This window comes from Myiozetetes cayanensis, unplaced genomic scaffold (genome assembly GCF_022539395.1).
Source record: "Myiozetetes cayanensis isolate MyiCay16 unplaced genomic scaffold, myiCay2020 scf10, whole genome shotgun sequence".
NCBI lineage: Eukaryota > Metazoa > Chordata > Aves > Passeriformes > Tyrannidae > Myiozetetes > Myiozetetes cayanensis.
In genome coordinates this window covers 8289279-8360958 of record NW_026086605.1, presented here as the reverse complement: position 1 = coordinate 8360958, position 71680 = coordinate 8289279, and the positions used below count along the sequence as shown (strand labels likewise).

Genomic DNA, 71680 nt, shown 5'->3' with positions numbered 1-71680 from the left:
GAGATACTTCAAAGCTGAGCTGCAGACCTCCTCAGAGTGGGATGGAGAGGGACTGGGGGTGAGAACACTGAAAACTATCATCTCAATAGACAAAGAGCCAGCTCTTACACTACTATAAATTGGTGCAACTCCTTTTGTATGAGACTTCTCTACGGCAAACAAATATACCTGGAATGAGCCAGGAAGTTTTACTCCCATTCAAAGTTCTGCACACACAAGATGAAGCCCACTTTCTGAAAGGGACACATTGCTAGAGTCAGAATAGCACCTTTCTTCACTCCCCTAATGATACCTCAGCCCATGGCCCCATATTTCCTTAAAATTTTGGGTAGGATTATAAAAAGCATCACAATTCTCATGAAATACTGGAAAAATAGAGACCTGGCCTCAATCCTATGGTGAAAGTCAGAGGATTCTTAAAATCTGGGCTCTTCCAAAGAGCACTAGGGGAAAAAGAAAAAGGAGTCCTCAGTCCACTCTGGGAGGATGGAATAGTGTTGAACTCACTGGTCAAACTCAGCCTTTGTCTGAATTTTGACTTTCTAGCAACAACAAAACACAGATTTCAGGAGACAAGAAGGCTTTGAATTGGCTGTTCCTCAGCACCATTTTACTCAGTGGGTGAGCGAGACAGAAAAACATGTAGTCATTGCACCTCTTTTATTATCTGAAGGGAACTAATTACAGCATGTTTGTAAGGGGGTCTCCTGACAAAAAAAAAGGCTCTAAGTAAGGGCCAGGTTGCTGCAATGGGGTGGTCTGGAGCACCGGGATTTACTTATGTGTGTTCAGATTGGTTTAGAGCTTTTCAAAATGCTGGTAGGCTGAGTTCTGTACATGCTAACCAACATACCAGCCACAGCCCTTGAGTCAACAGGAATTAATAGGCATTCACTTCTTTGGACCCCCTAAGTCAAACTCAGGGTGTGCTTACTAAGGTAGCACTCACCAGTACATAGCGTTCCTCGTGTAATTGTGGTGTCACATGCTGGAAAGTACAGCAAACTACATTTGCTTTATATTTTCATGACATTGTTTAACTAAAATCAACTACATACAGTATTTGGAGCACTGTCACATGTATTCAAGAGATAATGTCAATGGAATTGCGTGTTGTCACAGGATAACAGCCTCCCGCTGTTGCTGAAATGCCAAATTGAAGCTGAGGCATTTATGGAAAATAAACGTCAAGTCAAAGCAAAGATGTTTATTTTAAAAACAAGAGACATGGATCTTGTGGCAATGTTCCATCATGTCTCTATTTCTCTCACAACAAATGCCCAATGTGAATAGAGCCAAGTGACAATTTCTTCCTGGGACAGCACAGAGAGGGTGAAGCCTGATCACTTCACATGAGGATTTGCAGAGTTGTTTCTCATCTGCTTTCCTTCAGTTGAGGTTTAGTCAGCTGTCCGGGTAATGAACACAAAATGGTTTCTCAGATGCATGCTAAGTTTACAGAGAGATTTAGGAAGACATCAGGAAGAAAAAGGGACAGCAAATGCATTTTTAATTTGCTTTTATGTAGTCCTTTTTCTCCATAGAACAAATGGCAACGACTTGACGCTCACTGAAATCAGTGAGAGGTTTTCCAGGTATTTTAGTGGGCTTTGACTAATGCCTTAAGAGAATGAACAGTTAATATTTTAAGAGGACATTATGTTGATAATGGTGGTCCCTGGATTTGATGCATGAAGGCATGACTGGACCAGGGCTGAACGAAGAAGACAAGATCTTTCTGGGTCATAAGGGGCACCACAGTCACCCCTTGTGCCTGGAAGGCAACTGCTCCTCCCGACTGCTTGCCCACAGGAGAATTCTGCTCAGTCCACACCAACATCACAGCCACAGAGAAACTGTTTCTTCATCACATTTCTCCAGTAAAGCTTCCTTAAATCCAGCTGGTTACCCAGCAGCAAAGATGACCGAATTTATTTTTCTTTTCGTGGAGAAAACTGAAAGTTACTTGTCAAGAGTCAAGCTGCTGAGATACAGTAAAAAAACCATGTCGAAGCTAAAAGTAAAACCTGGGAATGTCTGGATCTTAGACATGATGAAATCTGATCTGTAGCTGAAAATTAGAGTTTTGTCAAACCTAACTGTAAGGCCTGAGTGATGAGACATTCAGTGCTACTCCTGGCAACCCAACAGGTTTAATGTCTCAAAAGTTCTTTCAGATATTAACAACAAATTTTCCCTTTCATCACATTACCACTCCATGAATATCCTTGTATTCATATAAATTATTTCTCTCCCTCCATGACAATTTTTTCTTCTTCCAACTACATTAGGAGATTATGTCTTCAACAAGTTGAATTGCCTCACCACTCTCCTCATCTGCTAATCCCACTATCTTTCTTCAAACATTCTGCCAACATCTTCCCTCCCCAGCCAACCTCACAGGCTCTGTAAGACATAGCACACAGAGCTCAGAGCAGCCCTGGAGATCCAGGGGTGGCCTATAGCAGCACATCAGAACTGGCAACAGCAAATCCACTGGCCCCAGCACTGCCCCAGCTACAGCTGTGATGAAGGAAGAGATTGGCCCCAGTGTTCAGCACCATTCCCAGTCTCCTGCCCCACTGCTGGTGGTGCTAACATTGCCCAGGGCAGTGCTGGGAATGCAGGAACATACCCATTCAATAGGACAATCATCTTGCAATCTGTTTTGCATGGAGGGAGAGGCAAGAGGACAGGCAGGGAGCTGTGCAAACCATCTCAAAGGACTGGGTTTAAAAACACACCTAGACAGGACACTTCAGCTCCTGAAATGTTGAAGCTTCACCACTCATGACAACAGAGTTCCTCAAATGCAAAACATTTTGATTCTCATCAGATCTACTTGTCAACCCTATGCAATATAAGACTGATCTCTCCTAGTAACTACTGAGAGTTTGGGCTTCCTTTTTTTTTTTTTTTTTAATGACTTTCAAAGGAAAAAATAAATTAATTGCTCATTAAAAACTGTGATCTGGAGAGCAAGTAGAAACAAACCATTTCAGTGCCATAAGCTCTTCTCTTGACCTAACATTCTTACATAATATGCAAAGAAAGGGTGGTATTACAATCATGTTAAAGAACTGTCTGAAATGAAACAAAAAAAAAAAAAAAAAAAAAAAAAAAACCCACAAACAAAGGAAATTTTGAGTTTAAGAACATTTTCAAAAGGTAACGCTCTGAAAGGGGTTAAGCCCACAGTGAATATTTGGCTGCTCTGCTGTGCAAGGGCCAGAGGGATGTTCTGTACAGAAATTGTAAATTTGCTTATTTTTTCCTTTGCAGATGCATTGTTTCCCAAAGACATTCTGGCTCCAGCTCTGATCTGACATTCCAGATTGACGCGTGTTAAACCAACAAAGATACTGAGAAGCAACACACAGTTATGTGTCTTCTGGTTTATTGCATACTTGCCAGTAATTTCCTTTACTTCTTCAGCCTTTAAGCTTATCTTCTCTTACAGTGGGAAGAGACCTCCAGCTGGAGACCTCATAGGACAGCTCAATAGGCAAAGAGTTGGCATTTTATTAGTTTATGGTATTTATTAACTGTATAAAGATACCACAGCAATAATGGGTCTGGACAGATGACAGACGGATGATGCTCCAGGAATAGCAAGCAAAACAGCTACAGAGTATCCCCAACACTGCTTCAGTGTCATCTTGGGAAAAGCATTTAAGATTTTATCAGGTTTTTAATCTGGCTGATTTTGCAGTAAAATGAACTATACACATTCACAGAATACATCCAAGCATCTCAACTGTGAAGGTTTTGGTTCAACGATGCACTGCGGGGCTTGTACTTTAAGTGTTCCAGCTAAACATAGAAAAGAAAAAATTGTCCCTATCCCACAGCTCCACTAACCTGGTTTCAGATCATAATTTTTTTAAAATCAGAATTACAGATTTCAGACCTGGACAAATATTCCTTGACACGATCCTTCTGCTTTTCATTTGGCATAAGGTCTCCCTCTGCTCTTGAAGATGTCATACCTCTTGTCCTTCCCACCAAAGAGGGTCATGCTGTGGTCCAGCAGACGACAAGCAGCAAAGCAAAGTCCATGGGAACATGAGGGAATGGTTTGCCAAGCAGCAGGTCCATGCTGGTGTGTGGCCTTTAGTCAGGGTTAAATAAACAGGGTGTAAATAAATAAATAAATTTTTCCCAGGTTGTGACCTTGTAAATCAAGCCTAAGCCTGGAAGGGATTTTTATGGTCCAGCTGGAACAGCGGAGCAGTCTTAGTAGAATAAATATATAGAGGAAAGAAAATAACCATGCCTTCCAATTGCTCCCAGAGTGCTGTGGGGAATGTTTGGTGCTGCTGTAAGACATGATGATGATTAAAAAAGCAGGAGAGAGGGGACATCACTCTCATTTACTCAGTGGCTGTTCCACATTATTTTAAGATGTTTTAAAGAGGAGTAAAATGAAGTTAAGTGCACCCAAGAGCAATCTTACAGCTTTGGAACCAAATAGAGGGCCAAGCAAGCAAATGGAAAGCCAGTCCAACTAGTTGCTAGCAGCAGGTTTCACAGAAGTGGATGGGAGCTGGGCAGGGATTCGCTCAAAGGCTGTTATCTGGGCATTGCAGCCTTGGGATGTTTCACCAACTTTATTGCTCATTACCACCAGTAATGGTACTAACAGTACTAATACTTAGAGCAGTCCCTAGATTTAGTGTGATTTGACCAGACTGGGTAAAAGCTACTGCCTGCATTCTTAAAAGTCCAGAGAGAACTGTTCAGTGAGACAGAGGAGAGTCAGAAAGGGGAACTGGGACTCCCACCTCTCAGCCTTGCAGTGGCTTGGTCTGGCAGGGCTGGATGAGATGGGGGAAAGAGGATTCACGGTGGGGAGATGCAGGGGACAAGCCATAGCTGCAGTCCCTGCACAGAGCTGGTAGCATCATCCCTTCAATCCAGAAGGTTTTCCATGTGGGCTCTGGGGTTGCCCAGGCTGGGGAAGGAGGCACTGGTGACAGGGGGTTTGGGAGAGAGTGTGGGGCTTGTCCCTGATGGGGGACATCCCATGGGAGGGGATTTCAATTACTTTTCACTGGAGAATGATGATGATAGTGCCGGTATTTGGCATTTTGCTTTTTACAGGGGCAGAGAGGTGGAGCTTCTGCTCCAGCTTCTGCTCCTGCTCACATACCCTGCCTGCCCGCGGCTGCCGTGCGGCATCGTGGGTGTCCCAGGGCTGGGGTGGGGGGGGTCTGTGCCCAGCAGCCGCGGGGCAGGCACAGAATCACAGAATCAACCAGGTTGGAAAAGAGCCCTGAGACCATCGAGTCCAACCTTTGACCACCTTGTCTACTAGACCATGTGCCACATCCAGTCTCTTCTTAAACACCTCCAGGGCCGGTGACTCCACTACCTCCCTGGACAGCCCATTCCAATGCCCGATCACTCTTTCAGTAAAGAACTTCTTCCTGATGTCCAACTTAAACCTTCCCTGGCGCAGCTTAAGACTGTGTCCTCTTGTCCTACTGCTGCTTGCCTGGGAGAAGAGACCGATACCCACCTCGCTGCAACCTCCCTTCAGGAGCGTAGCCAGAGCAAAGACGGGGGTCCGGGAGGGATACCGACAAGGATGCAAGCAGGGATACGGGCAGGGATAGGGGCAGGCACACCGCCGGTGCGTGGGCGGGGCGGTCCGTCTCCACCCCCCGGGTGCCGATTGGTGCCGTGGCGGTGCGGGGCGGTGCGGGGCGGTCGGTCCGGCGGCGCGGAGCGGGGCCATGCGGCAGCCCCGGGGCGGCGGCGGCGGCGGCGCCGCCTTCCTGCCCGCGGCGCGGTGCGGAGCGGCGGCCGGAGCGCCCCGCACAGCCATGGGCGATGGGTGGCTGCCGCCGGACTGCGGCCCCCAGAACCGCTCCGTGGCCGGGGTGACGGCGGTGCCGCCGGGGAGCAGGCAGCTGCCCGCCGCCGAGCTGCTGTCGCAGCAGTGGGCTGTGGGCATGAGCCTGCTGATGGCCCTGGTGGTGCTGCTCATCGTGGCCGGGAACGTGCTGGTGATCGCGGCCATCGGGAGGACGCAGCGGCTGCAGACGCTCACCAACCTGTTCATCACCTCGCTGGCCTGCGCCGACCTGGTGATGGGGCTGCTGGTGGTGCCCTTCGGGGCCACGCTGGTGGTGCGGGGCACCTGGCTCTGGGGGTCCTTCCTGTGCGAGTGCTGGACGTCCGTGGACGTGCTGTGTGTGACGGCCAGCATCGAGACCTTGTGCGTCATCGCCATCGACCGCTACCTGGCCATCACCTCGCCTTTCCGCTACCAGAGCCTCATGACCAAGGGTCGGGCCAAGGGCATCATCTGCACCGTCTGGGCCATCTCCGCCCTGGTCTCCTTCTTGCCCATCATGATGCATTGGTGGCGGGACGATGACCCCCAGGCGCTGGAGTGCTACCAGGACCCGGGCTGCTGCGACTTCGTCACCAACAGGGCTTACGCCATCGCCTCGTCCATCATTTCTTTCTACATCCCCCTTCTCATCATGATCTTTGTGTACCTCCGGGTGTACAGAGAGGCCAAGGAGCAGATGAGGAAGATCGATAGGTGCGAGGGCCGGTTCTACGGCAGCCAGGAGCAGCCGCAGACGCCCCTGCCCGCTCACCCTCACCACCAGCCCATCCTCGGCAACGGCCGAGCCAGCAAGCGAAAGAGCTCCCGCATCATGGCCATGAAGGAGCAGAAAGCCCTCAAGACTTTGGGCATCATCATGGGGGTGTTCACCCTCTGCTGGCTCCCGTTTTTCCTGGTGAACATCGTCAACGTCTTCAACAGGGACCTGGTGCCGGACTGGCTCTTCGTTTTCTTCAACTGGCTGGGCTACGCCAACTCCGCGTTCAACCCCATCATCTACTGCCGCAGCCCCGACTTTCGTAAGGCCTTCAAGAGGCTGCTCTGCTGCCGCCGGAAAGCCGACCGGTGGCTGCACGGCGGCGGCGGGGAGCTGGCCCGGCTGCCCGGGGGCTTCATCAGCACCGTGGGCTCCCCCGAGCGCAGCCTGGCAGGGACCTGGTCCGACTACAACGGGGGCACACGGGGCGGCAGCGAGTCCAGCCTGGAGGAGAGACATAGCAAAACCTCCGATTCGGAGTCCAAGGTATAGGGGGGCCGTGGGGGGCCGCGTCAGACCCGGGACAGGGGGGGAATGGCAGGCAGGGAGACACGCAGGAGCAGAGAAATCCCCGGCAGATGCCTGATGGTAATGCTATTGCCAAGCAAAACGATCCCTTGCCTTCGCAGGGAGAGTGCGGGTGTTTACTTAGGAATAAAAGCAGGTGAAGTGGTGTACGACATACCTCATCCGAAAGTACAGCAAACAGGAAACCCACTGACCGGAGAACAAAGGAAATAAACAGCCTGTCCCAGGGACAGCAACCCTGTCTTTAGGAGACGCGCTGTCGACGGGGGCTGCGGCAGCAGCGCCTGCACTCGAGTGCCTGTCCCAGGACCGTGCTGGTGGCTGAACCCGAGCCTTTGACGGCTGAGTTCGGCTGCATTTGGGGTCCCGGCCACCCCCGCCTCGCCCCGGCGTTCGTCCCCTGACCCAGAGCACCGGGGTTTTGGGAGGCGCGGGGTCGGTGCTGCAGGTGCTCCGGGCACAGAGTACGGCTGGCGAGACGGAGATCTGCTGCCAGGATGAGTTTTAAGCTCACAGTAGCCGTGCTCTCTCCCCTTCCGCAGAGTAGCGACAGGGAAAAATAGCGAGTAATGAAGAGCACTGGTGTGTTTTAAAAGGGGGTAAAACAACCCAACCCACACTCTTGTGCTTGTTCCCTCTGCATTAGCAAGCAGTGAGTTACTGTGCTTATCTCCTTCGGCCAGGCTATAGCAGTCAGGCTGAGAAACTTCTACCTCAAACTGTGCATATTGTACAGGGGAATGAACGGACCATGTTTATATTAAACGGCATATTTACATACCGCTAATAGGATTTTATGAAAAAAAAGGGGCGGGGGGGGAGGTTGAGGAGCCTTCTGCAGCTTGTTCATTGTAATTACAGATGAACGGGGGAGGGGGGGGATCCTGGCAACAAAAATTTACTGCACATTTTTAAAAAATGTCGGCAAAGCCGTTTCTTGCACAGTGTTAAGAGTTGTAAAGTTATTTGAAGATGTTACTTGCACACACACACGCAAATTGAAAAGGAAACGGAGGTTTGAGTAACACTGACCCTGAACCTGATTTCTGGTTTTGTCTGATCTGTTTTAGTTTTATTGAGAGAGTGACTTTTTAATATTATTTTTGAAGGTACTGTAAATATGTCATATTATAAATTAAAATATCTTAAGAGACTTTATTATTTTTATTTTTATTTCCAAATGCCCACGTGAATCTGCTGTTGTTTTAGCACGTGTGTGTCATTTCCATTTTCCTCTCTGTTTGTGTTTTATATCATATTTATACTCTGGTGCAATTTACTACTGTGTAAGTAACTGGTCTATGTGCAATAAATACCATTGCAGCACAAGCGTGTCTCTATAGGTTTTGAAACAATACCTACTTATAATGGGAAGAACAGCATTTGTTTTTCTCCAAAGATGGCTCAGATTACCAATACAACTCTATCTAATGGCTTTTCCTGACACAGTGTTGAAAAAACCTGTTTGAAACCCATAAGGTTGTGTTCCTGTTGCACTGAGGTCCAGTGACTTCCCTTAAAATTAGTGGCAAATGACAAGGTGTTTCCACTCTGATAATGAATACACTCATTTTCTCGAACTATTCCTTTCTAGAATATGTTCTTTGTTGGTTTTTTTGTGGGGGTTCTTTTTTTTTTTTTTTTGTTAGGAGTACGTGGCTGGGAGTCAGGACACCAGAATATTTAAGATTACAGAGGATATTTAATTTGAAAGCTAGAAATGGCCTTGAGTAGAAAGAAATCTCCGTATGCATTCCATGCCACTGCACGAGCAGATCCACCTCATGCCTGATCCTGCCCGAGTGATGTGGGTGGTGTGTGTCCCATGGGATGGGTCCCTGGTCCTGAGCGTGGAAGCTGGGGGAGACTCCTGCCCGATGGGTACCAGGGGAGGCTCATGCCCTGTAAGGGGAGATGGCAGCCAGGGAGCCAGTCAGAGGAGTCCAGCCTTTGGTTCCTTCCATTGTAAAAAAGGTGCTACCCTTTGAGGGTATGGAAAAAGCATTACTGGAGCAGGATTGGGCTCTGGGACAAACTTAAACACTGAAGAGACCTCTTCTATGTCACTGGGTGAAATAAAAGTACCTGGTTTGTAGGTGATAAGCTAATGGTCATGTGCAGCGTGCTGCCGACAGTCACATACTCCTTGGGGGCCAGATCATGATAACTCAATGTTTTATTTTTGACTGATCCAAGTAAGGAGGTACAGTGAACAGAAGTGCTGCAGATTTGTGCCCCTAGTTCAAAAGAGTGTCTTCCTTTATTGCTTTATGAAAATATGCTGTATCCTTGTGGTTTCATGAAGTTTTTCATTACTGAAATGAATATATGACAGATAGAGCAACAAAAGCTAGTGCAGAATAAAAGTGAAGCCATTTTTAGCTTTATAAAACTCAGAAGTATAGTTTAATTAAAAATCAGCTCCCAGGAAGAGCACTTCCCAAAGGGAGTTCTTTAGGGTGGTGGCTCATGGTTTGTTTTGGAAACCATTTGTTCATTCTTTTTGTTTTCAAAGTTGAGGAATTTGTCCTTTGCAATTTCTAATGTTGTATTTCCAGGGGGGGAAAAAAGTTACGCTTTTTATGCAAAGACAAAATAAAGGGACCAGGAAAGTAAATAATACTTTTCCATTGATGTTACTGGGGTTTGATGTGAATTGCAGTTAATGGTGTCTCCCTTGTCAGTAGCGAAATGAGGTTCTTGAAATGCTGGAATGACATCAGATCAGGAGATAAGGGAAGTAAGTGGGCTCTGCTACCAAATGGTTTTTTTAAAAACAATCTGGTTTTATCTGTGATTACAGCAAATACAACAGGACCAAAAGGGTGCACCGGATGGTGATGTCTGACAGCTGGGGACTGCAGGGAGATGTTGGCTGTGCATGTTGGGGTTGGGACAGGATGGGGAGGCAGCACTGCTCTCCCTGTGTGCCTTGAGGATTGCAGCAAGCCAGGGCAGGACCAGGTCCCTGCCTGGTGGGTAGAGCAGGACAGGATCCGGCCCTAGTGCCCAGCTGGGAGCTGAAGTGACTGCCAAGCCCTCATCCTCAGCAGGGTGCCACATCCTGGGGAAGCACAGTGCCTACTGCATGGAGCAGGGCAATCTAATGGACTCAGCTCTTAATCTCATAAATCAGTTCACATACTTAATTTTAACCACCCAAATCTCATGTTCCTAGACTTTAAAAAGTGGTTAAAATTTTCCCTCAAAATGGTCTGACTTAGGTGAGAAATTTATGGCCAGAACTTGCTCGGCTTCTCCAGCCGAATAGCTGTGCTGGGTGATGCTTCCCCTGGACAAGTGTAATGGCACTGAGGTAGGATGAATGTTACTCCACTGGCCGCAGAAGGGCCAGCTGTGTCAGCAGAGCCGGTCAGGATTTGTCTGCTGTTGAGTTTCTGCCAGCTGAGGACCTGCTGGAAGAGCCTGGAGGCTGACACATTGAGTCCCTTCACGGACAGCTAAGGTAATCCACCTGGCAGCCTGGGATGGTGGATGCCAGTCCACCTTGCAGGGCGTGAGACAAACAGTGGCACAGCAACGGCGCGGACAGAGCAGGACATATGGCACACACGTGTGCGAGGAAGGGGAGGCTGCTGGCGAGCAGTCTGCCGTGGATCATGCTCAGAACAGGCTGTTCTCTGCAGAGAAGAAGGATACTCTGAAAAGTGTCGTGGGGCAGCTGAAATACTCCGGCAGCAATGAGTCAAACGCTCACGATGAATATTTTTTTTTTTCTGACGAAAACCAGACATGGATTAGCAGTTGGAGCTGCAAGTCAGAAAGTATAGGTGGTAGGCATGCGGCCGCACACGTACGTGGGCAGGAAAGTAACAGCAAAGAGCCACAGGCCTGCAGGGAAGGGAGACACAGGTAAACCAGAAATCCACTCAGAGAAAATGTCCTGCAGCTGCCAGGACCAAAATTATTTGGCGAGGATGCCTGAGACTTCCACATGGAAGACGACTGATTCTCAAAGGCGCCGGCTTCACTCTAAGCAGTGTTTGCTCAGCACTTCTGAAAAAGAGGCTGCTTCTCTCCACCTGTTTAAATGGGAATATATTGGATTGAAAGTCTGGATTCAGTTTTCTGTGTGCTTAGGGAAGTTGAGGCTGTTTCAGATGGGCAACAGGCTATCAAAGGCCCTGCAGAAGGACTCCCCACCGGTGAAAGCTGCACAGAAACCCTCCTGCAAATTTGCTGCACTTGGAGACTGCAACTCTCAGCATCCACTGGCTGTGGCTCCAATCAGCATGAAACCATGCAAAAACAGTGGCTTATGATCTGAACTGAGCCTGTAGCAGACACAGCATTTGACAGCATTGGCTGGGTGTTTATGGTGCAGCCCACACTGGTTCTTCTCCAAACACTCCTTTCCCCCTTGGCTAACCATGTGTTTTCAACTATAAGGACAACTTTTTATCAGGTTTGGTTTTTTTTTTCTCCAAACCCTATCTGAGGTTGCGGTTTTATTAATAACTTTTAAATGGCTATTTTGCCAACCTTTCTTGTGCTGCACACTTTCCTAATTTATTGTAATTTCCCTTCTGGTGGAGTGCACTTACTTCCTTTATGTAATATATCAGCTGCAGGGCTGGAAATTGGGCAGCTATGAACTCAAAGAGCAGACTTTTGTGAGGCCAAATGCGGTCAGGCATCATTGGCACCAGGAGCAGAATTTGACCTGATAATCTAATCTCATCCTAGGGACTATCGCCAAAAAAGTATTGTTACCAACAGTAAATGACCTCTGCTAATGAAGCTGGAGCAATTAGTCCTGTTTAAAGCTGTTGAGAAAATGTTAACTGCTAAACAACAGTTAATATTGGATAGCTCAAATAATGAGCGTTTTGTTTGCTGGTGTGTGTTAGGTGATGTGTTGGGAAATAATTATCCTTTGACTACCAGCCAGCTTTGTACTAATCAGAAAGGAGAAGTCATGTTCTGTTTGAAGGATTAGACCTAAAAATAGTTCTGTTACCGCCACATCAAGGAGCGAAATGAAGCGAATTCATGGAGATGTACACACCTTCTTAGCGTTTCACTTTTCATCCTAAAAACTCATTGTTCAACTGGAACTTTTCTGTTTGATCGTGTCAAAAGCACTAACGTGATCCCCTGCAATAGCACTAAGCACACTCCCCCCTGAAGGAGCATTACCCTATGCACCACTGACTCGCTTTCAAAGCCTGCCAAATTCCCAAACGTCCCAGGAGGAAGTAAGGATTCTTTCTCTTTATATAAACACTCACGTATAATGTAAGATCAACAATATTTTGTGATCATTGACTGGCAGAAGAAATTGATATGCTTTTTCTTTGAGATGTTTGTGTGCCTGACCATCCACCAGGAGCAGACCCATGGTAACAGCAGGTGATTTATCCCTGCAATTCAGTAACTTCAGGCTGTCAAACTCTGCCGGAAAAAATTGACCAAGGTGGGAAAAGGATAAAAAAGGTGATGCTGGTAAGCAAACCCAGGATTGTCCTTGCGAAAAGAAAAAGTGGGACATCTTTAGCCATGCTGTAGGTGTTGCCTTTTACTGGATGGGGATGCACCAGGCAGAGGCGTTGTGGAAACGCAGGTTAAGAAGTGTGAGAGGTAAGGCACTCTCCATACAGGACCATGCCACCAAGGGACTGGCAGCTGAAACATGCCCTAAACATTCCTAAAAGTTTGTCCTACTCTTTTTGGGAAATAGCAGCAGACTAAAGCACACCTGAGCAGCTTCTCAACCATGTAAAGCCACACAGCTCCCTGGCCAACCATGGCTCCCAGGACACATACAACCCCCTCAGCATCTCCCTCTTCGCTCCCAGTAGCATCCTCTCGGGTGGTGCCAAGCAGGAGGTGCCCCCTGGGCCTCCAGGGGTGGCAGTGCTGCGGGGGGACGTGTGGGTGCTGCAGGGTGTGCCCACTGTGCCGGGCATGCTGGTGCAAGCTGCTGCTGACTGTGCCACTGCCCTGAGTCATCGCTCCGTCCTGCAAACACCAGCGACAGAATCGTGCTGAAAATGGAAGAGTGTTCAGGTTTGTTATGAGAACTGGTGATGAGCTTCCTGGTTCACCGAAACTGGCAGCTTGGCAGGCACATTTGCTTCACAAACTGTGGGTTTTTTCCTTCCCTGCCCCACTCAGCTTCCAGGTTTTTTCATGGCAATGTTTGCATGCTCAGCCTTAGCACCCAACAGCACAAGTTTTCGGTAGTGCCCTGGCAGCAGTCTGCATCCAGACATGAATAGTACCATGCTGGTCAGTGTCTGGGTTTTGGCATACCCCATTCCTTTCAGGCTTGATGCTCAAATTTATTAATACCAGTTGCAACAGAGTGCAAAATTCCCAGACAAATAGAAAATCAGTCTTGACCTCCAGGTTCACAACCTAAAGGGGAAAACAGAAGCTTACCCAGACTTTTGCCATTGCCATGATTAACAACATCTCAGATGTAATGGTGTGCCTTTCCCTTCTAATCTTGTGTAATGCACTGAATCCTGTTGTCCTTAATGAGATTAAATGAGGATTTTCTACTAGGTCAGTGCTTTAGCCATTAGCTACCATTGTGCCTCCCTAGGCAGTGATGTACCTTTGCAAGCCTGGTCCCATGTCTCTCTCAAAGCCATGATATTTAGCTTCTTCCTACCAAAATTATTTTGATAATTGGTCTTAAGATCATTGGCACAATGCTTTGAAAGGCAGATGTAAGTGTATGCAACAAAGAGGCAAACAGAGACACTAAAGAGCTCAAAATCTCAGAAGCTGCTAGGTGCATAAATGTTGCAGCTACCAACAGGTCATTTTGCAGGGTCAAGCAAATGCTGCAGCCCCCTCAAAGGCTGTCTGTCAGCTGCCTTCCCTTGGAGGGGGACTGCAGAGTTCTCTGCCACTGTAAGAACGATTGCAGGGACAGCACAGCAGCTCATGACAAAAGATTTGCCAGGCGGTAAAATTTAAACAATGCCTTGTGTCCAAAATTTAAAGATCTCTTGTCAAGAAGAAGTAGCTGAGACAAGCCCCTGGCAGGATTTCCTAGTGGGGGAGGGAGAACTGTGTTCAGAGTTAAAAGTTTCCGTGTGCAGATGAAGAACCCTGCGCTGACTGGTCCAGACGCCGCTGCACGCCCTGTGCAAGCCGTGCTGATGGACAAGTGCCCCTCCAGGGACAGCTCACGGTGCCCCCAGTCCGCTCCCTCTGCTCCCATTCGGGTGTGTAATGTGTGCCCCTCTCACCCGCCCAAGCGTCAGAGGGGATCCAGAGGTGCCCTGAGGCACAAAGGTGAGTGCCCCCCCACCATTGTGCTGTGGAGGGAGGAGCGCTTCCTCTTGGACTGGAGCAGGTAAACTGGGAGACGTCCCGCAAAGCTCCCATTGTTTCACAGCTCGCCCGGCTCGCGGACTTCAGCAAGAAGTGTTTTGTTTGTCTGTTCTTCCCTTAAATACTCACTTGGGAGCCGTCAAATAAAATCTCAATTAGCTCACTTAGGACACCAGGGCAGTGTGGGATGCTCTCCTGGCAGGAGCTGTCCTCTCTCTGCTGCGGAGGCGGAGAAAAGGGGAAGGCGGGGGGGTTGATGGGACCTGTTGCTGACACACACCCCCCGACTTAAGCACTGCTGGTACCCCGGCAGGTTCCCATCACCAGACTTCGGCAACCACACTACCAGTGCATCCAGACTGGATCTGACACAGGAGCATAAACAGCTTGTGTCAAAATACTCGGGCTTTTTGGAGTTTTTGTCTAATACGGAGCACAAGGCAGCTGCTCTTGCAGTAATTGCCAGTAACAACAGGTGTTGCAGCACTACTCTAAACCACCTTGAGAGCAGTCACAGGAGAGATTTTGTTCCTATTTCACTCCCAGGTGGTTACATCTGTCAGCAGGGTAGGTGCATGTCTGTGGTTTTCAGCATCAGCCCATCCAAGCCAGGGCTAGTGCTTGCACCCTCCTTCCCAGCCCTCAACTCCCATTGCATGTCCTGCTGCCCACCCTGTCTCTACTGCTCCTGCAACCATGTGGGCAATGGGCTCCTCTGGCTGAAAACCAACCCTTTTCAGACAAGGTTTGTTTCATCTGACCCACACAGGTTGCACAAACGTGGGTAACAAATTCATGAGGGGCATAGGAAACATGCTGAGTGATGGGGCAGGGATCATCTGTTTTGGTAGCAGCCCTGATTTGAATCCATCACTGTGATCACAAATCTCGTGTCCAGTGGTGACGCTGCAGAAGCTGAGACTCAGACCAGCACCCTCCGGCCCGTCATTTTGCCTGACCTATGCTGGAAAAGGAGGACTTGCCACCCACACCTTCCCTCCCTTCAGAGGCTGATCTGAATATTCTATTTAGAAGCTTAATGACTAAGCCATTAAGCTTCTCACTGCATGTGAAAAATGAAAATAAATTTAGTTTTGTACAAATATTCCTGCGATAGAAGAAAAACATGAATTAAGTCTGGTTATCTGTGAGACCATGGTGAAGAGCATGGGAGAAACTCCTCAACTCTTGGCAGAGATCAGGACCAGGAGAGCTGAATGAGCAACTCAGGTACCAGGTGACAACACTAAACTGTCCCCAGCTGCAAGAGGGTGATACAGCCCCAAGCCATGAGCAGTGGAAAAATAACTCCCCAGGACCCAGATTGTATATATGGATCCCAACACTGATGGGCACCACTGAGCTGTTAAGGGCTTGTGAGCAATCCTCATCATGGGTGTCTTCTGGTGGATGATGTTTAACTGCTTTTATTCCTGCACACTTCACTTATGTGGGAGCAAGGAATGTGGTGATAAAAAGGCTGGAAGGATTTCAGTGCTGGATAGTTTCCATTAATATATTTCTCATTATATAACACTGCCATCACAGCACAAAATTCAGTAAGATGCCTTTTAGGAAGGTGGAACATTTCTACGTAGCCTTAACTAAGTAAGTGGGGTTGTAGAGCAGGCTGGGTTTTTGGGATACTTTTTAATTGTTTGGACTGTTGCATGGTATGAATTTCTTTGCCTTTACGTTACAAGTCACCTCATAAATTAAACAGTTGATGTTGTCAAATGCATGCCATTAGCACTCCCAGCAGATAATCCTTCCCGTGGCCTCATCAGAGTCTATCACAGGGCCTGTCTCCAGATAACGGCCTGGAAGAAGAACAATGGTGCTCCCAGCTCCCAGGGGCCTCCACTCTTCGGTTCTGCCCTTCAGAAGAGAAAAATTATCATTATCTTCATGGCTCAAGCTCCCTTTGAAATGCAGTTATTTTTTACTCATACACTCCAAGTATTTTTTACATGATATCGGTGAGAAACTTGAAACCCCCTTTGAGAAGAGAAAGATTTCCTGCAGCCCTTCTACTAAAGAAAATGGATAGATCAAGTAGTAAAGTTCAATGACTTACTTAGCATTAAATAAGAAAGAGAATAATGAATTGGATTTTGTGTGCCTGTTTTTCCTCTGCAGGGAACAGTCAGGCTAATGGATTTTCATTGCCTTGTGCTTCTGTTCATCAATCTAGGTGAGTTCAAAACACTGCTGCCTTTTTGTCTTCTCCTTTCCCTGCTCACTTGTCACAACTTCAAGTATTTGGAGCTTAACAAACACATTTTGGTTTGCTGCCATCAACACCATCTTGACCAGTGAGGAAAGCACACAGGGTTAACCCCTTGCACCCAACAGTGACTACGTGGACATCTGTATTTTATGCCCTGTAGCTGCAAGTAGGCAATTCCTTACCTAGGGTGGATACTAGTTTCCTACTATTATGAGTTCAGGCTTTAACATTCTTCAAAAGAGACATTATTTCCCCACTGGGTTCACCAAAAACTGGTTGGGTCTCCAAACCCCTCCTTTGTTTACAGGCTTTGCCAAGCACTCCATGGGGCTTTTATTGGGGAAGGAAGGGAGGCGGCAGAGGAGGAAATTATTACAAAGCTATTTAACATAAACAACTTTCTCCTGTAAACTCCAAACACCGCTTGGAAAGGAAGAGGTTAAAGTTAGGGGGTGGATGAAGGGGGGGAATCATTAAGGCAAAGCTATAAATAGTAGATTGGGAAGCTCAGGGAGAGACATGGGGAAATTGAAGAGGAGCTGACCCCAAATGGGGTGGACTCTCCGGCTTGCTGGAAGCCCTCTGCTGCTCTGCCCTCAGGGTTTGGATCTGGGTCCTCCCTAAGGCATGTCAAAGCTGGGGGATTGCTCAGACAGAAATCCTGCATAACTGATTGGGAGCCACGTTTGTTCAAAGGTGAACCCGAAAGGTCTCTACAGAGCCAGAAATTGCTACTGCTCCTTCCCGCCCCAAATCTTTGCTGGGCCTGCCAGCGCCTGCCCAGAGCCAGGGAGCTGCTCTCTGCCTACTTGGAGCAGGATTTCCGTTTTCCTACCAGCCTTGGTGCCTCAGGCTTTCTGGTCTGTTTTTTGTCTGAATGGGAAATGCATAACGAGAAACTGTTTAAACAACTTATGGTACAAGGAAACTTGCTGGAGTACAGTACAGCACTCTAATTTATTTCCAAGGAAATTATCCACCCTCCAAAAGCACTCCACTCAAGCACTGCAGTTTAAAGCTGGAACATAATTACTGGCCATCCTGGGTGCTGCCTGCAGCCCTCAGGCAGGTCCAAGAGTGGTGCACAAGGAGGGCCAGGAGCCTGCCAAGATAATCGGTGCTGCTGTCTGGCTTTGCCACCAGCAGCCATTCATCAGCAGGTTACTGCAGATCTTTGCACACAGTGAGATGCTCCATGTGGGTGTAACTCTGCCAGTGAAGAGGTGCCAGGCGATGTTATATAAACTCTGTGCCAACGGGTATGTTAAGATACACACAGATGTTAGCGAGGGCATTTCCTTCGCAGTGCTTAAACCACCCATAGCAGCTCTGTGGACCAAGATGACAACGAACAGAGAGTAACCAAGTGAAGGATCATCTCCCCTGCACCCCAGGCTGTGAGTAAGGTTGGTACCTAGGCACAGCTGAATGCCTGAGGTTCAGGAAGGGTCTGCCTGTTAGAGCTGTCCTGTCTGTTGTTTTGCTTGTGTGGATAATTCTGGCCAGCCTGGTGCTGGTGAAGGAAAAGCCAGGACGCAGGAAAGCTACAGAGGAATTCTCTTGTTCTGTTTCCAGACCTACACAAAAAGGGCTTCAGATCAGATGCATTTCTGAAACTTATCTATGTGAATATTTGACTGCTTATCCAAGCAGAACAAAAACCTTCAAACCTTCTGAGGTCTATCCATCAAGAGCCTTATCTCCCCATGTCACCGTTCAGCTCCTGGCTGCTGCCGCTTGGAGCCTCCCGCAAGCTCAGCTCTGACCACCAGCTTCCCACTCACCTCCCCTCTCCAGGCAGCTCTGCAGCATTATCCACAGTCACCTCCTTGGCTCCCTGTCACCTCAGTGATGACCTCTGCATTGCCTGCAGGCCGGGGTTGCTGCATGCTCCACAGCCAGCCAGCTCCGTGATGGGCTGCGTTTGTGCTGCTGTATCACAGCCCGTCGTCTCCATCCCCCACACACATGCACAGTCTGGGCTGTGGCCACAGCCATAGCCAGAGCAGAGCACACTGACTCTGCTTGGCCCTAACAACGGAGAATGTTTGTCTTTTTTAATGGGATATTAATGAAGCTTGGATGAAGTCCTCTGTCTGAGGTTCAAAGACGGAAATATCCAAGGAGAATATTTCTGATCCCCTCCCACCTGGCAGCCACTGGTCCCCTCTGGCAGGGACATTCTCACTGCTGCTGTCAGGCTGCCAGAGATCTCAGTTAGCACCCCTAAAAACCCAGGTAGGCTCTACCCCTGGTAAATGAGCATGGTCCCTGAGCTGCTGGGAAGCACCAGGAGCATGGCAAGCACACGGAGAGATCTCAGCTGTTTGGTACCGCCTGGTCTCAGCCCAGATCTAGACAAGCTTCAGAAGTGGGGTGGCTTTTTCCAATGGGCCCATTTTCCTATGGTCCTTTCCACAGGAGACTCTGGTGAGTGGGCTGTTACTGCTCTCCTCCCTGTGGTTTTAATTTTTTTCTCTGTTTTATAGTCACAGGGGTAAAGCTAATTCCCATCTCATATGTAACAATGAATTTGACTCAATAACAAGAAGATCAATGTACTTTTTATACTGTGGTGTATGATAAGCTATTTATAAATAGCATATCACTTCTGGATCATCGTCAGAGTTTAAAATAAACTTTTAATTTAACCATAATTTTCCAGTGTTGACAGATATGATAAATACATTTTCATTCCAATAAAACCTAATTTCAACAATGTTTTGCAAAAATCATTAGAAGCTAAGGATTATTTCCCTGATTTTTTTGCTTTATTTGTCTCCATGTTTCAGTGTTTACTTTAATGTTACATTCCATTATGGAAAAAAATCTGTTTGCAGTAATTTGTTTTCCAAGGCCTCTACTTGAGGGATGGAAGGATGTTCCTGAGAAGACTGATGGAGAGAGGCATCAGCTCAAGTCACAGAGGCCTTGGGGCAGTTGCAGCATCTCTCTGGACCATTAAGGGACACTCCAAAATTTTTCTGCAATCAAGCATTTTCATTCTTCAGTAAAACAGCTCTTACATCAGTTACTATTGTACTGTAGATGTAAAGGCAGCCCAACAGAGCCCTCCCATGTTGTGAGGTGAATGGGTCAGATCCTGCTCTTGACCAACAAAAGCACAGGGAATGTTGAGCAGGAAAACCAGCTTGTTTTAAAGTGCTTTAAAGCTGCTGTCTGCCTTCTGAGCCCTGCAGTTTACAGCCCATGCTTCTCACGCCGCCTCCCCGTTAGACAGTCAAACAAGAGATGATGCTATTTGGAGAGCAAGCCCGTATGCTGCAGGCATGCAAGCACTGATACTTGTATCCACATGGACTGGCCTTCGTCTGCCAGGAGCTTCCAGATATTTTCTGGAAAGGGGTATGCAGAAGGGGAGAGAGGTCTTCTGGTGGGCTGCCATGTCCCTCAGGCTGCTTTCATGGTGATACCTAGAGGACATCATTGATGTGGCCAACTATGATAATCCTTTCAGTGGGAACAGGTGCTGGAGGATAATCCTGCTGTTTTCCTTGGTTATGGTTCTCTTCAGTCACTAAGACTGAGCAAACAGGATTATCCCAGCAGTGCTTCAGGATGTGAAGTTGCTGGTGCTGTGTGCCCGTGGCTCTGGGGACATTTGTTTCCAAGGCAGGCACTGGCTTCGCTGAGCAGCCTGTCCTGGTGAGGGCAGTGGGTGAGCAGGTGAGCCAAGGGGCTTTGCTGGCCACTCCTGAGGTCCTTGCCCCAGATCTGCAGATCTGCATCATGCCCCGTGGGGATGAGGGCTGAATCCCAGATGCAAAGTCAGAGTTGCTGGGGGATGAGAAGAGGTGGCAGCTCTGGCTGGGCTGCCAGACCTTCTCTGGCTGGGAAGGTCCGAGGCACTGCAAACACCCTTGGGATTCACAGTGAACCAGCCCGCCCTGCCGCTGTGAAATTTCAGAGCAAGTCCCTGTGTAAGCACAGGCTCGTGCCTCCAGGAGACCTTAGTGCACTGTCAGGTTTTGGTTTAAATCCCTGAAGTGCTGCACTGCATCCATTCCCACTCAGCTCTCAGAGCCCACTTCCACCCTGCTCTCAGAGCCCAGCCTGCACCCTGGTGACTCTGCTTGCTGTGCCAACCCAATGCCTCTCTGTTCCTGTTTTACTGCCTTTTGCTTTGCTGATAACAACCCCTGACCCCCCCCCCCCTGCTGATTCCCTTCTCCACCAGCAAAGGAGGGCATGTGAGGTTCTTGGCATCAGCCTTTACACAGCCTTGTGCACAGGCGCCTGCTCCCCGTTACTGCCTGGCTTTGGGCCTTCCCTGATACCTAATTTCAGTAACAGTAAAGCAATTATCTCGGCTTCGTGGGTTTGTGGCAATCTCGGCCCAAAATAACAAACTACAAAACAAACATATGTGTACAGCATATATACCAAACTGCAGGAACAGGAATAGGGACGTGCAGCTCGGGAAGGGTTGTTGAAGCTCCAGCTTGTAGCTGTGCTGATAAGGCAATTTCCAAGAAAACGCCCAGCCCTTCAATTCTAGAAGCTCTCTTCCCAGGTCAACAACCTTTTATGGACTGAGTCCTGGTGTCACTCTATGAGCAAACAAGGGCCAGACAGGACCATTCTGCAAATGGTACAAAAAAAAGAGGAGAATCTGTGTTGCTAAGAAGGGGTCTAAAAACTTTCTGGCATAGGTAACCAAAAAAAACCGCAATTGAAAGCACATTTGGTAATTCTGGTAGTTTGGGAAAGCTCAGGAAAATGTGCTTCAACTTCATGCTTCTTTGGACAAGTCTCCTCCTTGCCTGAGGGGGGATAAAGGTGGTGTTAGCTGAGCTGCTGCTGTTTGGGGTCCCTCCAAAGTCTCCCCTATTCCTAGGGAGCACTCCATAAGCCCCAGGAGCAGGGCTCTGCACCCAGGCTGCTCCAGCACCAGCTCCCCCTCAGCTCCACTCCCTGCTTTTGACCAGCCTTAACTTCAGACATGAACAAAGGCTCTTTGGAGAGCAGATTTTCCATAACATCCCGCAGCTCTGTTAGCAAAAATGTTGTGTGGCTGCAGTGAGAGCACAGGCAGGGCTGATTAGACCCAGTTGTTTGGCTCCTTCATTTCACGGGGATTTTGTAGAATATCTTATGCAGGTGCAGGAGTTGACACAACAGAGCATGCACCATGTTAGAGTCCATCCAGCTTGTGTGTAAACACCACTAGTCCCTTTTTCAAACTCTTAGGAGCTGTTTCATAAACACAAAATACTCTAGCTTAATTTCCAAGTCACATGAGGTTTCCTCAGCAGGACCAGTGGTGGAGGACACTGCAGAGCAGCACCAGTCCTGTGGAGCAGCCCCAGGTCACTGCCAGAGCTGGCAGGAGAGGCAGGCAGAGGCTACCACCTGCTGGGCCCTCCTCAGTGACTCCTGCTCTGAACCTCTCCACAGTGCCATTTAATGATGGCAGGAACGCTGTGTGCTGATGGATGCACAGACACCTCTGGCCAGCCCTTTGTCACTGACAGAGCTCTTGACACGTAAGCCGTGTAAACAGGGAGGATGCTCAGTCAGTAGCTTTGGGCACTTGCTGTTTCTTGCCCATTTTGACTCTTGCAGGGTGTGTTTCTCTTCCTTACTGGCCTCACAGAACAGGGGCACCTTTCTGAGCTGAGGCAAATTGCCAGAATTTTGCTGAAGTGGGGAAACTGATATTTCCCCATCAAAACTTGCTCCCACTAAAAAAAGAAACAGCTCTTCCAACAGTCCTTAAGAAGGGGGGATAAAATTCATGCATATTGGGAGGGCACATGTGGGATCCCACACTCACATGGAGAGTCTTGAAGGTCTTCATGGGAAACACCCTTGCATGCTTAGGGGTGTTTGGGTCCACAGGGCTGCTGCTTTTGTGAGAGTGGAAGACCTGGCCTGGGTAATCCAGGAAACCCAGGGTTCTGCTTGTCCCACTCAAGGAGATTGACCAAATAAGTTTTATAACTCACCCTGACTCTTGCAGCCTTGAGATTAAGGGACATGGCACGTGTGTTGGATGGGCTTAGACTCTGTGGATCTTGCAGGGCTGAACACCCACTGCTGCCAACCAGTCTGGGACTGTCATGGTGCTACAGCACGTGCACTTCTGGGGCAGACACTGGTTTTGCACCAAGCATGCTGGATGCACTCAACCAGTTTCCTGATGTTGTCCTTTTAGGGTTGAGCTGCTCTACTGAGCTGCCCTAAGCCTCGGCAGGCCATGCTAGCTTGCACCTACAGCACATCAGACTTCATCTGCCCGGCTAGCCAGGCTCTGGGAAGGTCACTGGAAGGACTCCAGTGGCTTCAAATAGGAGTTGACTCATGCCCCATGAGATCAAAACAAAATGTCTCTGCATATGAAAAAATATTATGGAAACCGTATCATTCATGCACAAAAGCCGCACTTCAGATTTATCATACAAGATGCCTAATATTGTAAATGGAAAGAAAAATTGCATAAGGCCTGGGGTGCATTAAAATTGTTGGAATGTGAAAATGTCCCTTCCCATAAACACAGCTGGGGTCTGGTACACAAGTAGGCATTCAAAACTGGGAAGCTCAATCCCTCCCTGCAGTTCTTCAAAACACTCATTTTCTCTCGAAGTAATTTCTAGACTCATCCCTTGTCTTGTCAGGAGGGACCCAGAGCAAATGTTTACTGCGGTGTGGTCAGTATGAGGTGATGTGGCAGTGTGACAAGTGTTTCAGGACCTCACAAATACAGCAGCAGGACCTAAGAGTGCTGCCCAGGACAGAGGCGGGCGCTGAGAGCACCCCACGGGCAGGCGGCAGCACTTGGCTTGCTCAGCTCTGGCTCTGTGGTCAAATCCTGCCCCAGTGATGGTGGCCAGGATTTGACCATGGTGCTCAGCAATGCAGAGTCCCTGTGATTTCCTCAGCTGCCATCTGCAGCTTGATTGTATTCCAGCAATAGCTGATTGCCATGGTCCAGGGAGCAGGATTTAGCATATCACCTTGAGGAAATGAGCAGAGGATGGCTCAGCATGCACAGCAAATGCAACTCTGAGGGAAAAAAATGAATTAATGTGGGTATTAACCAGCAATTTGTCATACAGCCTCTAGAGTCAGCTACTGATGCTGTGAGGTGTGCAGTGAAAACCAATGGATACTTCTGCATCTCCCCTGGTTTTTCTGAAGTTCTTCAGCACTGGGAGCAGGTGGATATCACCAACACTGTTTGATGGTCAGCAACAGGAGAAGCCCTGAAGAACACTCCAGCTGCTGGCTGCAAGCCTTTCCCTCTGACCTGGGGCCCTGGGGCAGGCTGCAGCTCAGCCTTTCCCTCTGTGCCATGCTTCCCTCCCCAGGTGGGCATATCAGAAGCTGGCTGTGGGCACTGTGCCATCTATCCCCTCCTAGGCTGGACCTGATGCACTTTCCATTTATCACCCTGCAGTGCCTCAGTGCCACCTCCCTGTGCCACCTCTGTGGCAGGGGGGTCCCACCACACACCCTCCGGCAGCTGGCTCTGAATGCAAACACGTTCAAGATTCAAGTGATGCAGAGAGTCAAGTGAAATAACCCAGCTGCACCATTTGTCCACTATTACCATCAGATTACCCATTTCCCCCCCCCCCAAAGTTCAGGACAGCCAGTCACAGTGTGCAAGCCCATCACTGACCCCCATGCCTACAGAGGACAAGAGCTGTGAGATGGCTAACAGCATTTTGGGTTCTCATGCCTTCTCATTTTTGGGCTCTCATGCCCTCCTGCCCCAGCGTTGTGGGGTGACTGGAATGTAACTCAGCTGACTGGGCTATACTGGTTCTCTGCTGGAGCGTATTCTGACATCAGGAGACATCCAGCTTCCATGACTAATCTGTTCTAACATTCCAGAAATCCAACAAATAAATGTCTCTTGCAAATAATCTAGTGTTTTGTTTTGGGAAATGAGCAAACCATCCACCTGGTCACTTTTGAGTCGGGGGCAAAGCTTCACAAGGACCCGCAGGGCACCGGGCAGTAACACGAGCATCTTGCTTGCCTGCCCTCCCAGCCCGCCTCCCCTCCTTTGATGGGTTTGGAATGAGCTCTGGAGGTCTAACTGCAGAGAGTAATGATGTGTGAAAGCTCACTTTCATTTTTCACTCTACTTTTTTGGAAGGTGGAACATTTTACAGTTGACAGTACCATGCTAAAGCCATATGAGGCAAGTAACTATTTTTAACCGGATGGAGACTATCAGAGTCTACTGCTGAATCATTTCAAACAAGGAAGAAATCATGGGATATAAAGTAGGGGTGGGAGGGATGGGGGTGGAAAGGCTTTTATGATACACTTGTTTCAATAACTGTCCAACTACTTCAGGAGTTATGATGACCACTTACTGAAAATGCCTGTGAGGTCACTTCAAGTAGTGGTTGCATTTTACAAAATGCTTCTGCTTTGAGAGAAAAGCAGTTCCTCAGTTTAGAGAAGCTTGAGAGGCTCCCTGTGCTCGCTGACCCCCTTTGCTGACCCTGCAGCATGCTCTGAAGTGTGCCAAATGGGAGAAGACACTTGAGCATCTTGAGCACTGACCCTTCTCTGAGCCCCCATCACCACATATCATCTGAGGTGCAATATGCTGAATGCTTGTGGGACCACAACTTGGGGTGAGGGGAGAAAGGGTGGCCTCAGCCCTGCTCTGGATATCCTTCCACCTGACAGCAAGAAGCCCTGGTTCTTCCTCCCCTGCCCACAGCAGTGCAGAGGTGGCACTTCAAATAATGTGAGTTTGCCAGGTGAAATGGGCCTAATGGGTAAACTGAGGAATTTTTGTCACATTTCCTTTATCTGATGCATCTCAACCTTGCAACACCACCACTTCTCCCTGGCAGCTATGGACTAAGGCAGCCTCCCACACAAGGAAAGGGAGAGCTAGGAAGTACAACTGAGTTACAGCTGCCTGACAGGCCATGACCCAAACAGCATTAGAAGCCTCTCAGCCTGTTTGTGTGAATAATGCACAGCCTATTTGTACTCACTCAGAGCACAAGAGTGACAAACACACACACGACGTTTCAGCTTTGTGTTGAAGTTTAACTCTATTGCATGTGCAGCATTTGGCCACAGAGCTGAGCTGAGGCCATGAAGGAATGTGGCACTGCTCGGGATCACCGTGGTGCCAAAAAAAGGGCTGGGGGGAATGCATTTGACCCTGCTGAAAGCAAGGCTGTGTGGCCTGCAATGTTCTCCCAGTTTGCAAAGGGAAATCAAACCTCCTTCCCTGACCTAGTTTGGTACTTGGTCACTAGGCTGTCTTTCATTATCATTATCATTGAAATCGTGGGTGGGGCACATGTCCTTAGCCCCTTCTAGACCAGTCTCTTGGCTCTGTTTTCCCAAGAGCTGCTGCTCCTGGGATCCTCTGCATTGAGGACAAAACCTGTTGCAGGTTTGCACTACAGTGTGGCCAGGGCAGAGTGTGTACAGATGACACGATGGCATCATGAAGTCCTGTGTCTGCTCGTCACACAACAAAACATAATGTCTTATTTTTGGCATGGAAAAGTTCAAATGAACTTTCTCTCCCAAGCCATCAATATCATCTTTAGAAGGAATGATGCATATTAAGAGTAGTTTAAGCTCCCAACTTGGTCACAGCTCCAGTAAGGAGCCTCTTGGCCACTGCAGCTCTCTACAGTGTCTCTGCAAACATCCTAAATGTGGGCTGTGAGACCAGGTGGGGCTGCAAGGACTCACAAGCAAATTTAGCCAAAGGGAATGGATATATCCCTTTAAAAAGCCATCAGGGTCAGTGACTGCAGCATGGGGAGTGGAGTTCAGGATAAACAATCCAGAAACTCAATGTTTTTAAGAGGAATTGCAAAGTGAGAGGGACACAACAAGGTCTGCTGCCATCTCTGCCCAACACCCAGAGCACTGCACAGCCCTGGCCCCACACTGGCCAGTTACAGCTGTCCCCAAAGCTGTCACCTTGTGGTTTTCTTCTTACTGTGCAATGAGAAGCAGCAAGGCTTTCATCACTACCTGTTATGTTAAATGCAGTGCAAGTGCCGAGCTCACACATGGGGACTGTTAGGCCTTGGAAGAGGAGACTTGCATCTCCTACGGGACTTGGCTCCCATGTGGGATGTCGATCCCTGGAGAGGCCTAGAACTGCCCTTCCAGACCCTCCTCTTCTCCCTTTTCCCCTGGTTATTTCTGATATCACCCCTCCCCTCAGGGCAAGGCTGTGGGGAGGGGACAGCTCCCTGCTCAACACCAGCCCGGCCAGCCATGGCACGCACAGCCTGGTGACAAGCTGAGCTGGGACTCTGGCTTGAGAAAACACGTGGCTGAGCCAATGCCCCTGACTGGCATCCAGCACACTCACACTTGCTCCCTGCTCATGCTTGTCCTGTCCCTGCCCCTGCAATCCTGGGTAATGGGGCCTGACACATGTGTTTTTCCAGAGCACAGTCTCTTCAGATCAAATTAATTCTGTGATTTCCAGGTGCTTCCTCCCCCGCATAAATGATGAAGACTTCCTGCAGCTATTGGCCAAGGTTGCTTGAAGCCAGGACATTAAAATTAATCTTTTGTTCTTGGGTACTTTCTGTAGCCTGATGACTCTGGGTGCTGCTTCTCCTTTCTCGCCTGCAGACCCGTAGGTCCCAAAGCTGCTGGCAAAGAGGCATTTTAGGGGGAAGAGGAGGGGAGGGCAGGGTGTGAAGTGATTTGTCTGTGGGTCTGAGCCTGCTGGGAGGCTCCCACTGAAAGCTCTTTGCAAGAGCCAACCTCCTGAGTTGCTGCCTGGGTTTACCACAAATGGCCTGAAATGAGCCTGCAGCTCATCCCACCGCCCCAGGCTGAAGGCAAAGCTGGGATCATCCTGGTGTTTCTGAGGACATGGTAACTGAAGGTTGTGTTTAAAGGCACCAAATGATCTCTCCTTCGCAATTTGAGGGGATGCTTGTTGAATATAGTGTGTTTGTATTTGAGCGACACTGACCGTGTCCTGTAGGTCCTCTGTGCATTAGGAGGAGATGAGTTTTTGATGGGAACATCTTGTATTGTGCATGCATTTCCTCTCTCCCACTTATCAGGGGCTGTCTCGTGGTGCTTATATTATAGTCTAAAATACAGATGAAGCTGTGAAGCATGAATAATAAATGCTACTCATCAGTAGATACTCTAGAAACACATCCCATTAATAAAGGGTGTTGGGTAAATAAAATGCCTTCTACACCCCAAATGAGACATTTTTATTCACTGCTTTTTAGCACAACATAGTGTTGGATCTGAGTTACGATGTTTTTTATTTTGGTTTGGACCTTACATTTTCTCATGTCTAGTTCAATAACCTGACTGCATCACTAGTATATGTGGTGCTGGCATCACAAAAGTTTCATAGCCTGTACAAGACATGGAGCAGAAACCTGTAGAACATAACCCACATCTGTCTCCTACCTGCAGTGCAACAACTCAGTACTTATTTTACAGGTAGGACCTCTCCTGATCACAGACCTCAAAGCCCTTGGCAAAGTGTATTCCTTCTTTTGTTAAAAAAAAGCTAAGCATGTCCTTATCCAGCTTTTTGTTTGAGCAAGAGGCAGAGTCCTGGTGCTGAGCTGCAGCCTTCTTGCCTCGCTCTGCTCATCAGGTGAGTCTGTCCTAGTGAGGATTTTAAGTGTGGCAGATTTTAAATGGACTAGCGTAAAATGTACAAACCCAAGCAGTCCTGTGGTCACTTCAGTATAACCCCTAAGGGACAGGCCTGGTTGATGCTTTCAGGAAGGTCAAATCCCTCCTCCTATCACTGGTTTTACTTGTGTCTGCACTTGTGCCCTTCCTTGCCTGCCAGCTGTGAGGTCAACACCCCTGTTACACAAGCGAATGTCGTCGGTGTTTTCCTTCTTGATTGTTCTGCGTGTAATTTAGATTCCACCACCAGCATTTAGCTTATGTCATTGCATCATTTTAATTGTGTTTTCCTTGGCTGCTGGTCTGATTTTCTTGGCATTGCAGTTGGGGCATCTCTGCAGACATGTACACTTGCTAGCTGCACACCCTGCTTCCCCTTTTGTGCGCCTTGCACTTGCCTCTGCAAACCCAAACTGCAAAGGACTGGTTTTGCAATTCCTTCCTTGCCCATTCACAACTGGCAAACACACTCTGCCCTTTAATTTTCATACATCGGTACAGCTTGGATTAAAGCTGTCATTCTACTACGTGAAATCTTTGAAGTTTTCTTTACAATAGCAGTGCCTAGAAGATGCCTGCAAGGATCAAGAACAATTTGTTCTGCACAGGCAATGCCCAATGCTCCTGGTCCCCAAGTGCTTCTGCTCTTACCTCCACAAAGGACAACAGAGGGACAAGGACAGGAAAACATGATCACCAAGAAATGATGATGCAACATTACCCTGCATGATAGATGTATGTGCTTGGCACCAGACATTCTCAGACCTTTGTCAGCAGCTGTGCAAAGGGACTTCAAAGGAACTGTCAAGGATATCTGGGTCCTTCTGAGAAGTTTTTGTCACTGCACCATTGTCAGCTCTGCTGACAGCTCTACTGTCACATTTTGCTTGTCCTTTCCAGGATGCACACACCTTCCCAACAGAATGGGTTTAAGACTATATTTTTCCCTGGGTTATTTAGCAAAGCCTTACTAAGTTCCTTACTCCTGGAAGTTCTTCTTTCGAGGTGTCTTCAGCTTCCCACAACAGTAGTGAAGGGCTCTTGGCAAATTCATTCATGTTTTTTCACCCCCAATACTGTCATAACACAATTTGCCCTTTCTTGTAAGAGCTGACAGTCAAATCATACGTGTATATCTCGCCAGTAGAGGATTGTGTTTTCTTATATTACAAATTATATTTCTTGCCTGTACTTTTTGTAAAACAAAACCAAAGTAATTACCCCCCCCCAAAAAAAAAAAACCAACCTTTTTCTCCTCTAAACCCATCAGAAATCCTATAAATGCCTTAAGTCAAAATCTCCATCTTCCTTTCCTCTCCCCCTGCCCATACATTGCTATTTCTGTGCTGTCTGTCCAGGGACAAGGTTGAGTCCCTGCACCACCGTGTCCTGCTCCTTGGTGGAAACACGATGTCAGTAATCATGAAGATGAGTGAGGTCTAGCAGGGTCTGGGGTCCCTGGCTCCCACACAGGCAGTCAACTCACAGGAGCACTGAGAAGAAAGAGGGGAAGGGAAAATTCATGGGGCTGGGAGCTGACACACAGCCCAGAACAGGCAACACTTCCCAAAAAAAGAACCTCCAAAGTAAATACGATTGTGCAAGCCATTTCTGTGCCACGTTTCCAGAGAGAGCCAGACTTTTCTGTTTCTCTTTCATATATAGCCACTCAGAAGTGCACGTTTGGATGCCTCAGGGTTGAAGTTAAGATCATGCTGTCAGCTGCACTCCAGATCTGGGCTCGCAGCACCCTGAGTTCAGTCTGTGGAAGAGACGAGAGGCCATGACACTCCAAAAGCAAGTGGGGTTTGCTCTTGTGCCAGGACAGCCTTTTTAAAAAAAGCCATTTAATTTTTTCTCCCCCATCTCTCAGTCTTTCACCAGCTGGCCAGTTTTTCCCCTCTCCCCTGCACATTGATTTTAAGCCTATTCTGGGAACACGCAGCTCCTCCAGCCTGAGGACTCCAGAGCAGCAGCCAGAGAGGCTGAGCAGTGCTGGGCAGGGGGCAGCACTTGCAGGGGCTGCTCACACCCATTCCTGGTGCTTTTGCACACCCAACTACCCCATTTTCCTGAAACCATTTTTAATAGTGCTCAGCCTGAGCTTGCCTATGTCTTAAACCCATCAAGGGAACAAAACTGAGCCAGGGAACATTTTTTTTTGTAAGCATGATGTTTTAATGAAATAAAGTCTTCAGTCAGGCCTAGCCTCAGCACATCACAGGTTGGTCCAATCCCTCAATTCAAGTAAAAGGCTCATCACAGGATCTGCTCTGCCTTCCTGACAGTCCCTCCTTGACTGCTCCAACTGACATAGTCCTTGCTCAAATGTTGGCCCTGGCTGATGACCTGCAGGTTGGTAAGGGGACAGCAGCTCCTTCCAGCTCCTGTGCTTGCATTGATCAGATCTCTGGTGGCCAGTAGACTGAAAAAACAAAAGAACTATCTCATGCTAGAAAACATATGAGTTTTCCATCTTAATATAGTCTGCAATCGTAAAAAGCATTTGACACTGTTCCAAACAACATCCTTGTCTTTAATCTGGAGAGACATGGATTTAATGGATGTACCACCTGGAGGATAAGGAATTGGCTGGATGGCCACACTGGAAGGGTTGTGCTCAACAGCTCAGTGTCCTAGTGGCATCCTCCAGGGTTGGTGTGGGACTGATGCTGTTTAACATCTCTATCAGTGACATAGGCAGCGGGATCAGGTGCTCCCTCAGCAAGTTTGCTGATGACACCAAGCTGGGTGGAGTGATCAACACACTGGAGGGAAGGGATGACATCCAGAGGGACCTGGGCAGACTTCAGAGATGGACCAGTGCCAACCTCATGAAGTTCCACCAGGCCAAGTGTAAGGTCCTGCACCTGTATCAGGACAATCCCAAGCATAAGTACAGGCTGGGCAGTGAATGGATTGAGAGCAGCCCTGAGGAGAAGGACAGGGGGTTGACAAGATGCTCAACCTAAGTTGAAAATGTGCACTCACAGCCCAGAAAGCCAACTGTGTTCTGGGATGCATCTAAAGAAGTGTGGTCAGAAGGTTTTTATTTGATATTAGGACGAAATTCTTTGCTGTGAGGGTGGTGAGGCACAGGTTGCCCAGAGAAGCTGTGGATGCTCCATCCCTGGAAGTGTTCAAGGTCAGGCTGGATGGGACTTTGGGCAAGCTGGTTTAGTGGAAGGTGTCCTCAAGGCAGGGCGGTTGAAATGAGATGATCTTTAAGGCCCATTCCAATCCAGACGATTCCGTGATGTGGGGGATCAGAAGCCCAGCTGACCTCCCTGGCAGCTGTATCTGAGACAGGCTCCTCACTGCTCACAAGGCATCCCCACAGATGATGGTAGCCAGACAGGAGCTTCTCTTCTGTGCCTCCATCCAGCAGGGTGGTGACAGGGAGCCAGTGCAAGAGCCTGTGAGGCTGCTCTGAGTCACCCTTTGGAAGGGCTTTGCTTCCTTGCTCTCTGATCCAAGGCTGCTTTCTTGGCAGAAGCCTCCCCCAGCAGTCAGTGGTAAGGTCACTGCTTTGGTTGGTTGGTTGGTTTGGTGTTTTTCCAGTGTTTGCTCTGATACACAATTAATGAAACGTAAATTCCTCCGTTTATCGGTCTCTAGAGAAGCCCTGCTGGCTTGCATGCCCTGGCCTTTGGGGACATTTCTATTGTTTCAGCTAACACCAAAGACAAGGAAAGCTAAATTACACTCTCTTCGGTGTGATTGGAGGGAGCTCACCCACCCCTGTGCCTCAGCACTGCAGTTGCCTAAACAGACACGCCACAGTGGCTTTGGCATTACAAGGTGACCACTGCCAGCAAGGTCTGGGCTCTGTCACCAACCCAAGCAAGGACAAATCACTTTGAAATAGTTGACTGATCTCCCACCATCAGCAAGCAGCCTCGGCAGACTGCAAGGAAATTCTGAGAGAGGGAAATAGTTTGACGTAATAGAGGTAAACAAAAAAAATTTATCCTGCGAGCCTCATGCTCCAGGGTTAGTGCCAAATCTGTCACATCTCTTTTCCGAGGGCTTCCCCTGCCTGAGGAGCGAAGGTAATTCAATCCAACCTGTGTTTGGTCAAGTCCTGGTTTAGAGGTGTGCCTACATTTTTGAAGTGCCAGTGTGGTAGCCATTCCCTACCAGCATTTGGTACTGGGGGTTGGATGGCCCAAGAAAGACCACGAGGGCTTCAAAGCACAGTGTCCAGAGCCACGGGTACCCGGATTGATGGATGCTTGCTTTACCAGGTTGGTTTATGAAGCAGAGGCTTCATTCTGCCAATCCTTGCTGATGGAAAGCACGTGCTTGGCTCCAGCTGAATCTTTCTAGGCCCCAGAAATGTCTGATTAAAGCCAAGCAAAACAAGGGGCTGTGGATTCTGAGGGATGTTTTACCTGGAGCTGTGCAGGGGTTTCACTGCCAGCTGTCCTGCCTCTCTCGAGGGGCTCTGTCTCCACAGCATGGAGGATGTGGGAGCTGTGCAACCACCTCTGACACGCTGCAGGTCACAGGGCAGCACTGCCAGGGGAAACAAATACTCCTTGCTTTGCCTCAAAAGGCTGAGCTGTTACCTGCAGTGCACGGGAGCTGCTTGAGCATCTTGGGAACAGGTGGACAGCAGTGGAAAATAACCCCACATGGGGGACAGTCCTGCTCCCTGTTCCAGCCATCCCCACTGGTTTGAGGGAGCTCTAGGGCAAGATCAGACACATGGCAAGGGGAAGGGAACAGGGAAAGGGCACCCCAGACCGTTTGCCATCAGCCTATGTTAAGTCTATCAGAAGCTGACAGCAGCTTGTTCTGATTTCTCATTTCACCTCTTGGTTGAAGATCCCTTCTCCAGAAGGGTGAAGACCTTAAATATTTTCCAGAGTCCATCTAATCAATATTGCTCTGATAATGTAATTACTAAGGTGAACCCAGGGCAGTTGATTAGTACAAGCCACTTACAGCACGAACAGGTCTGAACTCCAAGCCAAAGTTTGGTGGTTTTCAACCTCTTGGACTTGCCAAAGTTTCCAGGGAATTCACAGACTCACAAAACAGGTTGAAGCTGACCAGAACTAGGCTTGTTTTTTCAGCCATTAACTTGGCCGTATGCTCCTTTTACCCACAGTGTTGATATAAGTGATTCTCACCTTCTTTCTCTCCCCTGTGCCAGGCACCGAGTGGAGTTAAAATAATTTCAGATCTATCATTTTCAGAGTATTTTTAACCAGTCCCTTTCACAGTGCAGCCTCACAAACCCTTTTGTCTGGCTGCAGAGCACAGCTTGAAAACGCTTTGCCTGCAGTTGCACCCTGCTTCAATCTATCTCCAAAGGCAGCACCTGTTCCCAAAGACCTGCAGCTTGGATGGCCCAGGGCAGCTCTTAAGGACTCACCAACCACCTCAAAGGGAGCAGCAGTGCTTGCTAGGCTGTGCTCACCTACCTTGTGTCGAACACCAGCACTTTGGTTAGAGCTCACAGAATTCTCTCCATGCTTTCCTCTGCTGCTTTTCCTTATTCCACACACATGGGATTATTTTAAAATAGAAAATTCTTAAGAAGCTCTTAGACATTCACAGGATTCAGCCTGTTAGTCAGCAAGGTGCTCCACTTGAGGCATTTGAGCAGCCCTGCCAAGATCAGTGGGCAGCTGCACATGGTCAAGAGCCCAGAGAGACCCAAGGGCCAGAGGATTTCCTGGCTATAGGGCATCCACTGGAGCAGAACAGCAACAAACACATCAAAGAGCATATTTATACACGTAGGATGAGAACAACTTGTTCAGTAGCACTCTTCTACTGCAACAGTTACATTTATGCATGCAAAAATCTTGCAAAATCTGGCACAGACCCACTGTGGTTTAATGCAAAATAGCCTAAAAACAACCGCAACAACAAAACCCCGAGCAGAGCTCGCTATTAAAGAAAACCCTAAAAATAAAGTAGAGAGGGAGGAAGAAATAGCAGCACTGATTTCCTCGTTCACAGCCAGCCAGAGAAGCAAACTGCTAACACTGGGTTAGATATTTAACACCCAGGAGCTCCAATATCAGACTGGTAGGACCAAGCACATAACACTAGCGTGCCACAAGAACCCTCTGCACACAGAGCTGTGCTGTGTCAGCCCAAGATACAGACCTAAAAACAGAGGGGGGAAGAGGTTCACCAAATGGCTACTTGCAAATACCACCAAAGCCAAAACAAGTATTAGAGGAAGCTTAGCTTCAGGCCCTTGTTTCCAAACCACAGCGTTGAAGTGCTAGGGAAGCACAGATAAGCCTTGATTTTTGGTCACATCTGTCACCAAGAGCTGTACCTGCTACCAGTGGAAAAGGCTGGAAGAAGAAAAGTCAACTGCAAAACAATTTCGGCAAAGGGTCAAACAGGTAACAGTAACCAGAAAACTTACAGGGAGCCCCAGTCCTGGGAAGCTCATGGTAGTTTACCATTAAATTTCAGCAGAAAATAGGATACCACCTTGTCTAATTTAAGGTACTCAGGGAGATACTTGAATAAACTCCATAATTATCCCATTCACAGTATTCCTTTTTCCCTTTTTAGTGTGTCCCTACAATTAGGTTGCAAGGGCAGGACAACCCATACCAAATTTAATTCCCAGGTTTTTAATGTAAGCACAGCCACAATGAACAGCCAGGAATCAGACAGTTTTATAAAACAATACCATCGTGGCTAGAAAACAAACTACATTAGATCTCTGCAAGGCAATGAATAAATCAGAGCAGCAAATAGCATCCTAACTGTGGAGCTGCAGCCAAGGAACCAGCCCTTGCCACTGGGACTGCGGGATCGTCAAATTCACGCTGCACCATGGAAAAGTGGACTTGAGCATCGGGGCTGCTTACTGGGACTGCAGCACACCCATCACCTGTCCACCGCGGTTTCCAAGGGATAAAGTACGGCAGGGAGAGGAGTGCTGGCCTGTTTTCGCTGGCTTTGCTGTTAAACCCGCTGGCAGTACCGGAGAAGAGGCACTGCCACCTCCTGTTTACACGGTGCAACAGGAAAGCGGGGGCTGGCAGCGAGCACAGCCCTGCCAGGCTTGGGAGGGGACAGCAAAGCCTCCAACATAATCGTATTCCTTATATCCACTGAAATGCACCATGGGAGGGGGAACAAGAAGGGGCTTTTTGATGGGCCAGCAAGAACAGTCGGCTGTTAATCCAGCTCCTTTTAGCCCAGAGTACTTGTTTACAAGCATCACAAGGGCACCTCTGCACTGTGGGACGGGGAGGCTCCCACTCCCTAAAGATGAGTGCCCGCTGTCCCCCCTCTCCCCCCCCACGGGCCCTCACTGAGAGCCCTCAGCACAACCCTGAGTTAGGCAGCAGTAAATAACAAACCACAGAGCCAAACCAGACTTTCATACATTCGTATGTTTATTATTTCAAAGTACAGTATATACATAAGGTATAGCAATATCTTCAAAAACTTTATACAGAAACAGGTATCTACAAAATTAAACCAATAGACATTCTGTGTATATTCGGATGACTTACATACATATATTGGAAGATTCAACATAGTTTCAGTTAGGACACAAAAACAGGAAGGAAACGCCCATCCATCTTGGAAAAGCTCTAAATACCACCCAGCTCCCCCTGCCCCGCAGCCAACTGCCCACGGACAGGTGAGACATGGTACACCTGATTCCTTGTGCCACCTACTGCTGGTATGCAGTCACAGCGCTTCCTGCTGACGGCAGGAAGGGTGAAGACCCTTTTCTGACAGGCCTTGTTCTCTGAGCCCCTCCCAGATCCGGACACCCGAGGCACTGGAAGCCAGAGATACAGTTTCTTTTGTTTTTAGCTATGAACCAAACCGCTGTAATGAAAAATATTCCATGAGAGATACTGCAGGTGTTGCCAGCAACAAGTGAAGATAACAAGAAAATAATCTGAGGAAGAAATCAATCTCCGTTTTTCTGGATGCTATAATTAAAAATATTGCACAAGTCTACGTGGCAGAAAGCCAGTGATTTCTATAGCATAAAATGGTATTCTTCAGGTCAGAGGGTCTGGCTTCAGACAGTGAAAGTGCTGGATTCTACAAATGATAGAAAAGCACAGGCAGCTTTCTTGTAGGGTCTCTAACAACATCTGCATGTGTGATGTTCGAATTAAAGAGCACCCTGAGTATTTAAGAAACAGATGTTTGAGCCTGTAAGACAAACTAGCTTCAAGCTTGGAATTTTCAAAAGCAGCCTGTGGCAATCACACATCTAATGGACCCTGAATTTCAGTGACAGGTAGGTACCTAAACGCTCCAGGCTGCCTTCATAATTAGTTTATCTCTAAAACTCAGTTTAACCCAAGGAAAGTTTTCAGTTTCAGGTTCATAATGTAAAGTTTCCAAAACAAAGGTAAGTGGAATGTGATTGCAACCAAGCCTTGCAGCCACTCTGCACCAGCTGGTGTTCACCTGTGTGAACCACCCCACGGGAACATGTTTTTCCACAGAAAGTGTTCTCTTTGTGTGCACCAACAGTACCACCCTCCTGACAAGCAACCCCATGGAAAACATGGCACCTGGCTTGCCAGCAATACTTTATGGCTAATACATCACGGCCTCTCAGAAATGAGGAACATCATCAAGTCAAGTTGCTGGCTGGTCCCATCGGGTATTCACCACATCCTGGGCTAACTAGAGAGTCATTTGCCACTGTGCCACGGCCAAGCTAGAATGACATTTCCATCTCTAACAGATGTATTTAAAGTCACACGTGTGGATGACAACTTTGGTCCATGAAAGTACCGTGCACAATAAAAAATGTGGTATTTTTTCTGCTTTGTGTGTCTCCATGACCAAGGAAAAAAAAAAAAGTCTGAAAAGTTACTAGTGCTACAAAGAGGAAGCAGCATTTCCAGCAGGGCAGAAGGACAGCTAACTGGGCTTCTCAAATAACTTAAAAGGAGAAACAACCATGCCAAAAAGAAATAAGAATTTCCACATCATTGCACTGATTCCATCTGCACCACACCTCTCCTTCATTCACACTGTACACCTGGAGAACATACATTAAATGATTACAATATTAACATGGTATCTAAAATACTGGAGTCATTCAGCTGAACGCCTGAAAATATCTGGAGATCTGGTACATTAAAAGCATGAAAACACAAACATACAAGAGCTAAGCTATGTTTTAGCATGCAAATTGTTCTAAAATACTTTCTCTCGGCAGACCGTCTAGCTCAGTCACAAACAACTGTCTGTTCACTTCCTGGAAGCTGGTGACAAATCCGTTCCAGCAGAGCCAGGTATTTTCCTTTTTACATCACTTAAACAACAGGAAAGCAGAGAGGTAGTCCCATGACTGGACTGGTCCAAATTCCCTAACACTTCAGATAACCATTGCTCTCAGGAATTAGAAAAATAGATGTATAAAAACCCACCCAGATTAAAGGCTTGCAGTTTCTACATGATGCTCGGTCAGGTTTGAGACAATTTGTTCCCACTGTCCCTTTCTAAAGAGATACCTGATCCTTTGACACTGAAAGGACCCGACATCCCAGACTCTTTGAAGCTCTCTGGACCACAAACCAGGTCTTGATCCCGCAAGGACTTTCAGAGATGCCTATCTTTAAAGGAATAAGGAAATCTCACTGCCTTGAACCAAACTATTCAAACCAGATCGGGCCCTTTTGCTCTATTTGTTTCATTACAAAGCTCAAGCAACTCAGTGGCACCTGAAAACGGAGTACACACCCCTAAGTCATTCACAAGTGTAGGATGCAAAAGGTGCCTGCAGCAAGACAGATTCTTACAACCCCCCCTTCTGATTAAAATAGCTAAAGCAGTGCTATTGTAAATGTACAGGGACTCTTTTTTCATGTCAATAGGAAGTTCAAGTATTTAATAAAAACCTAAAGTATATATTTACAATGTAATCTGATCTATTTATTTTGGTCAAAAGGCAAGAGATACAGAAACTATGCATTTACTGCTGCAAGAGAGATATTTTAGATCCTGTATATTACTTATCCTGGAATGAAAATGTGAACACAATGTTGTGACTAACCCAAATTTTGTCACCTTGATACTCTTCCTCCATCACCCTCTCAGATGCTGAAGGACTAAATAACAGCCCTCAGTTTGTGCCATTTTTGACCAACTAATTCTTTACAATAGTAAAATCAAGGAGTTGCACAGATTTCTGTGCCACTTTCACAGTCCAATAATAGATTAAAATCCCATTTAAATATATAGTCTTATTTTTTTACCACCACTCTCATTGACTGGTCTAGCCACAGCTAGTAAGAAAAGTTAGTCAGCTTCCATTTGTCTTTGAAACAGATGCAATCACTGTATCTCCATGTACTTACGTAACAATGGACAACTAACACTCCTACTTCTTAAATGCTGCTAGTTAAGCAGAAGCCCAGAAATCTTTATTAACCAATTACCTGGCATCAGACTTCTTTAGATCCATATGCCTAAAGATCAAGGGTTTAAAAGACTGGTTGAACTGACATTTGTTTCAATTACACATAATCAAGACCTAAATCAGAAAAGCTTCTTAATCCCTTAGTTTTACTGTTGTTTCACTTCATTTGAATAAAGAAACTGAGCAGTTGAATGTTAATCTAAAGCAGAAAATACGCAATATCATGGCCACCACTTAAGAACCAAAATTTTGTGACAAAGCATTTTTCCATGCGTGTGTCAAAAATGCTTAATCAACCTAAGGATCAGAAATAATATGCAAGAAAGGAAATAATGTCTGAAAGCCCTTAAAGCTCAGTAACACTGGATATGTTCAAAAGCAACTAAGACATAATTGGCTTTATTTTTTTTCAAGCTCCATCATTGAGAGGATGATTAATGATACAGTGAAGAAATTAAAATCTCACAGCAATCCACTCAAAACACAGTATGCACTGCAAAGCATCTGTATGTCCTTTCAAATAAAAGTTCTAGATAAATGTAGTGTGTAGTGAAATTCAGCAGCTCCTCAGGCTGGAACTGGGTTGACAGAACCACAGTGATGCCAAACCCTGTGTCGCTCTCTCACACAGCTAAGCCTCTGGGTTCAAAGGCTTCTTTTGCAGAATACCAGATGCTTGTGCTGGCAGGCAAAGTGTAAAAAACCAGTGGTCTGTAGCACCTGCCTTTTCTGCATCTTCATGTTGGTTAGTCCACAGAAGTTTTAGTTATGTCTGCTTTATTCTCTGTTCCAGTTCATGCTTGTGTTTAATAAGCCGTTCTATTTCTGTTCCTAGAGTTTGGAGGTTTTCCTTTGAGGAGGGGAAAAAATGATAGGGTATGTTATACAGGGAAAAGGAGTCAATCAGCACAAAATGCACTAATAAGTTGAAATTACTGTTTATGTCAGCAGGTTGATACTTTCAAGTATTAAGAACAAATGCAAATGATTATACAGAGTTGGAGAAAACCAAGCTCACTTCAAAAAAAAGAACACAAACCTCTCAGTAAGTCTTTTTCTGCAGTTACTGATATTCTACGGGATGCCTAGAAAGTACAGCATTCAAGGGAAGTTATAATTACAGGAAGAGATCTCCAACTTCTGCAGAACACTGCAGTCCAGCTGGAAGGCTGCACACCTTTTTCCAGCCTGCCATCATTCCCTTGCAGCAGAGGTGCTGCCCCAGTAGCTGAGGAGGGTACCCTGGTACACTGGGGCACAGCACAGAGAGTGCCTGCCCTGCTGAAGGCACAGGCAGGCCAGACTTTATGTCAAGCAGCAAGCCATCAGAGCAGCATACTGCAAGGGTCCCAGAGCAGAGGTTCAGCATGGATCATGTCACATAACTCTCTGCTTAACCACAACGAGCTGACTTCTGAAAAGCCTTTTAACTCCATGCATCTCTGAAGGCAGCATCTCAGAAGCACAAGAATGACAGAAGTGGCATAGGTACTCACTTTCAGGGTAATGTTTTTCAGTAATGTATCTTCTAACACAGCCTGTAGCTTCCTGTTTATCTCTAAGGAGAGTTCCAAAGTGAGACCGCTATCTGCGGGATGAGATGTGTACAGAGATGCCATAATCCCACCCCGTCTGCTCAGGTGTACTTTGTTGAAGTCAGAGGCCTCTGATGACAGTGTTCCAGCTTCCTCCCGCAAAATGTAACTCTGAATAATTCTGGGGAATAAAAAGAATAAAAACAACAACGTCACAGCATTATGTTGTTGTGAAAGGCAGTGAAAAGTCAGACTCTGAAGCAACTTCAGATTCCCGACACGAGTAGTTTTATTTTCAAGCAGTACTATATTACTGAAAAGACAGTAAAAATTTACTGCTGCAATTTCAAAGTCAGAGGAAAACCTGGGAAACCAAAAGCAATAGAGGAGATGCTGCTAAGGTGAGGCACTACAATGCACAAGGTTTTTCTTATTTAGAAGTATCCTGAAAAGCTACTGGAAAAAAAAAAGTACTTAAAAAAAAAAGTCTCTATTTTTCTTCACTGAAAGACTCCAGACAGAGAATCTTAAGCTTTCTATACATAAGGCAAAAATTACAAAGTCTCTTCTCAAGAGGCTTCCCAAGCTGTGATCATGTTCTGTGAAATGGGACCAGATGGGAAGAAATGTATGGACTCATTAAGCAAGGGCTATTCTTAACAGGCAAGTGCGCTTTCCAGAGGAAGGCATATGCCATCACTGCTTCCCCTCCTGACTGGTGTTCCAGACATTATCCTGTAAGAAGATTTCCATTTAAGTGGAATCTTGTCTCATATGTTAACTACTGACCACCTTTGGCTCAGATACATCATTTGTTTGATACATATGTCACGCTACCATCTAGAGTTATTCAGATTCTCCTTCCAAAACACTTACAATCAGCACTCTTTTAAGCACAGGAAGAGAATGGACTCATCTGTTAGCCAGTGGCAGCAGTCCACCTCAAATCAGCCACCTGGTGACCATTTTGCTACCAAAAACACACTTGCACCAGTGTATTCCTCCTCAAAAAATTTTGTAATAGTAATAATTATCAAAAACTTGGCAATTACTATAACTGCTGGGTAAAGATAAGGAAAAAAACCCCAGGAACTAATCCTACCTTTGAAATCTACTGTCACTGCAATCTTTTTATTATTTTGAACACTTTCCTTTAAACAATTACTTGTCTGACATAAAATCTAGACTATTTATCTATTGCCTCAGCTCAACACTGACAAACTGTATGAACAGAACACAGAACATACTTTGTTTTTTTCCTGATTTCCTCCACCAGTTGTTTAATGTGATCCTCCATAAACTCCATCTTCTCATTCTTACGAGCATGTGCCTTCTGTAGCCTCAGTATTCTTTCAACCAGGACAGCCTTGTCCACCTCTGGGAAGCTATCCACAGCCACTGACGATCCAGTATTCTCAGGTGACCGATCCTCGTTGCTGCTGCGCGCGTTAAGGGACCCTGAAACACGTATTTGTACAAACTCCTTTTGCATTTACACCAGGTAAAGTGCCCCACCAGTGACATGCAAGCATTGTTTCAGGAGCTTAGGATGTTTTCTTTGGGATGGTAGTTTCCCCTGTATGTTAGTGGGGTTTTCTATAAGCAATCCTTACACCACCACAGGCTGAGACAGCAGTGTGGTCCCCTCACATGGGCATACTTCCTTTAGCTAAGGGTGCTTCCTGCAGTAATGCTTCTTCCTGCCTAAATACCTTCACATTCATTAACTTGCTACAAGACTGAGCTGATTTTAAATATCTCCATTTTGGAGTCTGCTAAAATTACAACACCATGAAAACTGGACAGAGTGACAAACCCTACATATAAACACCTCACAGCACTGATCCTTTAAAGCTTGAAGTACTTTCTTTACTTTCTGTTCTTCTTTCTAAGCATTTGTCTCTCTCATGCAGGGACGTTACAGGACACTTTGACAGAATGAACCCCACTTAAACTCAAAGATTCAAAGGAAGGAAACAGATGTCATTTTCAGTGCTGAAGATCACTGCTTTAGTCTAACCAGATACAAAGTAATGAATTTTACACAAACCCACTGATGCCTCTAATGATGCTAATTGATTTATCATTTACACAGTTGCAACTGTCAATATGGTAATTAAACAATGCTGGAAGCCACTGCTCTTTTTTTCTTTTTTTTGCCTCTGGCAGCATGTAAAAGGGCTCTGTACAAACTGGAGTGCTCTGAGCTTTCTCCAAACATAAAAGCAACAAAATAAACAGGCATTTAAAAAGAACCGAGATGCATAAACATTACACTTTACTCTCTTAATAAGCACCTACAGCTGCAGTCAGCCAAAGTGCATTTTGGTGCTTAAAGGCTATTTTATCAGCTTTAATGGGAGGCTGCCCACACACTGCATATGCACAACCACAGAAAGAGGGAGGCTCAGGGCAGCACACCATGGCAGCCTCGTTAAGATCAAAAGGGTGTTTCTGCAGCCCTGTATGGGCTGTATTACCTGATGAACTGGAACGGCTCCCCATGCTGCTGACTTCTTTGTCATAATTACCATTTTCAATCTGATCCAATTTCCTCCGTGCTAAAAGTGTAACAAAGTGATGGTTACCAATAGCAGATTAAAAACTAAAAATTACAGTGTTACACAACATACAAACACTCTAATCTTCTACCTGCACTAATTTAACATGGCTCGAAAACCAAAAGATAATGGTAGCAAGTAAAAACACAACCCAAAACCAAACAGCTCCCCATCTCTCTCCATCCCTGACCATGAAGCACATGAATGTATCATCCATCACAATCCCTAAACACCGCAGCAGTTGTCAGCTGAAAGGGGTAATGTCATACAGAGGATTAACTGGGAACAGTAAGACTAAATTTGATTTTACTTTTGATTAGGACTGCCATGTAAATAACTCCTGAATGGAAGAATGGCAGCTCTGTTCCAGCATCTCCTAACTGTATCAATACGGCCAGCCAGTGCAGTACTTATGCCAGAAGCACCACTCACTCAGTAGGGATCAAGAGGGAAAGCACACAGCTGTTCTTTTATGTACAAAAAAGGGGCGTGGAACTTGTCTTGCACAGTGCCAACAGGACGTCTTCTTTAAAACACGCTTTAAACAGATTTGATTATCTTCAAATCTATTTGCACAAAGAACATACGTATTAGTGGGTATCTGATGGCTTCTATTTGTAGAAAACGTTAGTCAACAGTCCCTCCATATCCAGCTTTTAAAGACTGAAGTGTTCTAATGTACTAAAAAAATAACTGTCACCAGCAAATCCTGACACAGCAACTAGGAAACTTCTAGCAACTTTTGAGTATACTCCTACACAGACCGGGATCCACATACACCCGCAGTGACATTTCAGCAGTCACATACACCACAACAAAGACCAACCTCTTTTGAAACAAATCTTTCATTTCAGGTCTAAGCCCAGTTCAAGAGTTAAGATGAAAAATTGACACAAAGGTCTGTAACTGCAGCTTCCACAAGATCTAACTTGTTCACTCACTCTCCTTAGGGACAGGGACAGCTTGAAGGGTGACACTCAAGCAGTGGACACATACACAGACAGCTCTCTACCAGACACTGAAGGGATTTACAGAGGGGGCTGACTCATAACTGAAAACAATTTCCACCTAGCTGAAGTTGTTTTGTGAGGTCTTTCAGGTTTGCTGCGTGCTTGCGCTTCTGGGTAGCCAGGTCATCCTTGAGTTCATCCACCTGGGTCTTCAGTGCTGCTCGTTCCTCCTGTGCTGACGCCAGCTGGGCCTGCAGCGTCTCAACCTCCAGCTTCCGCTGATCCTCCTCCTTCTGTAACTTGGTGGCCTGAAATTGGGATTTTATTTCCAGTCATCTACAAAAACATTCCAGCCTAACCATACTGTATGCTCAACAGCTCCAACTGCACTTTTCACCTCAGAATCTTTCACATTTTACATTTATTATTTAGGCTGAACACTAGCCCTGCAGATGAACAGTAAGATTCCTGAACTATCTCTAAAACATCTGGATGATAAAGTACAAAGCCTTGCAGAGCTGTACAGTACAGTCCATAACACACTGAGTTTATTAATGATTACATTTATCTCATACTACAAACAGGACCTGAGAAAGTTTACTGTGATAAATTTCACAGGAACATTACAACCTTTTGCTTGTTTCAATGACAGCTGCACAGAGAACCACTCTCTACTCCCAGAAAGACAGAAAGAGCAACACAGTAACACCTCCTCATTCCAGTGCAGTGTGCCTCAGGATTTCTCTTCCCTCAGGAACACGAGGTGTTCATATCCCACTGCCACTATTCTACCAAACTGGCAAACCCCATGAGAAACTGCAGTCAGGTAAGCAAAGACACAAGGTGGTAGTCATGTGGAACATCTTTATCTGTATCAGACATCTTACTAGTGCAAAAAACAAGCTGCACACTGTACTCACCACATCGTCTTTAGCCTGTTGAACACATTCCAGCTGATTCTGCAGCTCTCTTTCGCTGTAAGAAAGCTTATCCAACTGGCTCTGCAAGGAATTGTTTTCAGACTGAAGCTGTGCATTCTTACTGGTTAATTTTTCAGTGAATATCAATAGTTCAGATTCTCTTTTCCGACTACCTTCAATGTCCTTCTGGAGATCAGCAACCAGAGAATTGAAACCATCTATTTCTTCCTTTAAAGCATTGATTTCTTGTTCATCTCTGTCAAAACAATTGTATTTTATTAGGGATAAGCTGAACTTAAAGGCATGACATCTTACTGAAATAAAGGCAGTCAGGTCAAGTTCAAAGAAGGGGACCAATTAGTGACCCTGGGGCATCTGTTAAGTCACTGGATGATTTTAAATGTCAAAGTTTTCACTTAATTTCATGACGTGCTGCAGTGCTGAAGTAAGAGGTATCTGCATCCCACAGAAGGACATGCAGGCATTAGCTCCCTTCAAAGAAGACCATCTCTCTATATTCAACTTCCTGAGCTGCAAAACAGGGTGCAAACAAAACCCTCAAAACCAGATCCAGCAGGTAAGAGGAAGGTCTGCAAAGGTGGCCGTTCTGTAAGAGGACTTGTCTTCAAGAGATGGGGATATACTTTCAGTTCTGAGCTTCTCTGGGCAGCAGTACAATGATTTCTGAAACATCCTTATCCAAGCAGTGCAGTTCTGAATCAAAGGACCTGTCTTACTCCACTATCCCTCCTCCCAAAAATAAGTCCCTCCCTCTACAAAATAAGTTTTTGTTTCTACTGAAACACTCCCATTAGGTGACTTTTGATCTATCACATGCAATCCACTTGAGTGAAAAATGGTGTATTTTCAGTTATCATCAACACTTTAGAGAAAGTTATAAAATCCAAGGTATTGTACCCTGCCTTTATAGTCCTTTTAGGTTAATTCCACCTTTCAGAAGAAGACTGAACTTAACACTGAACAGCCACCACACTGATTTTTTTCAGTCATTTGTGCTGCAAACTATTTCACCTATAGCTCGCATTTAAAAATCTTTGCCAGCAGGCTATGCTTATATTTGACATCTTCAAATATGTTGTTTCATTATGACAGGAGAAATCTATGCCTACAGTCAGGGTTGAACCAGGCAAAAGTAAACGCTTAGACCATCCTAAAAGAGAACTCTAGCTTATCCTTAAAGTTTGCCAGCCAAGGAGACCAGGGAATGCTGCAGGTGACCAGTATCCAGCTCAACCACAAAGTTCTTGCCAGCATTCAACCTAAAATCATCTTCCTCCACCAAACAAGGACAGCTGAACATTCCCTTTATAATAGAGCCTTTTATACATTTCAGGATGTTTGCCTTCCATCTTCTCTTCCCTAGGCTAAAGAAACCTGCCTCCTCTATTTTTTTCTTGTGAATAGAACAGGCATGGTTTTGTGTGAATGAAGATGAAATTCCTTCCATTTGCTTCCAAGAAAATGAAGGGCAGTTAAGTTTATTTATTCTATAAAACAATAGGTAATAGAAGGCAAAGTTCCAGGATTTCTCTTTCACAGGGGGTAACAGTAATTTACCAGTCCAAGTTTTAAATCTGTGGTTGATACTGCACAACTTTACCATTCTAAGGAGTACTGAAAACATGTTAAAATCTTTTAGAAGAGAAATAAAAGACAATATGAAGTTTGATGTAGGATTAATAAATATATGGCACGGATACTGAAAAAAAAAATCCAAATTGAATAGGAATGAGAGACAGACATTTAAGCATGTCTCAATTACTGAGAGGAAAAGATAACTGGAAAGACACATTTGTGGTTTCACACTTTGATCACAGTCCCTTTAATTCATTTGGCAAGATTCCAAGTGAAAAATAACTGTTACTGATCCAAGTGTAGGCTTCAGTTGTCTCTCACTCATTGCAGTTTCCCTAGAAAGGCTGATGACACGGTGACAATAGAGCTGACCAGCACACAGCAAATGGAAAGAGTTTAATTGTCTAAACGCTCAGGAAGGCCTATAATTACTGAAGTATTTTTCAATGATAAATGAGAATTGTTTAACAGCACAAGAGGGACACATGGGTGGTTCTGCTTATCTGACATTTATCTATCTCCATGTATGCAACACCACTAGAACCAGCAGAGCATTTGTATATCCTGGTCCATCTGTACCACACAGAAACACGACTATGCTCAGACACTCCTGAACTGAGCACGAGCCCAATCCTTCTCTGAGATTATTTCCCTCACATTCTCAAATGAGCAAACTTTGACAAAGCAAAAAGAATTCCAGTCCATTAGAAATACAAATGCTCCACACTGCCTGAATATAGCATCTGTCAAGTACATCAAATTCTTCTCATTAAATGCTTTCCTCCATCCATCACAACTGCACATTTGTGAAGCCATCTATCTTTGCAGTTCAGTGGCTTCTCCTCAATAAAACAAGCACTTAAAAGGCCTATCGTCCTGTGCTGGAAATCAAGCACTTCTTATTCTAATAATGAAAGGCACTGAATTAAATTTATCAATCTCAATCCCCTTGCTTTATAAATAAGACCAATCTCAAGTATTAGAAATATTGATTTAAATTAGAAAAACACTTAAATTAGGACAGGGATTCTTCAAATTACAATACATTTTAAAGCATCAATAACTTCAACAAAGAAAACACTTCCACATCTCAGATAATCTTTTAAGTCATTACTCAAAGGCACAGCTATACCTCTGATGTTGATCCTGTAGGTGATCTACAGTTTTGACTCTGTCCAGTAAATTCTGAATTTCCGTTTTCTGTCTATTTATTATTTCTTTATACTTGGATAACTCGTCTTCTGTTCTTAAACGCTCATCCTCTAGACACTTTACCTAAACAGAAAAAAAAAATAATCAGAAACTATTTAGTGTCACAAACTTCAGAGGTAAATTATACTGATCATATGTCTAGACTGTTGTACAAAGATCACGTGTTAATTTTTTGGTGGTTCCAAGTAACCTAGAGCAATATCCCAAAATATTTCCGATCAAATACAGTCAAAAAAATAAACAAAACAAACCAAAAAATGAAATTCAACAAGTGTGATGAACATCAGTGTTGTCCAAAGACTCAAACTTACCAGCCTAATGGACCAGGACCCACAGACATCATCTTTCCCCAGTTACCAAGCCAACCCCTTACTTCCTTCCTTTTTCTGCAGTCCCACTGAGCTAAATTCCCTGCTCTGGATAAAGTGACTGACACGCTAATCTACAGACTGCCTGCAAGTTACAGACAGCATATACTCCTTACCAGAGGCCATATGAGACTTCTAATCTCATGCCAGCCAGTCTCTAATCCCACTGTTTATTTTGAAAGAAATAGAAGTACAATTAAGGGACTGAATGTAGTGTTGATCCAAAACCCAACACTGTGCTTCAGGCCCACTGCAACCCAGCACAGCACACGCTACCTTTGTTCTCAGTGTCCGAAGCTCATCCATGCCTTCCTTAAACGTTCTCTTCAGGTCTTCCAGTTCTTTTATTTTGGCATGATGCACCTTTATAAAGGGTGAAAAGTTCATTTAGAAAACTAAATGTACAATAGCATCTCGAAAAAATCAAGGCCAATACAGGCCACTCCAACACAGGTAACCCAAAGGGTTGGTTTGTATCTTCAAAAAGCAAAGTAAAACCTCAAAGTTTCTTTATTCTCTGAACTGAGAAGACAGAGATGACACACTCTGGTTTTGGTACATAAATGGTTAAAACCAGATGTCTATGCCACAACAACCCTTGGGGAAAGTTCTAGGCAAACTGACACTTGGTCAATTCTGAAGATGGCATAAGCACATTTGAGCTGTGGGCAGGTACTACATCATTAGAGAATTTCACTTTTAGATCAGCAAATCTCTACACAGAACAGAGGCTGTTCCTTGTCTCTCCTTGCAATACAACTTGCCAAAACACTGGTCAGAGAAAGGCCTGCTTATCGTCTGAATTTGTGCTTTAAAGTACAGCAACATTCACGTTTATAAATGCAAGAGAATATATTTCATGTTCATTATATTGCATTTTTCTCCTAAATTTGATTTTTAAAAGTTAATCCAAGGTGGTATCTGAAAACATCCTCCAAAAAGCAGTGCTGCAGGCAGACACGTGGGATGTAGTATTAGGCCAAAAAAACCCAACAACTCCAAATCAAAGAGTTTGGCAAAAATGTAAGCAGCTTGAAATAAGATTCTCAAAATTAAAATCTCATGGAATTCTTAACTACTAAGTTGCCAGTTGCATGGACTCCACACACCACATATTTACCTCCAGGTGATCAGACTTCTCCTGAATTTGTTTCTCGAGTTCTCCTTTAGTTCCTCGGAGTTTTGCATCCAATTCATTTGATTTAATTTCTTCTGATTCCTAAAGGGATTGACAAATATACATAGATTTTTAGAGCTCTATTTTCCCCTTTCTAATACTGTGAGTGTACAGACAGCTTTTCATATCACTTAGTCTTTCCTGCAGATACATATCTAATAATCCTGAACATGCCAAGAGAGACCCCCATGCCACTTACCAATCAAGACAAACATTTTCCCTTTCACTCAACAACTTGCCAGTAAAGAAACCAGTCACTATTCATCTCAGTTTGTGGCTTGCACAGGATAATTCTTCCCTGCTACAGTTTAAGGTAGAAACGGAGGAAAAAGAACACTCTGACACTAAACTTTTATTTGACCTCCTGAGAAAGTGTACCTACTTGATAGGATTTTATCATTTCTTGACAGTTTATCCTTATCTGATCTGCTTCTTCTTTTGCTTCTGTTAATTTTGTCATTGCATCTTTGAGGCGTTCTTTCGTTTCCTACAAAAAGAGTAATAAAGAATGGGTTAAACCTAGTTAAACCTGTTTATCTAACTTAATCTGGAAAGAAAATTTCTCATAATAAAACTTTCTTATTTCAGTCTGGAAAGAATTAACAAAACAAATGAGTCTAACATTACTGTTCCTCTTGCTTCCATTCAACTACTGCTTTATGCAATTTCACTTGGCCCAACACTGAAAGCACAAGATAATCTCTTGCTTGTGTGCCAAGATGATAGATTTTCAGATGATAGATTTAACTCTCTTAGAAACTAATCAAAAATGACAGTTAATTCAAACAAAAAAGCCCCCAACAAGAAATTAAAAGTCGATCACCAGATTAAACAGAATCCCCTATACATCCTCCCTGCACATCCTTTCAACATTTCCATTACAGCATCAGTATCTCCCAAAGCACTATTCTGACTCTTGCTGCAGGTATTCAAATTAAACAAAACACCAGTTTAGAAATAGATTTTAATACCATATAAAAAGTAAACAGTATGACAACTACAATACTCTGACTATAATTTCATGTCATGGTATCAGCACCACTTCACTAACCTTGTGTGAATCCATTTCTGTTTTCAATTTGTTCTGAGCCCATTTTACTTTGATAACATGAGAATTGATTTCTTCTTTCAATTTTTCTATTTCTCTGTTGAGTCGAGTGGCTTCACCATCCTAAGAAAATGTCATAGGTTTTATTTTATTTTAAATCATCCAGTGTTCCTACAACAAGACTCCTGCTTTTTATTTCAAGTTGGGGTTTTTTCCTTAGTGACTGGATTTTGCAAAATCACGCACATGTTTGAGAATGCCCAATAACGCTTTGTTCCACAATCCAGGGGAAAAAACCCAAAAAGGGGGTTTGGTTTGAATACCAAGGTAAGGTTGCATTAGTGTTAATGTATGTTAACATCACATATCTGTTAAAAGACGAAGTTCTGGTCTCCAATATCTCCTGTGAAAGAGCACTGACAGCAAAACCTCAGCAAGTCAAATCAGTAACCTGAGCCAAGAAAGGATGTCAACAGAAACACACTGCTGGTGCAGCCTTCTAGATCAGTACCCACAAACTACTGCATTAAGCCATACTTCTTAACTGCATTCCTGAAGTAATAGTCTCATCTTGCAAAGAGAGTTTCGAGCAGCACAATGAGGGCAGTACAATTCCTGTAGGGCTCTGGTGTAACCCTCAGGAATGACAAACACAGACAGTGTGTTAAGTTTAGTAAACCTGAAATCATGCTCCCAACTTCCTAGTCATGTAAGAGAGAACACAGAGCTGATTTTTTTCATTTCAGAAGCATAGTTTTTAGTACTTTTATTAGGATGTATCCTTTAGTGCATATTACAACTGCTCAGAAGAGGCTCAAATATAAGTTTGATGCGTAGTCATTTATCAATTTTTGGATCTTTCAGATGAAATAGAATTGCAAAACACAGCTGTGAAGCACAATACAAAAAGACTTGGATAATTTAATAGTTCTCTCTCACTGCTTTCTGAAAACAAAAAAAGCAAATTTTTGGAATTGGGTCTGAAAAATCCTATTGCTTTATTACTACTTTTTAGTATTACAAAAGAGGAAGTCCAGAGTTTAAACACATAAAAATGGTAAAAAATAGACTGCAATAATTTAATACCATTGCAGCCTTTAAAAAAAATCCAAACAACTCAGAAACTACCTCAAAATCTAGACATCTGCAACAAACAGTCTTTTCAATTTTGTAAAAAAATTAAAAATAAAAAAATCCCTAACGTTTCACAAACTAATATCCAGGGAAATATTAAAAGGAACTTCAAAAAGATGACAACGAGAACTCAGTAACTTCTTCCCCTTCACTTGGAGGAAAGGTGCTTTCAGAGCTATACAGCAAAACCAAATGGAAACAGGTTTCTTTCACCAACTGCAAGAGCAAACAAGTGATAAGGTTGTTCTGACAGTGCTTTTAATCATTCACTCCCAGCCATACAGCAAAACTTTGAGTACCTTAGTTTCATAGAGCTGGTGCAATCTTCCTTTCTCCTGAGAAAGCTGCTTGATTTTATTAGTATGCTTTTCTATTTCTTTGTTTGCATCTCTCACTTTTCTCTCAAGGATCTCCTTTTCTTTCCGGAGGTCAAGTGACTCCTTCTCCCCTCGGACGTATTTCATCACCATTGTTTCCTTCTCGTGGCGCGCCTCCTCACATTTCTTGTTTGCCTTGAAAAATACCAAACCAGAATGAATCAATCTTGCATTTCATAATTAACTCTTGTAAGACACTACTGGGTATTTTCAGTATTGCAGTAGAGAAGTATAACAAGGTAGGACTCAAAAACTCCACTTTTGCAAAGATTAACATTAAATGCCTCAAACACTGGAATTAGTCGTACTTTTAATAAGGTGAATATGTGTCTAAGGAGCTGCAGAATCACAGCTAAACATCTCAAGTGAGTTATCAATACATCAGTAATTTGGTATATAATTTGTTGTTTCAGAAGGAAAGAAGTGTATTTGGGAAGTTTTAGTAACAAAATAATTCTGCAAGTACTCAGTACCAGTCCTGTGTCTTCCCTCATCCACATGCCAGCTGCACAATCATTATCCAGTGGACTATATTCCAGATGGATTACTTTCAGTGACTTATTTTTACCCACCTCAGCACTAACAAATTCTGCTTCAAATTAGAGGAGAAAAAAAAAAATCACATACCAAGCTTCAGAATACATTCAACCGAGAAAATACTGGCATAATACAATATTAAGAAGAGGAAAAAAATCCCAGATCTCAGTAAAACATAAAGACAAAATAACAGCTTTGTGCTGGAGTTGAGAAAAATATTAAATTTTCTGATAGCCTGTCTGATAAAAGCTACTTCCAAGCTTTTAGCTCCTTTTGAATCAAATTCAGCTTACAGGTAAGAAAAATGAGATTTCCTTGAGGGCTAAATTCCGTACATATAAAAATACAATTTTTTTACAAGAGCTTTCAGGTTCTCTAGAGTGCTAACTGCTATTTGGAAACTCACCGGTACCAGTTATCAAAAAAACTCATGTTTAATTCCAATTTTTGGAAATTTTGTGCTACATGGTGATCCAACATGTTTACTACAAGAGCCAAGTTCTTTCATTCAGTGTTCAATAATTTAGGGTTTTCCATATTACCTGTTCCATTCGAAAGGCCATCTCCTTGTGTAACTGCTGAATAGTATTTTTGGCTGCTGCATCTTGAGTTACAAGTTTGTCTTTACTAGCTTTCACTTCTTTATTAAGCTCTTCTATTCTTGCTTCCAGCTGAAAGACAACATTATGATATAATTACAGGGAAAATAACACTTTGATCATGTTTTACACAGGCAGGAACATTTCACACAAAATTAGATGCTTCAACAGATATTTACCTGTATTTTACACTTGCCAAGATGCAACTCCCCATATCAACATCTACTTTTGCATGACAGTACAAGCATGAAAGATGTCACTTCTCATCTTCAGTGAGACTGAAGATGCATCAAATCAAGTAAAACACAAGGCACAGTAATTTACTACATAAAACATCAGACTGACAGCAAGTGCTGAGATGCCAGAGCAGAGCTGGCTGCAACCTGAGGTTGCTTCACCTTCCACCCTTTTTTTGTTCCTATCCTTGTGCCATATCCTTCACCCTGCCATCAAAGCAGCCATGCATCCATACTCAACTGGACTGGGAATTAATTCATTGGAAAACAACTCAGCAAATGAAGAGGACCTTAGTCATTGTGCTGGCACTCTTCTTAGCCACCCAGTGAACCCAACCAGAGTCCTGATGTGGATGAAGAATAATTACCCACTTTAACTGGAACACTTCCCAGAATGTGCTCGCTGCCAAGTCATGCAAGTCCAGTAGGAGCAGGATGGTGGCTACATAAAGCTGTGATACCACCCAAACCCTGTTCAAATCGTGCCTAAAGACTATCCCCTTGTCCCAGGGGAAAGCCAACTCACCAAGATTATAGGTTTTTGTTTCCTTGGGGGAAGAAGGGACTAGATCTCAGTGGTCAGTGTCTTACATTTTTGTGCAATTCCAAGCTGTTACATAAAAGGCAAGAACCACCTAAAATGCTTCTGTTACTACACCATGACTTGATCACACTCTGTTCAGCTTTGCAAATTCATCACTGGCCATACAAGAAGTTTTACACATAAAAGCACGCACAGTTTGCTTGGAGCTGTGAGTGCAGCCAAGCTTTCATTTACTTGAAAGTTATCAGAAAGCACTAATTCAGAAATTCAAACAATAAAACACTCACAGTTACAAATGAGAAAACTCAAGAGCAACGCATCTTACAATTCCAGGCACGATCCAACCACCATATAAAACTATTACGCTCCAAGAGAATATTTTCTCAAACTACTTGCAAGCATATAATATCACAAACTCCCTCACAAATACTTTTTTCAGAATGGGATAAAGCAATTGCTGCATGATACACCCTCATGAAATCATGCAGTGCTATCATGGAAATACAAACAAAAGAAAATGAGTGAGCTGCTCATACTGATTTATTCAGGCACAAGCAATTCTAATTTGCAGCCTAGAAATAAGACCTTTCAAATCCATTTTCAATCACATCATGGATTTTCAAAGACTCTTTGAAATTAAGCAGACTATAGACAGACTAAGCTTCCATACACATTAATATATTCCTCTGGAACTACAAGTCTGACACCCTGTTTTGTGAACAGATTTCTGTGTGATGCAGGCATTAACAGAGAAACCTGACAACCAGGATAGCCACCACTACTTCGACAAACAGAAGTCAATATTTTAAATACTATCTCTTGCCAGATTTCCAAGATACAATCTGTAATCAGCTGGCCAACCAACTGCAGGGACATCAGCAGACAGGTTTGTAACAGACAAGCCGTGACACCTGATGTGATACATTTTATTCCCAAACTAAAACCAGCCCACACCAATGGACACGCCATGTTCCTCTCTGGCCTTTTGTGGTTCTAACAAGCCCCTGGGGAAATGCTTGTATAGAAAGTCGGTTTATCTAAAGACATTAATGGCTTTCAAACAATTTCTTGAAATAGAAGAGCAGAATTATCCTCTTAAATAGAATAACATGCACAGACATCCATCCCCTCCTTCATTGTGCTACCAGGGATCATGTCTTGTTTAACAGTGGCAGTAGTGACACTACATACAGGTGAGATACTAACCAGCACTTCTGTTTTGTTATCTGTACCTGCTTAATAATGCTGAGGTGCTGCTTTTCTGTTTCTGTTCGTTTTTTCAATTCATCTTTTAAGTTGTCCTTTTCTGAGCAAATTTCCAAAATCAGTTCCTGATGCTTTTTATTTTCTTTAATCAATCTGTAAAGGAGGAAAAAAAAAAGAAGAAATTAAAAACAAGGTACATCAGGTTTTTGGTTGTTTCCAATTCTGATACACATGATTTTTGCTCTTTGATCTGCAAATTTTATTAGGAAGACAGAAATCCTAATAAAATTCATGAAAGCCTTACAAAAAAAAAACCTCAGAAAAATGCTGTGCCTGTGAAACTTAATTCCAAACCAGCAAACAGCATCTTCCTTGTGAGGAAATTGCTTGTTTCCAGCATTTTAGGGTTGTTGTGATACAGATGACATAAGGCATTTGGTAACTCTCTGAAACTCCAGAGTTAGTAATTACTCCATGTTAGTAATTTTAAGGTTTTAAGTAAGACAGTAACTTCCACTCAGACAGTTCCACCAGTCAAATGTCTGAAAACACAGAGATTTTATTCACTTAATGGGTGAATAGTACTCAAGAGTATCCCTGGAAGTTCACAGCCTGGTAAGAAATGGAATCCTGGGGGTTTTTATAAGTCCTAAGTAGGTATATAACAAGTGTCCATGGTCATGTTCCTTATAAAATTCAATTTTTAGCAACAGTTCTAGTTCAGCTGAGATGTTTGAAGCCACCACATATCTAGTTTGACCTTCTAGCATAGAACTCTGAACTTACATTATCAGTTCACATTGTCAGAACTGCTGAATAAAAAGTCTCAAATGTGCAGACCTGTTAGATGGCGGGTATTTTAGGCCACCAACTGCATGCATTTACCTGGAAAAGATATTTAAATATACCTTTACAGATATATTTTCATCTTTAGCTCTACTCTGCTGAAAAAAAAATTTCTCTAAACAAACTAATCTCCTAAATTATAAGGAAGTAGAAACCAGTGAAAGAGAGCTTAGCAGCTGTGATCTGGTTTTGATCTATTAATGAATATTCCAGGATTACAAATTCTTAATTTATGCCATAGTTGTTCATGTATATATTTAGATCTGATCACAGAGACAACTTGGCTATTTTCAGAACAATGTTACAAGAAATTCTGCTGATCATAAAGTGCTAAAATAAACACAACCCAGAATACTCTATGGACCAACCATGACATGTTCCACAGAAGTTTTACACTCTTGAGGTGTCCCCAAGAGTCAAATGGGTGCAGCTGGAAAGACAAAACACTTATTTATATAAAAGGCCTTCTGTATGTATACATAACATATACATATATACATAAACATTTGTCTTTAAGAAAGTAATTGGTCCACGGCTGGAAACGCTGACCTGAGTTTACCTTAAACAAGTAAAACTCGTTACCTCATGAACTCCTGCAGTTACAACTATCTACACACCCACCACTTCAGATTCCCTCTGTAACTACTCAGTGTCTAACTGTGCATTCTCATGCCTTCCTGTCATCAAGTGACTTTCTTCACATGCATGATTCCTCAGGTTAACTGGTGAAGTGCAAGAGAACATTTTCCCTATTGGGACTCTCCCTCTATCTGATTTCCCTTCTTCTGATGCCATCTCATATCATGGTATTGGAGAGCTTTATATGAAAAGCAGGACACTCATTTCCAGCTCTGCAAAAAGGAATAAATATGAAATTAGAGGTTGCAAAAAACCCCAACATTTTTAGGGATGAAACACCAAGTAAGGGATCATGAAATCAAGTTTTTGATGAACAGGAATATTCTTCATGTTGTACACATTGCCTGGTAGAACTATTAAGCCCAGTTCATTACAGTGAAGCTTATAAGCCACAGTTCAGAAGTTGTCCTATAAAATGTGGGAAGACATTGGTTCATCTATATATGACGCTTCCAACTCAAAGAATAGCTCTCAGCTGATTAACAACTTTGCTGGATTATGACAAGAGACTGAATATTACTTGGAAAGGAAACAAGCAATTTCAAACATAAATAAAATGCACATTGTGGGAGTTAGTACTTACAAAGATTCATTTCTCCAGAGACACATATGGACGGAACGAATCCTGGACTATTTGTATTTCACCATTACTTTTACAGTATTTAAGCAATTCTAGACATTGGCAGGCTATTCAATGACACAGTTGGCTATTCAGTTCCTGCCAAATTCTGCAAGAATTCAGATATCTAAGCACATGCCTTTATTTACAAGTACATACCACAAGTAAAAATAATTCCTCACTTAGAGAATATAAATAGAAAAAGCCCATTAACTGTCCTTTTAACAACTCAAGAGACAATTTGCTTCATTATTAAAATGTTACATGGGTTGCATGCAACATGCAGCCAAAATTGTTCGGTACAAACCTTCAACTGTGAGGAGCGTACTCAAATACTCACTTTTTTATAGTTTGTTCTTGCTGCAGGTATTTGTCTTGCACGCATTTTTCAAACACGGCCAAGGCATGTTCACCCTTCTGCACACCATTTGGGAGTTTTCGCTCCTTCGAAAAATCCGTGGATAAGAGTTCAGACTCTATTTCCTTTAGCAAATCCTCCTGTGAGGAAGTCTGATGTATCGTGGAAATGAGCTTCTTTGTGCAGTCTGTGTCGAAAGGGCTTTCTGAATAGATTTTATCACTCGATTTTTTCACAAAGTCAGACTCCTCCCTTAGATCCTGTAATATTTCCATTAATGACTGCTCTGTCTGTTTAGTTTTTGGATTGTGTTGTTCAAGTTCTTCAGTAGGTAAATGTTCTGGTTTAGTGGAGCCTTCTACCTTTCTTTCACAGCAGGTATTGGCACAGCAGTCTGTCCCTCCACTCTGCTGCTCTTCTTCTGTTGGGGCCCCATTGCTGCTTATGCCAACAGCTGTTGAATCCTGATCCGAGGGCAAACTTGATTCCCTTTCCAAGGCATCAGCATCACCTCCACTACACCTGATGCTGGAGCAGTCCTCCATTCCAGATGTTTTATCACACTTTTCATTATCTGGGGTCTTGAGAGAGGCATCATCCAACAGATTGTCTGATTCCAGCATGCTCTGCATTTCTGGTAAATGTTCCTCCATAATCTTCCTTCAGAAATCTAGATTAAGAATTCACATTACACAACATATTATATTCAAAACCAAAAGAGACTGAGGGGGAATAAAGGCTACTAGTAAGTAAAATTCAAAGCATTATATTAAGTGTTATGCAGAGTTTGTTGCTCTTTCAGCACAACTTTAAGTAAATGCTCCAATATTAAGTTTTTCTAAAACAAGGTGAGAAATCAGGGATAACAAACAACAATTAGTGAGATAGTAAATGCCAAGACAATAAAACCAACAGATTTTTAGAATTAATAATTCTACCATTTAAATCCACAAAAATTCCAAATAATCACCTCTGAAAAGCACTTCAGACATAAAATAACAAAAAAAGTAACCATCTAGAGTCTTACAGCTTTTGCTTTCCTACACATGATTTGAAAGCAACAATATGTCTTGATTTATTCATTTTTACAACACAGGGTGACCCCCCCCATCCAGATAGAATATATAACTTCCTTACTGTCATATCCTCACCAGCAGTCATACAGCCAATGTATATGTACCCAGGAACCCCAGGGAAGGGACTGGGGGAGGATGGGGGTGAGATTCTCTTTTCCCATCTGCTTTCAGGAAACCAAAATCCCCTGTGGAAGAGCACAGATGGTCTGTGGCAGATCTGCTCTCTCAAAGAGTAGCTTGCAGAGCAAATATTAGAAGACTTGAAAAGCTCTGTAGAAAATGTTCTACTGGTAGGACACCATCTTGAGATGCCCATAGCCAGAACACTTATGGAAGTGCCTGGGTATAACACTGTATCTTCTTTTTCGGGATTCCCAGGTGGTGCCTGCTAAGACTACTGGCAATTTTAGCAAGCACATGAAGCCCTTATTTCCATAAGGAGAAATTCATTACAGCAATCCTAACTTTTAGATGCAACCCTATAAATTAAGCTATTTAAAAACAAGGCAAATTCTTCATTTATAAATTCAACTCTGCTATTCCGACAGTTGTCTCAAAGAAAGCAGTAACCCCGCCACCTTGCAACATCAAACTTGTTTTCACCCTTGCTTTCTCATTTGTTCAGCTCTCTCTCAGGCAGCCACATAGTCCAAGTCACTCAGCTCCATGCCCTGCCCTTTGCCTCAGCCTGAAAGGAAACCCCTTTGTACTGCTTGGCTCCACTCCCCCAAGTCCTGCCTTATTAGCCAGCATTCCACACTAAGGCTGACGTTGCTAAAGCAGAAGGATAAGTGAGTCCCATTAGGTCTGTCACTAATTGCTACTACTACCACCTCGCACCACTAGGTATAAAAACCAGCTAAGGAAACAAAGCAGCAGCTTCAGCCCAGCTGTTCCTACCAGGAAATATCATCACACAAAACATCTACCACCAGTATCTGAAACCAACAGTTGAGCCACAACTGCCACTTAATCCACAAGAGCGTACGGAAAACTGAGCATATGGCTGAGAATATGAACGGGAACATGTCATGACTTGACAAAAGTCACAAATAATCAAACAAGAACTATACATTTATTAAGTAACACGCAAACCACTTTTCCTTTTTGGTTTCAAAGCAAAAAACCTCAATGCCACAATCCCTAACTCTGTACAAATCCACAGGAACAAATGGTAAGGGACAGGTACAAATGAGAATACAGAAGGGGAATGAGAGAGTCCGTACACAATGTGACACTTTCACAAGGATTCGCCACTTTACAAACAAATCCCTGATAATTAATAAAATCCTTTACTCCCCTTTGCTTCAAATGATTTATGTTTAGGTCAACACCAGAGCCAAGAAATCCATCTACTTGGTTTGTGCAGTCCAAACAAATGCTCTTTTGGAACCTATCTAATCTCTGGTACCTTCTGCTAGTAATGAAAGCTCACAGTGTACTGCTGATATTCTGAAACAAAAAAAACCCAACTGACAATCTCAATGTGTAAACAAAAAGAGTGAATACTTCTTTTTGCAGTTATGCTCAGTTTGATAGTAGCAGAACACGCTTGGGTCATACTTAATTAAAAACCATTAAAAAACAGTGCCTTGAGACTGGTGCATTTAATACCATCAATAACAGTAAGATAGTTTGCAAATGATACAGTGAAGATGGAAGAAAAATTCACCTTCTAGTAACTGTTCTCTCTTGTCATAGGTGGTTTATAATCCATTCAGCTGTAAAAGACACTATTATATTAGCATAAAGCTGAGGTACTATTTTTTTTCTACAGCAGTTACTCCAGTCTAAGTTCACCACTTCCACAGGAAAAGAAGGGGTAGAATCAGATAACGTGAACTTCCATGTTGGTTGTTACACCTAAAATTTCCAGTCCAGACAGCAAACAGGGTGGTGTTTATCTTCATATGAAAGTAACAAGTGAAAAATACAGCCCTATTAAGACAGCACATTAGGAAGGTGACTAAGTTTTCTTACTGTGTTACTTTCTTCTATAAATAACACGGTGAATTAGAAAGATTAATCTACATGGAAACAGAAATACAATTATTTGCACAACTCAATTAGTCACAGAGTAAAAAAAAAAAAAAAGGCCACCTACTCCATATTCACAATCGTTTACAGTTAATATCAATCATAAATAAAGTGTAGGTTTCATATCAAATGTAAGAAGAATTTGAGTAGTGATTATACAAACTGGTTAAAGCGTGAAAAGTAAATTATGATTCAGTATTCCCTACAGTCCTACTTTAATTTTCAATGGTATCTAGAACATAATTTACCACATTAAGTTCCCAGTCTTTCTGATTCCAACACACTGGATGTTGGACTTATCTGCCCAAATCCATCTGAATCTGTTTATGACATACATAGATTTTTTTTTCCTACTGTCACTGAATAGTATTAGTTTTTGCATTCTAATTGCCCACTTTTGAACAGAAACTGACCATAGGATCACAATTTATTTTCACATCAGAAATGTCCACAAGATCACACTGATATTCAAATGTCTCTTGAATATCCAAACTTTGTCGTGCCTCCCTCAGGCAACTGAGTACAGCAGATACCTCCTTTGTCATGCCAGAGACAGAAAACTGCAGTAACCCTACTAAAGGAAAGGCTCATGGCTTTGTAGGCAAAAGGGTTTGTGTGAAAGAAGCTTAAAAGGATCAACACTGCCAGCCTAGCAGTAGCTTGCTGAAATGAAACATGCAAATATCTGACTGTTTTACATCAAACACACATATATAGCAGGTTGCAGATATTATTTGCACACCAGCTACACATTTCTTAGCAGCTCCATGCTTTTCCAGGTTTAATGTCAATCTTCTATCACCCTACTCAGCTTTACAAATAATTTTTCCAAAATTAGGGAAGTACTAAGTTATGTATATTGCACTTTAAAGAAACAATAGTTTAGTGCATGTTATGAGGTTTTCAGAAGGCATCAAAAACAATCAAAGAATTTGACTCAAGCAAGTGAACTAGTTTATGTAATGATATGTTCAAACACCAAACAAGCACACAGTGTGTTGATTGACAGCAAAGTGCCAGGCGAGCACTGGCCGACCTTCTTGCACTGTTTTGCTGAGCTTCCACCTTCAACCACCTGCCCTGCTCCTTCCTCAGGGCTGATGTTCATCCTAACAACACAGCACAGGTGTGTTGTTCCTCATCCCCTCCGTGTGATGTTTGTCTCACCCTCTCAGTGGATGTCCCTTCTGCTGCCTATGCCACAGAGAATGTAATTCCTACCAAGTCAGACTAAAAACCTGAGCAAGAACTTCTCCAACTGGCATTTTGAGATCAGCCCAGCCCAAGCTTGCCTGCCCACATACCGTGAATAACTTCCATCCATCTAGAGCAGCATGTGAAAAGCTTTCTGTCACTGGGCTGTAAGGCTTTGCTGCTGCTGTGACAGGACTCTTTGCACTCACATAACTGGTCTGACCAGTCCTCCTCCTCCTCTCTGATTTACAGCTCACAATTAGTTTGACACTCTTAACACACCTTCCCCGTGTCCCTGCCCCTATTGCACAGCTGAGCACACAGCCGGCTCTGTTTCCCCGCAGTGCAGCAACACAAACCAAAGCAAGTGGAAACGCAGCAATTCAGAACGTGGTGATGTGAGCAGCAGAGAATGAGGAACAGGAGCACAGCTCAGCCAGGCTCACTTTGCAGATGAATAGGCCCTCAGGCTGCATTTTCACAAGCAAACAAAACATCTCTCTGCATATATACATCAGAATACAGACTGTACCCTTCAAGAGCAAAACTTTGCCTTTTTCTTAGAGAAACACTGTTTTCTCTCATCACAGATGTGTTCTTCAATACGCCCGTACATACTTTTCCTCATTACTCACAAAAATAAGTTTAAATCTGCATCAGCATATAGGATCTCCAAGTCCTAAAATAAAATTTAAAATGGATAAGTCGTTAAACAGCAGCCACAGGACACACAACATTAAAGGCTGGTGCTGGCAAGGGTTACAACCATTTATCATGCTTAGTAAATTGAGACGTGCTTATCTGCTAAATTGCTGATAGCACAAGTGACTGCAATCAAAAGCAGGGAGCAGAGAGCCTGCCAATACAATGAGTGGACAACACAACAGCTTTTTGAGACAGAAATGTCTCACAGGTATGTAAGGGAATGCAAATACTCAGGAAATAGCAATGTTTTCATTCATTTTCTTTGTTACACAATATAAGCATCCTCTATTAATAGCTAACCAAATGATAAAAATAGGAACAAATGTGACAAGCATTTATTTAATCTCTTCAAGAAAGTATCTTACACAACACAAGTATTGACTAGCTTGGTATACATCAAAAATCTTGATACATGGTTCTATAAGACCAAAAAAAAAAATAAAAGGAAGACAATATTTCCTGCAGCCACCTTCAGCAGCAGTGCAGAGAAGCTTGTGCTTTAACAATGAACTCTCACTTCAGAGTCCATTCACTGGCACAGAAAAAGCAGTCTCTGCAACAGTCAATCCTTCCCTTTCCTCTGCTAAAAGTACATACACTCCTAATTTTTCAGGAAAGCTGTTGACACCCTCATCCTTGTCTGCTCATCCACTGTACCGGTTGAAAATCCTCCCCCCCTCAGACCCCCATTCCAGTACTGCTAATTCCCAGCCACTGAAAGGTAATTCATGATGAAAGCAATTCCCTGTATGCCTTCTACTGTCTGCACTGATCTAATTAGGAGCACAACCTGTCCCAACTATAGCCTGCTATCCTGTGAGTACAGGCACGTGTACCTTTTAATTCAATATTATGTCATTTCGAACTGCCTGTCTTTTCAATCTTCCTATTCAATGCAAACAAGATTCTTTTAAACCCCTAATTACAAACGACTTTCCTAAGCAGATGCACTATCAACTCTAACCTTTAATTTCATAAAATAGATAGTCTGACCTAAAGTATCAACACTTAAGTTGTAAATAGGCAAGGAGGAAATTACTTTGCTTCAGCAAATTTTAAAATACATGTGAGAGGACATCTAAAGGAACATAAATTATAACTATAGTAAGCATTTGCTGAGAACTCACTAACAACAAGGGGAAAAAATAAAGTGTGCACCTTGTCACCTAGTAACTATCACAATGGGGCTCTTTTACAACAAAGAGATTAAAGAATGACAGAAGTGTGTGCCTGGGGTGGTTCTGTAAGCAAACAGATTGACTGTCATGGTCTTGAGGAATAGAAAGTACTGCTTTAAAAGAAAAAAAATAAATGTATGCTACAAAGCTTAAAAATACTGCAGTGAGAGGGGCACAAAAGAGAAGGAGGGACTAATGCTTCATGGGTGTATGCATATACAAAACCTTGTTCAACCCAGGGTTGAAAAGAAACTTAAGAGCATTGAGATAAGTGACTCTGAGGCACAAAACCTTCTGAAAGGGGAATAGGAAGTTAATACAGTAAATGCAGTTCACTGTACATGAGACACATTCAACCATGCATTACTTAATATAATGGACAGCAGCACTCAATTATGTCAGCTCCATTCAATAAGAAACAGGTTTGCATCATCTTTGAGTAGAGGTCTTTCACTCATAGCTGTGTTCCTAAGAGAGGCCTTGTAGCAGAGTCCCTGATGAAGAGGGAATCATCTGCTCTCCAAATAAGTACACATACAATCCACAAAATCATGACAAAACAGTTCTCACCTCAGCTAAGAACATATGTGCTCTTCAACTCTGGATACGTAAAAACCATAGGCTACGAAACAAGCTCATTTTTAATAAAAGTACAAGGTAAATTTACAAAGCTTTCCCCTTTCCATTTCAGTTCTGTCACAGCAGAGTACTCAAACTTCCTTTAAATAATAAAGTCTCAAAATTACTCAGAGCTGCAATACAGATAAGATGCACTTCAGAGAGCAGGTGGGGGACAAGGAAAGGAGAGATGAAGTGCTCCACGGCCTCAAGGGCAGGTGACTCCAAGGGTCAGCAGGGTCCTAAGTACCATGATGTGGCCAGGCAGGCAGCTCAGTGACAGAAAAATCTGGTGACACTGACACAAGAAGCCCACGTTCACAGAAGTCCCTGCCACTCTTACATGGATGGCAACTCAGCACTCAGAGAGTTGCTCTGTCCCTGCAGGGCGTGCTGTGAACTTGCTAAGGCAACACTGCACACCTCCAGACGAAGTCCACATGTTTACAGGAAAAACCTACCTAGATAATAAGGCCCTTGAAATTGTTTCAGAGCAGTTCTCTCTCTGTCGTAATTTGCCATCCTTACTTCCTCGTTCTTTCTCAAGAACCAGATCGATAACTCACAAAATTGCTGCTGTTACTCTTTATTTTGCTCTACGAGATGGCACATTCTCAAGACAAGTTCCACTGCAAATTCGTCATAAAAGTCTAAGCAAACACCCTTAAGTAGTAGTCTTTTCAAATGCTCTGCAATACTCACTAACCTTCCACACTGGTTCTGGTTTCTGAACTATGCAGTTCAGCTTTAGCATGCATTGTCAATAACCAGAAGAGATAATGCTTGTCCTTTGGAGAGCTTTTTATGAAGATACTTATAAAAGGGGTTTATTCTTAAACATCCTCAACATGCTCAGTGAAAGCAAATCATTACTTCTTTTCCCTAGTACCAGACCAAAACACTTGAGCAGCACTACATAAACCCCAAAATAATGACCTGTCTATTCCACGTGCTGTGTTACTGTTCTCTGTGCCACATTGCTAATTATGTTACAAACACCTCTACTCTTCTGCATTCTTCTCTCCAATTCAACCAAAAAAATGCTTGTTTGATATATGGGTTTGCAAAGATTTGTTTTTCCAGCAGATCCCAATGTTGCAGGAACAAGAGAGGAAAAAACAGCTTCAATTTTGATACTGGAGGTGCCAGAAGCAGACATTTTATGAAGTACTACAGTTCTGGCAAAACTGAATTTAGGAAAGTGGGCATACAGCTTGCCTTCAAGCAAGAGAGTTGTGGGTTTTATCTCTGCATAGCCCAGTGTTAGATGAACAGAAAATTCTACACTCCAGTTAAACCAGTTATAAATGTAATGCTTTCCCAATAACTGCCCTGTTTTTCACCTCCAGTTCTTCAGACAGCAAAGTAGAGCACCGAAGCACCTGAAGCTGGAGCTGGTCTAAAGAGACACCAGAAACCGTTTATTTCATTACTCTGGCTTTCCAACAGCTCTCCAATCATCAAGAGGCCTGTTCATTGAGATGTTATACCTGAAAACAGAAATACTACTACTACTAAAGCCAATACACAAATACCAAGAGGCTACTAAAAAAGTCCAAACTAACAGCTAAATCTAGAACTGGGAGGTCTGGATGGCAGATTTTGGTGTGTTCTTTAATGAAATGCATTATCCTCACAGAACTATAAGGAACAAAGAAAACACTGTCTTCTTTTCTGTATCACCCAAGAGCAGACTAAAATGCAGTTGTGAATTTCCAAGAGGACATTACATGCATTTTACATCTATTTTGAAGATTCCCACTTACAAGATTTTTACACGCAGTTCATTGCACTCAAGCAGAATCCCAACTCAGAAGCAACTCTGTGTAACAGCTACTACTGCTCACGAAGCACAGACGAATATGTAACTTTAACAAAACCACATTTATCATTTATGCTGCAATAATGTGTTATCTCTTTCCCCAATCACTGCAGTATAGATTAAAGGCTCTGCTAAGGGCAATTTTTTTATACTGCCTTCCATTTCCACTCATGCATCTGTGAAGTGAAGCAACATATGACTGAAATTTCAGTGGTCATAAGAGTGTTTTTGTTGGAGCTCAGATGCTCATCAGAAGACCCCCAACAAAAGCAAAAACTGCACATCAGCAGCATTTGAACAGTTTGGTTACAAACCCACTTCCCTCTTGAAAGTTCCTGGGCAACAAAAAGACAGAGTACAAATGATTTAGCCAGTTTTCAATTGCAAATTTGAGTTAACATGAGATGCAATGTACCCCAGTGTAACACAGGAGATGGACTTCATTTCAAAGAGTTAATCAGTATTTATTGGCTGAAGAACACTGAAGAGAATAATGATTTTTGGAGATTTCTTGAAAAGGCACACACATATGAAGTTATCAGCAACCAAAGTAAGATTTTAAGATGTTACATGTAAAAAAGCCTCACAAATGCCATAGCATTTATTATAATGACTGTAATTTGTCTGAACGGTTTGTTCCACAATGGACTGTTCCTCTCCTTTAGATATCACTCTGCAGTATATTCTATTAGAAAGAATCTCCGCTGAATCACTACAAAATCATAAAGTACTATTATCTTTAAACACATTATCCTAAGACAGAGACATTAAAGTAACCATTAACCACCAGATCACTGTTAAAATCAGCTGCCACTTCAATCTATGTTTAATTCCAACCTATTACACTCAGATAAGAAATGAAGCTGTAGGACAGCTTACCTGCCACCATATATATAATGACAACCCAGTAAGTCTGCTAAAGAATAATTCTGGGGTACAAAAACATTTCTATCCTCTTATAGTGGAGTTGTTCCACTGTAAAACCCAAGATGCCTCTCTTCAAAAGCTTTTCACATCTTTACTAGACAATAATCGTTGTTCAAACTTTTCCAAGCCAGTGCCAATCTGTCATTGCACCAGAACTCTTGCTAAGAATTTTCCATGACAGTAAGACTAAAAATAAAATTGAAGAGATTTTTTTCACTTTGTTTATCTTACTGTAATCCTGATAATACTTTCAAACTAAACTAATCCGAACAGACTGAACACACCTTTCTACTTCACTTGTTGGGTGAGGTTTTTGGTTTCTTTTCCTCAAGCTACTTTTTCCTTTAACTACTGTCTACTGCTCAACACATTGCAAAACAAACTACACTGGCAAAGCAAACTTCAGTGTTGTTCCCAATTAAAACCCAACTTATCTGTATTTTGCTTGGTATCTTTCACAAGAACTCTGTCAAAAATTACTTTCCCAGACTAAGCATTATGTCACCAAGCAATACTGCAGAAGAGGAAAAACTGAAATCCTATAGATAATTTAATTTGCAACCAAAGTTTATAACAAAAAAACAAAAAAAAGATAATTTAACTAAATAAGTTCTATTCTACATGACAAGATAAAAAAGGCAGCTCTACTGCACAGCAGCTCTTTAGAGGGACAAACCAAAGGTTTCAACTAAATCAAAAGAGACTGGGATAGAAAGGTCCAGGAAACCAGATATTTTACATAATCTTGTGTGAGATGAATTTCAAAAAACTCCTTCTGGCTTCAGGTTCTAACATTTGGTTACAACTCCACACGTAACATTAATCAGATCAGCAAGCCACCCGAGCTTAGAAGTGATGAAACACAATAAAAGGAGATGAACTGGACCGAAAAGCATCACAGTACTTAAGGAAAAGACAGAATTCTTAAGCTTAAGAAGAGATGCAGTTGATCACCACTGCTTCTATTTCATACAAAACAAAGGGTGACCATGAGCTCTCATACACTCACGGTCTTCCTGTATTCCTGTATTCACAGAGAGCATACATAGGAAAAAAAAGAAACACACCTGAGTCCCACCTACAGTAGCTCTCACAATAATAATTCACTTTTATCCAAGATCAAGTAGACAATACTGTTCTAATTCAGACTGAAGATTACTGGGGTAGTGCTGAGAAGGAAGATGAAATGTAAACTGGTTCCATCCACCCAGAAACACTCGAGGCCGGCGATACAGACAGCACAGCTGTGACTCGCAGTACTCGTGGAAAAGCTGGCTGTGCACTGGGACATCAAGTCCTCCAGCCCAGGCATAACTTGACACAGCTCCTGACTCAGCTCACACAAAGACTTGCTTTGATGCACATGCTTGAAGGGAAGGGAGTGGAGCAGTGCATGTACACAGTGGGTACTCTCAGGATTTCCTTGCTTTTATCAGTTTAATACTTAATCTCAGTTATTTTTCTCAGTTTTTTAATCTGACTTCATTAAGCACTGACTACATAGCCTCATGCCAGCACCAAGGTGCAAAGCTCAGCATTTCTATTGATTCTTTGAGCATGGGACAAGTACTTCAGAAGACAAGGTTTACTCAAACTTTATCCTTGCTTACGTCACAAGTTCAATGGTTGAACAATAGCATATGATTCCTTCGGGGCACCGCCAGGTTTTCCACCAACCTCGTGCATGGGTTAATGATGTGGTCATATTAACTCCACGTCTGGAGTCAAGTAACAGCCAAAATAAAGTCCATCTGTTAAGGTTTAACAAGTGAGGCTGGATTTGTTGCCATCACAAGTCACGGGGTACATTTTGAGAATGTTATTTTTTGTCAAACTAGTCCTAAAGTTGGAAGCTCATCTATATCAGGGGAAAACAACATTCTAGCAACAGCATCCTTTTACTGCAAACTTCATAAGACTCGGATACTTAAGGCTTTACGTACAGACTTGCAACCTTCTGTTACTAGAGTGTTTTCAGCACAGAACCACTCTTAAGAAAATGAGTCTATACTTCAGCAACCAATGCAACTCCAGCAAAAGCACTACTCTAACCTTCCAGATTTTAGCATCACACTTGCAGCTTTTCTTACAACAGGGCCAGTAGCAGCCTTGGCAGTCATTACTCCTGCACTGTTTGCATTTGCATTCTGACACTGATAACATCACCTGTGCAAAGAAGAATGTCATAAGTGAGGAGAAGAAATCAAATTTATGACTGAGCACACATTCTCTGACAGGCCTTCTACCCCTATAACAGAGCCATAACTCTTGTTCACACTATAGAAGTTGGAGCCCTGGCAGACCTTCTCACAAACCTGTAGTGTTATGGCATTGGTACGATACAGATCTTAGCATATTTGGCACTGGAGATGACAACATGTTTTCTTTAAATGGCTCTTTTCACGTGCTGTTTCCAGAACATGCAAGAAGGTTGTAAAATTCCAACCATGGCATTACCGTCTGCATGATCACTGTGTACTGGAAAACACCACTGAGGGGCACGGTAAGGCTCTACTCTTTTCAAACCTGATTTTCCTAGAGAGTTTCTCCAGTATCCCTGGAAACAAAGAAGTAAAAAACTTCAGTCCTTTAAGGATGTGAACAAGTCAACTGTAAGTCTACAGAAGACCGCCTTCTGTTAATTAACATGAGATATTATTATACACAATATTATCACAGTAAAAAAAACAACCAGCATTCCATGCACTTCTTGAAATCAGGGTCGTGATTTTCTCCCCTATTATGACACCAATTTGTTTCTGATGATATTTTTTTTCACCCTCAATCTGATCCAGCAGGGTCTTAGTCTATGACTCTACGATAAGAATTATCCATAAGGCTTTCCAATATCGTTTTCGGCAATAGGAAAATCAGTTCAGAAAAACCCAGCCCAGAACTAAGTACAGGATATTGCCTCCTGGAACCCACACATTAACAAAACTTGCAGACTACTGATTTAACATGCTTTAATAACACTACAAAAATCCAAAACAACACTTGCCTTTCTATTTTTCATAGCTCTTTAAAAAGCTAGCTTCAGGAAATCCAATATTAGCCTTGGGTAGTGAGTGTTAAGCAACCCAGCTGCTAACTATGACCTAAAAAAACAGTCTCTGTATTTGGTTCTTCAGTCCTTTTCTCAACACTTTGAAACACTGAACCTCACAACATGAACAAACATCTGTCAACAACCTCAAAGTCAGTCTTATAAAATGACAGAATAATACTGTTTTAAAGCCAAGACAAAAACGTATGATCGAAGATTTTCAGGAAAAGGAGGACTCAAAGGCAATACAGAACTAGGCTTGGGGTTTTTTTCATAAAACGTCATTTCAAATGTCATCTTATGGCCTCTTGAAACATCTTCACTTTCAGTTTCTCATATCTCTAGAGCTTAACCATCTCCTCCCTAAAGTCAATGGCAATATAAGCATTCATAGCAGCTAGTGATTACATTTCCTTGTGGATAGAGAAAAGCAGCTGTGGCTCATGCTGTTACAACAATTTCCTTATACAACAAAACATACCGAGACACTGGCCACATGTGAGGTTTTACTGTATTCTGCTTGCAACGCTTTGACTTCTGAAAAGCAGTTTTATAAGAAGGTAAAGCAAACCAACACCAAAGCTAGAATGGCATACTTCTAATCTTACACACAGGTTTCAATTCTGCAAGAAATCCTCTCCTGGTCTGCACAGTCTTGCTGGCAGTATACACATATCAGACTCACCTGTGCAGACTATTTTCCAGGATAAGAGCCAAAATCCGCAAGCCTACATCATAATCACCTCGCTGAAGTCCTTCTTTCAAACCCAGAAGGGCAAGCAGCTTTTGCAAATACCATCCGCAAAAGCCAGGACACGCACTGTACCGCAGCCGGCTCTAAAAACATAACCTTCATACTGGCGTAACACTTACTGGGGTTTGTTATCGAATTATTTAACCATGCAGCGAAATCAACACGCAGCCAAACGAAACAGGACAACGTAATTAACACCGCGGAGGAGAAGGCTGTCAAGAAACAAAGAGATTGCGAGCCAGCACCGGAGCCAGCGCTGCCCGCCCGGAGCTCCTGGTTGAGAAGGGGCTGCCAAGGCAGGACTGCACCCCCAGCACAGCCCAGCCCAGCCCTCCTGTCACCGCACTCTCACCTTCCTGTGCCTCACCCACGGACCTGTGACCAGCCCAGTGCCCCCACCCGCACGGGGAGATGCCCCGCCGCGGCCACACGAAGGAAGTCTGTCTGTCTGCCTGCCTGTCTGTCTGTCTGCCTGCCTCCCTCTCTCCTCCCCTCGCCCCCGCGGCCACGTCCCCCCTGGGTTTACAGTCGGCTGACAGCGAGGCTGATCACTGGCCCCGCCGCCCCCTCCCCGACCCCGCCGGGCAGCGCCGTCCGGTCCCGTCCCGTCCCCCGAGCCCCGGGCGCCCTCGGCCGCGGGTGCCCCGCGCCGCCCCCTCGGGGTGCCGGGCAGCGCCCGCGGGGCTGGGGGTGCCCCCACCGCGTACCACACACAGACATACACACAGACACAGACATACACATAAACACACCCCGCCCGCCTTCCCCCCGCGGCCCCTCACCCGCTCGCTGCGCGGCCGGCAGGGTGAACAGGAGCCCCGCCATGGCGATGGTGCCGCCACTGCCGTGCCCCGCCGGCCGCCCCGGCCCGGCGCGCTGACACATCAACAAAGATGGCGGCAGCGGCGGCGCGGGGCCCGGCCCGGCAGCGGGGGCGGGACCGGGGAAGCCGGCGGGGCCCCGGGGCGGGACCGGCCGGGCCGCACCGCGGGGTTCGGGGTTAGCGGCGCCTCGAAAGGCTGCGGGCGCTGAGGGATCCAGGGGCACCGAGCGAGGCGTTCGCTGACGGTGCTAACAGCTCCAAGCGGCAGGTCCTGTAGGATAGAGGAGATGGTCTTAAGCTGCTC

General features: G+C 44.2%; 2 protein-coding genes across 4 annotated transcripts; one reads left to right on the top strand and one right to left on the bottom strand.

The window, feature by feature from the left end:
• The first annotated feature begins 5828 nt into the window (after window positions 1-5828).
• Window positions 5829-24552, top strand: ADRB1 (adrenoceptor beta 1). Of its 2 annotated transcripts, none has more exons than XM_050305398.1 (3): window positions 5829-7106; window positions 16599-16653; window positions 23769-24552. In XM_050305398.1, the coding sequence occupies exons 1-3, from the start codon at window positions 5829-5831 to the stop codon at window positions 23786-23788; spliced, it is 1353 nt and encodes a 450-aa protein (XP_050161355.1). In that variant the 3' UTR covers window positions 23789-24552. The 2 variants fall into 2 exon arrangements, with proteins under 2 accessions (XP_050161355.1, XP_050161353.1); XM_050305396.1 differs by lacking the exon at window positions 23769-24552 and adding an exon at window positions 19530-19827.
• Window positions 24553-35708: 11156 nt separating this feature from the next.
• Window positions 35709-71462, bottom strand: CCDC186 (coiled-coil domain containing 186). 2 transcript variants are annotated; one of them, XM_050338880.1, is made up of 16 exons: window positions 71336-71462; window positions 57179-57866; window positions 54761-54887; window positions 52692-52820; window positions 51535-51747; window positions 50105-50224; window positions 49436-49540; window positions 48997-49095; window positions 48153-48239; window positions 47429-47571; window positions 44701-44956; window positions 43899-44088; window positions 42750-42830; window positions 41517-41727; window positions 40231-40450; window positions 35709-39584 (listed from the first exon to the last, which is right to left on the bottom strand). In XM_050338880.1, the coding sequence occupies exons 2-16, from the start codon at window positions 57847-57849 to the stop codon at window positions 39501-39503; spliced, it is 2736 nt and encodes a 911-aa protein (XP_050194837.1). In that variant the 5' UTR covers window positions 57850-57866; window positions 71336-71462; the 3' UTR covers window positions 35709-39500. The 2 variants fall into 2 exon arrangements, with proteins under 2 accessions (XP_050194837.1, XP_050194828.1); XM_050338871.1 differs by lacking the exon at window positions 71336-71462 and adding an exon at window positions 69211-69389.
• Between the last annotated feature and the right edge of the window lie 218 nt (window positions 71463-71680).

Coding starts and splice junctions, on each gene's coding strand:
- CCDC186 (XM_050338880.1), bottom strand. CDS start 57,849: ATGGAGGAACATTTACCAGAAATGCAGAGCATGCTGGAATCAGACAAT. Junction 54,888..57,178: donor CAAGAACAAACTATAAAAAA/GTGAGTATTTGA, acceptor CCTCCTTTACAG/ATTGATTAAAGAAAATAAAA. Junction 49,541..50,104: donor CAGAAATGGATTCACACAAG/GTTAGTGAAGTG, acceptor CTCTTTTTGTAG/GAAACGAAAGAACGCCTCAA.
- ADRB1 (XM_050305396.1), top strand. CDS start 5,829: ATGGGCGATGGGTGGCTGCCGCCGGACTGCGGCCCCCAGAACCGCTCC. Junction 7,107..16,598: donor CCTCCGATTCGGAGTCCAAG/GTATAGGGGGGC, acceptor TTTCCTCTGCAG/GGAACAGTCAGGCTAATGGA. Junction 16,654..19,529: donor GCTTCTGTTCATCAATCTAG/GTGAGTTCAAAA, acceptor ATCTGTTTGCAG/TAATTTGTTTTCCAAGGCCT.